The sequence below is a fragment of the Ostrea edulis genome, chromosome 1 (assembly GCF_947568905.1).
Source record: "Ostrea edulis chromosome 1, xbOstEdul1.1, whole genome shotgun sequence".
Lineage (NCBI taxonomy): Eukaryota > Metazoa > Mollusca > Bivalvia > Ostreida > Ostreidae > Ostrea > Ostrea edulis.
Genome location: NC_079164.1, coordinates 19,877,142 through 19,949,230, shown reverse-complemented (window position 1 = coordinate 19,949,230; position 72,089 = coordinate 19,877,142). Strand labels below are relative to the sequence as shown.

The 72,089-nt window shown below is 34.9% G+C and overlaps 2 protein-coding genes across 3 annotated transcripts; one reads left to right on the top strand and one right to left on the bottom strand.

The window, feature by feature from the left end:
* Nucleotides 1-2,683: 2,683 nt before the first annotated feature.
* On the bottom strand, nucleotides 2,684-5,154 carry LOC125663611 (uncharacterized). Of its 2 annotated transcripts, XM_048895892.2 has the most exons (3): nucleotides 4,936-5,154; nucleotides 4,643-4,826; nucleotides 2,684-3,446 (listed from the first exon to the last, which is right to left on the bottom strand). In XM_048895892.2, exons 2-3 carry the CDS (start codon nucleotides 4,777-4,779, stop codon nucleotides 2,906-2,908), a joined length of 678 nt encoding a protein of 225 aa, XP_048751849.1. In that variant the 5' UTR covers nucleotides 4,780-4,826; nucleotides 4,936-5,154; the 3' UTR covers nucleotides 2,684-2,905. The 2 variants fall into 2 exon arrangements, with proteins under 2 accessions (XP_048751849.1, XP_048751848.1); XM_048895891.2 differs by having other exon boundaries at nucleotides 4,643-5,100.
* Nucleotides 5,155-17,128: 11,974 nt separating this feature from the next.
* Nucleotides 17,129-61,105, top strand: LOC125663597 (inositol 1,4,5-trisphosphate receptor type 2-like). Its single transcript, XM_048895874.2, has 68 exons — nucleotides 17,129-17,235; nucleotides 23,347-23,420; nucleotides 23,515-23,669; nucleotides 24,721-24,807; nucleotides 25,006-25,083; nucleotides 26,375-26,455; nucleotides 26,785-26,882; nucleotides 27,012-27,099; nucleotides 27,341-27,428; nucleotides 27,653-27,760; nucleotides 28,167-28,312; nucleotides 29,104-29,182; nucleotides 29,302-29,396; nucleotides 29,483-29,608; nucleotides 29,765-29,815; nucleotides 29,949-30,029; nucleotides 30,171-30,356; nucleotides 30,894-31,016; nucleotides 31,105-31,209; nucleotides 31,463-31,576; nucleotides 31,689-31,766; nucleotides 31,860-31,992; nucleotides 32,082-32,191; nucleotides 32,304-32,420; nucleotides 33,812-33,947; nucleotides 34,050-34,149; nucleotides 34,245-34,299; nucleotides 34,418-34,524; nucleotides 35,089-35,188; nucleotides 35,774-35,881; nucleotides 37,473-37,609; nucleotides 39,245-39,312; nucleotides 39,403-39,458; nucleotides 39,549-39,710; nucleotides 40,400-40,638; nucleotides 40,791-40,875; nucleotides 40,978-41,165; nucleotides 43,149-43,262; nucleotides 43,851-44,022; nucleotides 44,140-44,244; nucleotides 45,936-46,007; nucleotides 46,816-46,945; nucleotides 47,092-47,230; nucleotides 48,153-48,311; nucleotides 48,405-48,561; nucleotides 48,682-48,779; nucleotides 49,681-49,783; nucleotides 50,981-51,031; nucleotides 51,496-51,708; nucleotides 52,067-52,207; nucleotides 52,340-52,489; nucleotides 53,553-53,654; nucleotides 54,191-54,274; nucleotides 54,833-55,015; nucleotides 55,250-55,355; nucleotides 55,650-55,765; nucleotides 55,981-56,150; nucleotides 56,301-56,447; nucleotides 56,684-56,845; nucleotides 56,957-57,065; nucleotides 57,169-57,292; nucleotides 57,392-57,567; nucleotides 58,005-58,157; nucleotides 58,595-58,672; nucleotides 58,825-58,944; nucleotides 59,135-59,272; nucleotides 59,377-59,696; nucleotides 59,814-61,105. The coding sequence occupies exons 1-68, from the start codon at nucleotides 17,129-17,131 to the stop codon at nucleotides 60,337-60,339; spliced, it is 8,667 nt and encodes a 2,888-aa protein (XP_048751831.2). The 3' UTR covers nucleotides 60,340-61,105.
* The last annotated feature ends 10,984 nt before the right edge of the window (nucleotides 61,106-72,089 follow it).

Below are 72,089 nucleotides of genomic sequence, written 5' to 3'. Positions count from 1 at the left end.
GATAAGACCATTTTTGATGTCAAAATTTGGCCTCATGATCTTGAGGTTTGATCCACGTTTGAAAAACTTTAAAGTTGTTCACAACTTTTGAACGATTGTCGCCAGGACTTTCACATTTCACATGTGTATTCCTTGTAACAAGATTTTCCCGTTTTACTATGCTGATATACAAGGACATCAGTGTTTCAGAAACATGTCTTGTTGGGTTTTTTTCAAAGTTGGCACGTTCAAAGAAAGTAATATATGTAATTTGCTTTCAAAGCTATTCCATAAAGGGAGTTTACATTATATTATGGAATTTAAGCGGGCGTTGCAATTTACCTGTCTACAGCTTAACGTATGTTTTGTTACATCGTTACAAAATGGTTGATCCAGTTTCCACTGTAGATCAGTTGAAATCAGAAAGGGTCAATTCAGGGTAATAAAGAGAAAATAACTATTACGGAGAACAATTTTCCGATAAAGTCACATTGTTACATGTACATAAAGTTATGTTCTGTCGTACATGTACGGATTTTTCAAAAAATAAAAATGAAGCCTGTTCTTAACTTCTTTGTTCATGACTTTATCTAGCGTAAGAGTTATTCAGTTCAGATCAATCTGGACGCTTGTTCCGATATTACACTTGGTAATTTCAATCTGTAGACGTTCTGTTCAGATTTTTATTTTCATTTCTTTATAAATATTCTGTCGACCTGAAGAAGGGACATGTCGTTACGAAAATTTAACAATTCAATATTGTTCGTGTCGTTGGTCCTTTTTAGTATATCTATCTATCTATAAAGCACTAAAAGTGACCAACGACACGAATAACAGTGAATTGTCAAATTTTCAGGACAACCTGTCCCTTCCTCAGGACGATAGAATATTTACATAGAAAAAAAAAAACTAAACAGAAAAGGAAACAAAAACTACAACTAAAACTACAAAAGCTGATAACAAACAAAGGATTTGGTCATTTTAGTGCTTTTTATGTCCTTTTTTATTTGACCTCGTATCTACTATTAGATCCGACACTTTGGATATATACATCTTATAAAAGTGTTGTTGGATTATAGTGCTTTATATATATATATATATATATATATATATATATATATACACTGAAAGGTGAATATAACGAACAGTGATCAATCTCATAGCTCCTGTAGTAATACAAAATAAATAGTTGGATAAACACGGACCCCTGGACATACCAGAGATGCGATCAGGTGCCTAGGAGGAGTAAGCGTCCTCTGTTAACCGGTCACACTCGCCGTGAGCCCTATATCTTGATCAGGTAAACGGAGTAATCCGTGGTCAAAATCAACGTGACAAGAACGGCCGTTATAGGGCTCACGGTGGGTGTGATCGGTCGACACAAGATGCTTACTCCTCCTAAGCACCCAATCCCACCTCTGGTATATCCAGGGGTCCATGTTTGCCCGACTTTCTATTTTGTATTGGTTATAGGAGTTGTGAGATTGATTACTGTTCATTATCTTCACCTTTCTTTAAAAAGTCTATTTCGTATGGGCATAAAAATCACTAAATTATAAAAGAATGTGATGTATAGTTAATGGACAGTCACAAGATGTGCATCCAGGCTGAATTTCTCTGTTTAGTAAGTAAGAATGGATCAATTTTGAATGTCCGATGCATTTTTGAAATAATCACTTCGTACCAAATTAAGAGAAATGATAATAAAGATTTGAATTCTTTATTGGTGTAGAGTTTAGATTGAACATCACCGGAAATATTTTGATATTTGATGGATTCATTGATTTTTTTAAAACAACATTCTTGATTTAAAAAAAAATAATATACTAGATGGCAATTTAATTAAACAAGTTTTGGATTGATCTGAGGAAGTCCGTTTCTATCCATTATATAGTGTGCCTCGCAGGGCGTATTAATCCCAAAACGATAGTTCTAGTTGATTTTGAACTTGGATATCTTTACTAGGATGCGTCATTAAAACGTTTTTGATGATGCACGCAAGATCCCGAAATTGAAAATCGATAATAATTTTACTTTATAGAAATGATGTACCACTTTACATACGAAAATAAATATTGATTAGCCTCAGCAACCATTACGGGTCATCATGAAATATAACAATTAAAATTCAAAGGAAAGGTTATTAGACTGTATTTGTATTTGATAAACATGGCTTAGAAACTGCTGCTGGTGGGGGAAATGTCAACATGGAAACGAATTGATGTGTTTAATTTTAGCTCCAGTCGGGGCCAAATATCAAATCATGCTTGAGTTCAACTAACTCATTCTTACTTACACTAGGTCCAAAGTATTGCTGAGTGAATGGGAATTTAAGGGACTGATAATCATTATTAGGGTTCAATTAAAAACAGGCGAACTTAAATGAGGCTATGTCTAGGGTCTTTAGTAATTGTATGAAGGCACATATAGACACAATTATAGTGGGAATGTTTTGATAATAATATTTTGAGGCGGTCATGCAAAACTAACGGAATCTGAATCGTGCAGAGAAAAGGTTACACTATAAATCTAAGGATTTTATAAGGGGTGGATATCTACCTGCCTGGTCTATTCCAATCCCCCCATAACATTGAGCTACAGGTCTATAGCTAGCTGTTTCACTGAATCATAAACATCATCATGTAGTGCTGGCTTACATTTAACCATACAACGACACTCAGGAGCAGGATTGCGCCACAACAAATTTCTTTTAAAACATTTATTTCTTTTGAAGTACAATAAGATTAATATCATGCAATGGAAATCGCTTCTACTTTGAGCAAATAATATCATTTTTCAGTATGGGACCATAATAAGATGCCAAGGATTTTGAGATTCATTTTCCATTACGATCATCCTGTAAGTATGATCGTCCATAGCTTTCAGGGAAGATTAAATCTCAAGACTGTTACCGATTAGAATGAAACTAATATAATATGGAACCAGCTTTGTCATCGGGGTTAAAATGACCTTCCGATTTGGATACACATATATGTATTTTCAAAGAATCACTCCAATCATACGTGGTTTGGTTGTCACGTGGTCTTATTCTTACATGCCACACGGTGTCCCCTTTGTTCAAATCCCATTTAACTTTACCAAGTGAAACCGAGTGGTCTGTTTTATATAATCGTATCACAGTAACTCTTTTCTCGACAAGAGGCTCCCATTCGGTGTCCATCATAATTTCCAGATCGTACAGGAATTTGGCGCCAAGTGTCACATTTTCAGTGGACCACGTGATGTCAATTTGAGTGGGTGAATTCGAGTCAATGACAATTTCACTCCTTGATAGAGATATTGCGGGTCTTTTACTAAAGTCCTCTGCTGCATTTTGCTCAAAAATATTTGGTAGAATTATATCATTGTCTTCCGGATTCTCTGCAAAGCTGTCTTGAAATGGAAGTGAGTAGTGTCTATGCAAATTAAATTTGGTTGAGATGTTTTCAGTATTCTTCTTCTGATAACTACAAGACATGTAAAAGTGGATGGTTTAAATCAGCATTGTCGTGATAGATACATTCTTGCTTCACATAAAACTTTCATTCAAATCCACTTATTCGAGCCGCTTTTGAATATTTTTCACTTGATTTAAATCTTTTCATCAAAAGTTCTTCATTTCTTTCCATTTTAAAGTCTTGTACAACAGTTGAGATCAATTTATTTAATAAGTTTATTATTGTTACTTTAAAAAAATAAATTACATGCGTGGATATATACATACAAGTAAACACCAACTTTCTAATTTCTTGCAGCTTGAACATATGTACAAGTTCTTTAAACTGTTAAGTCAAGACAGTATTTTAAAACGGCACATGTGTACACATTATGATAAACTAAATTCAGATGTGGTGGATGTCGAACACGAAAATAGAGTAAATAAAAAATTTGTCAGTTCGTTCAAAATTAAATCTTTCATTTACAAATATAAAAAAGGGTAAAACAGTAACCCGGCTCTGCACCGCCCGACACACAGACAACAGTGTAATCTACAACTTCCTCCTACTTGTGGTTTATTGCACGAATAAATACAAACCTTTACAATGTACATGTAGTAAGTCACATTTAAATAACATATAAAGAATAAAAAGGTCTTTGTGGGTCACAGAGTGCTGACGTTAAGTGCAAATAATTTCCAGAACCGAATGCGGTTACTTAATACACGTACATGCTTTATAATGGCGATCAGAGAATCGTACAGAAAAGGGTCTGATTTAGATAATGAGGGAATACATTTAAACCTTTTCTATGATTTTTTGTATTTCGATAGGATTAACAAGGTACTTTGTAACATACTTTGTAAATCAACGATGTGTATGGCGGATTGATATAGAGTTCTCTTTGTTTCCATTATGTAATGTTTCTATTTATCAATTGTCGAGACATCTCCAGTTGACTTTCTAATACGCAGTATGTCGTTCAGTTTCAGTTAGGTATGTAAATGAAGGAAGAGATTACCTTGTTTAAGTTAGATTATTAAGCTGGGTCGTATTACAGTAGTTTTATACATTGCAGGTCGATGTGATTTCGAAATAGTACGACAAAATTCCAATAACCCACTGAACAGTTTAGCTAATCGATAATCACGTCTTTAATTCAATGGATCGTTTTTTACCGGTATTTCAAAACAATAAGGAAGAATACATAGACGACAAATGCTTACCATCCCGGTAAAAGTTCCTCAATGTCAGACTTAGGGATCCTGACATTGACCTGTTGGATTCCGGCCCCGTCAGTGAGGGTGACAGAGTTTTCTCCTCCCAAGCGGACCTTCAAATCGTCTGTTAAATTCGTCTCCATTATGCAACGTTCATACTCCAACTCTTCACGCCATACATTATGATCAGCTGTAGGTTTAAACATGACGAATAGCTTGGTAATTTAAATATTCCAATGAAGCGCGAGTGACAGATCGCACCTTTTTTTTTTTTTTAAATATACATACGCTTTACATACAGTGCTATCTAACAACATCCAGCGAAGCATGAAACAGTGCTCGTAGGGTGTCTTCTAGTAAAATAAAAGCCTTTGTTATCTTCTTATCAAATTTTGAACTGACAGTATAGTGTTCCTATTGACCTGTAGCGGGTCATGCACCATATTATCGGGTGTGTTTATATAAAATTAACTTTGTTATCAACGCTCCACGACTGAACAGGGAGTTGTCGCGCATGCCTTGTGGTCTTGCTGTTTATGCCACAATTATAATATTGGTAAGCAAGAAAATCTATTGATTGCTCTGAACGTTAGTTTTTCCCCCTTTTTTCTTCAATTTTGTTTAATTTGAATGTCAATTTTATTTTTGTAATTTACCTTTCCCTTTTCATTGTTCAACATATTTCAATACATTTCGAAGAGCTATTTACTAAATGTAATTGTCATCAATACTTACAGCTAATAATTTTTTAAATCTAAACATGACCTGTCTTTTTATCTAAGATCATTCATTAATTCCTTTGAAACTGTATTCTAAAAATCTCCTTACATATAAAATATGTGGACGGTAAAATACATATTTATATTACATGTACATTTATAACAGTTAAAATTTTAGTTACACAATTTGAACTGTAAATTTGCAGAACAAGTTACACTGTACATCGATGATTTTTTATGAGAGGTTGATTTTTCACATCCAAAATGGACCCTTCTAATACATGTAGTAATATTGACCCTAGTGATTCTATCAGACCTGAGCGAAGAGGAGAAAGTTAATCTTCAGCATGATTTACTTTTCGCAGCAGAAAACAATACTGTGAATGATTTGAACTTCAACAGTTAATAAAAAAATATATATAATGATTCCGAAGGGTTCTTCAATTTTGATTAAACTATTCAGCTTCAAAAGACAGCAAACATTTTGATGAATGTTTAATTTAATATTTATGTTCAGTTTGATATATGTAAATTTCCAATTTTTTTTTTTATATCATTACAGATTGTAATGACATTCATTTCCTCGTGAATGCGATGCAGTAGTGAACACTGTGCTTATGAATTTTGATAAATATAGAACGTCTATTTTAACAACATGGAATTTAGACAGAAGTAAAAGTGGAATGTAAACATATACATTTATTTTTATTCATTTTTAAGTTGATTGGAATACTTTGTTGAAACCCAACTCCACATGAAAGGCGAAGATAACGAACAGTGATCAATCTCATAGCTCATATAAGCAATACAAAACAGAGAGTTGGGCAAACACGGATCCCGGGATATATCAAAGATGGAACCAGGTGCCTAGGAGGAGTAAGCATCCCCTGTTGACCGGTCTCACCCGTTGTGAGCCCTATATCTTGATCAGGTAAACGGAGTTATCCGTTTCTGACCATGTATCTGACCATGATACTTAAGATTGGTTGAATATTGTTTAGTGTCTCTCTCGAGAATATTTCACTCATATGGAGACGTCACCATTGCCAATGATTGATACTTAAGAAATAACTCCGAAGACATAATGTCTTAGATTACGGCAGATATTTTGTATATTGAATTCATCTACGGTTAATTAATTGAAATCCAAGGAGATACTGACTGAGTGCATATGCTACCTCTCTATATAACCAATGATGTTTACAGTTCAAAGAAATTATGTAGAGGGGGCTCATTTCCTAAGCCACCTTTATGTGAAAACTGTTACATCATGACATTTGCCTTCAAATGGTTCAGACATATTTGTGATCAAAGCCTTTGGTGTTAATATTGAATAAAATGTCCGATTAAATCCTATAAAAGTGATAGATTACCTCCATTAAAAAATAATATTCAAAATTTCAAAGCTTCAAAATACCCATAGTTGGATGCAACTGAGTAAATTATTTCCTGATATTAGTATGATCGAATTGGGTGTAAATTGGTCTCGATAACGTCCTAACAGTTGAGTAAGATACAGAGAATGCTGACAGTGTTGATTTTTTTTTTTAGTTTATTTATTTAGGAATAGGCACATATACAATATAAATACAAGACAATATCACAGAGGAACACATAGTTAAAACAAAAGTTGTTAAATACATAAGATACAAAGGTAAATTTAACAGCTATTTGACTTTAAGAGCACAGTGAGTAAATTAATGCATATGCCTATGCCAAGGATAACCCATGAAAGCCATATAGCTTATTTCCAATGGGGTCCTTCTGATTTTATGATATGATATACACAATATATTAGCATTATTAGCATAATAAAACAATACAAACAAAAATATATTGAAAGACATTGATTTGAAACACATAAGAATACTTTAAATATCTTACATTTCAACAGTAATGATATGTAATAGCAAATATGTATCTCTATACATTTTACGTACCTATCTTTCATTTAGAGGGTAAAATATTCCTTCTGTCTGGTTACATTTAAAATATAACCCCAAGGTCAAATATATTTAAAAGTTGACAATAGTGTTCCATCAAAACACACATGCTGTTAAAGTCATTTGCAATTGCTTTTGAAAATCATTTTGTAGCGGACAGTATAAGGGGGAACTTATACTGCCTCGCTAGAGAGCTAGCTTTTCTAGTGGTGTGGTAGAGTGTCTCTTTTCATCACGCAAGTTGAGCAATGGCGAGCGTGATCAGCACTAAGCTGGGTGATCGCTACACGTTATAATTTTATTGGAAGGTGAAGATCACGAACATTGATCAATCTCATAAATCCTTTAAGGAATACAAAATAGAGAGTTGGGCAAACACGGACCCCTGGACACACCAGAGGTGTGATCAAGTGCCTAGGAGGAGTAAGCATCCCCTGTCGACCGGTCACACCCGCTGTGAGCCCGATAAGATAATTCGTACGTTGAATAAAATGTATCACTGAATTAGGTTTGAATGAATACAAAAATCCGGAACAATACAATAATGGTATGATTTGAAAACTCAAGGTCGAAACGAAGTAAGATATCTTAGTTATGCTTGAATTGCTGTTTTTAAAAGACAGAAAGACGTGAAAAGATTCAATACTGCTCTGATTCACAAGGGCGATACTCAAGGCCGAAACAAAGTGAACGGAGTTAAAAGTTGAAACACTGTTTTGGAAGACAAATACGTGAAAGAATCTGGAGCAATACACTAATGGTTTAATTTGAAAACTCAAAGTGGACACCCAAGATCGAAATAAATGATGATATTAAGTTGTGCGTTCAATTATATATTATATTGGGAATCCCCAAAGGATTAAACATTTTAGTTTACATCATCTTAATTCACCATACATTTAATAGAGAGAGAGAGAAAAAAAAACAACACTTTGTAACATAATTCGTGTTATATATTGCTCATGACCTAAAATGGGTAGATAACATTAATTTCCATCGTTTGATGTAGCTGCTTGATATTTAATTCGCATCTCAAACAAGGACTAAATGTTTTCTTATCATTGCATCAAAGGTTAGTCTTGAAGAATCGGGGTCTAGCTGCGGGATTCTGAGTTTTGACTATTCAATGTATAACGAAAGGACAACGAACAATTTGGAAAAATACACGTTTATTGTTGTAAATAATGATGAAAGTGAAGTAGATGAAATTCACTTGACGGGTAAATAATTAGAAGCTGACCTTTTTACACTTGATACTTTTTCTGAAGAGTTATCTACCCTTTACAAAAATAAGAAAAAAATCCAATTTTCTAAAAATGTGTGCGGTAAATTATTGATTTCAATTCATATTCATATATAAAGAAAAAGTGTATGTAACTCTCTACCGAGAGATTTGCATGAAAATATCATTCTTTAAATCTCTTTCATTTAAAAATATATATTAAAAAAAGGTAAAACATGCTCTTCCTATAGACTTCAATGTAAAATTCTAGGTGAAATACATCAAGTACATGTAGTAAACAAAATTTTGAAAAGTCCTATGGTGGATAATTTTTATTTGACTTTACTTAACTTAGATTCACTATGACACCACAAAAATGCAGATGTACCAAATCATTATAATAACTTAACAACTAAGTCAAGTCGATTGATTGTTTTACGTTCCATCGAAAAAATGTCACTCATATTGATACATCACCAGTTGTAGATGAATGGCCATAATAGACATATGGTTAGCGCTCTGGACGCCGTAGCAGTGAGGGTTCTTTAACATGTTAAAGTCTACCGCGACACAGGACCTCCGTGTTTTAATGTCCTATCCGAAAGATCCGTGATTCTCACTTCTAAATGCCGAGCGCAATCACTAACCAATGTGTACGTCTTCGGTTTGACGCAGCCATGGCACTAGCGGGATTCGAACTCGTGATCTCCCGGTTACATTTGTACGTGACATGTAAGTAAATCAGATGAGACACAAATTATGCATTTTATGGCATGATATACATTTTATACAAGCTTCATACACCTAAATATTAGTGTTCACTTACACGATGGGGCCCACAACGTCACCAATAGATGTAAACAGGCTTGTATAGCCTTTCGTGACATAACACACAAATGTAAACAACAAATTCTGGTAACCGGTAGGGGCTGATAGCAAGGAAACTCGTACGCAAAATAGGAAATTCGTTCCAGCACAGAATTAAAACATAGAAAAGAAATGTGATACAGTTCACTGGATTGTTTGTACGACTGTAGAATAATTTATGCCAAAATATTTGAATGCGAGCGTAACAAACCGGCTGAGGGCGAAACAATGCCCATGATACACGTGTGTCCTGTCTCACTGACGCCTATGTCTACAAATAAATTCCCGCGGAAATGGTCACATGGTCAGGCTTTTACCCACTTTTAATGAGGCCTCAACGGGTTGTATGATTTGTTCGTAATAGACCTATTATCATTTAACAATCCATGCTTTTTCAACCACAGAAAGCGAGATATTTACTTTCTTTACTGTAAAATATTTACCTAAAACCCATTGTGCTATTTCTTTTATGTTTATCTTTTTTGTACACACGTCCAGAAATACTTAATTTGCATATACATGTATACAGCATGTATTCATGCGCACTATATGTAATAAGGTGACTCATTTAAATTACATTATCATAAAAATTTCCAAATTTACTCAACTCAACTGATTTGATACACAAGGGCTTGTTCTGGGAATGATCAGTTTTTAAAATCGATACAGGTTACTGACAAACAAGTTGATGTTTGATGTTGATGTTGGGGTTTCAACAGTCTCGTTTAAAATAAGCATTTCGCAAATTTTATGGTCGCGTACTCCTCCTAGGCACCTACTCCTACCTCTGGTATATCCAGGGGTCCGAGTTTGCCCAACTCTTAATTTAGTATTCCTAAGTACTTCGTTACTAGCTTGAAAATACGGATGTATATTTAATTGCTGTTATAAAATTTAGAAATTCATTTCAAAATTAAGGATTATCTCCCTCATGCATAGCTCTTATCCTTAGACGAATTTGACTCCACATTTTTTGGCACGCTGTTTTTGGCTATAATAGCTCTAAAACTTCATTGTTATTTCGGATTTCATACATTATTTGTCGAAATGCGCATCTGGTGCATCAAAATTGGTACCGTATAAGTTTTACATTATAGGTGTTATGAGATTGGTCATTGTTCGTTGTCTTCACCTTTTCATGCTGTCTTCAAATCTTTACGAAGTTGTTCAAAGGGCACAACTAGTTTGAACGATCTTTCTGCGCAGAATTAATCTGCTGTCAGTGTAATAATAAACAGAAAATTTTGTGAGCCGCTGGAAATCCACGCAGAGACAACAAGAATCATCTCGCTTCACGAGCCAATTCAACAAAGTATAAATTTTTTACCTTAAATTGTTCAGGAGATATTGAATCGGTAGTACGAGGTCTTGTTATAAAAAAATTATATACAAAATACGAAAGTCCTTCTTTAAATAGTTCAGAAGATAGTCAATAAGTCAAGATTTCATAAATGTAGGTCAGATTCCAAGTTCACATGGTCAAATATGGTATAAAGTGAAAAGACTTGCAACAAGAATATATATGCAAATTATGAAAGCCCTACCTTAAATAGTTCAGGAGATATTGAAAAGGTTAAATGATCTTTAAAGTGGGTCAAAGTCAGGATCACATGGGGCCTCCGTGGCCGAGTGGTTAGAGCACCGCGCTCAAAACCACACGGCCTCTCACCTCTGTTGAGTGTGGCGGAAAACATCAATCAATCAATCAATCAATCACAAGTTTAAATTTTGTAACCAAAGAAAAGGCCGTGTCACAAGGAATATGAAAGCCCTATCACTTACCACTCAAACGTTATGAGTAAGTAGTTAAAGTTTCGGACATACAGACAGACAAGAACAAAATTGTATGCACACGACTATAATCACAAGCGCATTTATAAAACGTGAATCCACACAACCCGAGATGATTTTTAAAGATACTTCTTCCAACCATCTGAAAGTAAAACTTTGATCCCCTACTGTGGCCCACCTTACCCGAGGGAACCATGAATTGAATAAAATGGAATCTACTCTACGCGAGGAAGCTTTCTTGTAAATTTCAACTTATCTGACCTAGTGGTTTTTGAGAAGAGTTTTAAAGATTCGCCATATATATTCACATATAAAACTTTGGTGCCCAGTTGTGGCACAATCCTACCCCCCCCCCCCCCCCCCCCGGGGGGGGGGGGCATAAGTTTAATGAACTTTAATTTGTACTTTGTAAGGAAGATTTCATGTAAATTACCACTATTCTGACGCAGCAATGGTTCTTGAGAAGATGATTCTTAAATGACCCCACCATATTTTGCATTTTTGTGATTATCTCCTATTTAAAAGGGGCATGGCCCTTCGTTTGCATAAACTCGACCCCCCCCCCCCCCCTTGCCCAAGGATGATTTGTATTAAGCTTGATTGAATTTGGCCCAGTGGTTCAAGAGAAAAATGTGAAAAGTTTACGGACATACGTACGGACGGACAAAAGGTGACCAGAATAGCTCACTTAAGCTTTCAACTAGGGTGAACTAAAGAGTATTTCATTTTGGGTATCTATTCATTTCGTGGTCAATTTTTCGTGAAAATGGTCGAATTCAAAAATTAAAAAAGCTGAAGCATTTCATATACTTTCGTCTATTCATCCCGCTTCCAAGGCTATTGTCACGTATGGGAGCTTTCACTTGCAATAATGACTATATCATTAGAAAGCCCTGTAATTTAATTATAAAATTAGCCACCGTATTCGGCAGAAACACCAGGAGTATTGACATATTCCGTGTATACTGCAACTATATGAGAGTCTAATTCCCTATTGGGGCAGAGCGGTATTACGTGTCGATCTACTGTTTCAATAGTGACTGGTGAAATACTGTCCCTCTGTTCACAACGCCTTGTGTGCCCCCATCGTACACATCATAGCTAATCACGTAATACATGATGAATTGATCGCAGCGGGCTTGTATGGACATTGTCTATTTAATCTCCAGCGATTTCTTTTCTCAATCTGATAGTTTGATAACTTTTTCTGGGGCTATTTTGACATCCATTTATATTGTGTATAGACATCCTGATAGTAAATTTATCGGCATATTCGGTGTTAACTCCCTCGATGGACAATTAACAGACAAAAACTCTTTGCCATATGTTGCGCTTTTCTGGAGAGCATCCGTGTATTTCAAGATAGTTCTCAATGGATACCGACGGTCAAACAATGTATCGATAAGGTAAGTAGGTATATTTGACAATTTCTTTGAATTTGAACGAATACAAGTGAAGGAATAGTAATTCTACAATGTCGTAATTATACTTAGTATCTTTTTGGTCATTGTTTTCATCGTAAAAATCACAATCACATTTATAGTTATAATGCATTTTCCTTAAGACTTGTGAAAAGCAAAACTTCAATATAAAGTCTTTTTTCTAATCATGAATTGCAATGATATTCAAAGACCTAGCCTGCTACTTGCTATGGTGTTCTCAATATACATGGTATAACAATGGCGAACAAATTCAAAATATTTTTTTTTTCAAAAAAAAGCTTGCCATAATTTTTAGATAATTGTGACGAAAACTACAGGATCGAGTACTTTTGAAAACATAACTAAACAGTTGTACAGCCTAAAAAATAGATTATATTGAATTCCAACCCAGTTAACTAAATGTTCTAGAAAACAATATTGAATGAAAATAAAAATAAACCGATGTAATATTCAAATATATATCAATGTGGCTTTTGAAAAGCCCCCAAAATATCGTTTAGATTATCACAATTCCAAGAAAGTTCCATTTCTCGTTTATTTCGATGGCGATGCATACCGTACATGTTTTTACATATTATCGTGGCTGTTTTTTCCTTTGTGATTTGAGGTACACAAGACAAAAATTACAATTTCGTTCATTGTACCCCCTTTTCTGTGAATCTAAACCTATAAAAACGTGCAGGACTTCAGCGTATTGAGCGACATCAACTTTCCATTTCAATAAGTATTCCGAAGAAACCTGCTTCAACGTCAAAGGAAACCTCGTAAGTAATAGGATTTTTGCCCTATATCAGCCTTTAACTTACTTGATTTAAAACTATATACCCTAGATTCAAATATATTCAAATATATGCATATTGTAAAACTATCTGCATATTGTAAATTAAAATACATGCATTTTGTAAAATACGTCATTTATATTAGATCTTTAGTTAGAGGAATATCGTAAAATACATCACTTACATTAGTAAACTACACGCCGCCATTTTCTGAAATAAAAGCAATATTAATCTGACATATAATGATGTATACTGACTGGCCAAAAGATAGCAGTCGGTTCTCTTTGTAAATTTCATTCCCCTCTTTTCCAAAATTGACCGTAACAAAATTAACGTACCACAAGAGATTGGGTAGATAGAGAGAGAAAGGATTTTGCTTCCTTTCCATTATTCAAAAGGTTTTCTCTATAAAAAGATAACGATAAAGGTGCAATTTATCTAATTTGTCCGTTTTTTCTTTTCTTTTTATGGGTGCGTTTACTTTCTATCTAATCTTTAAGGAAACATAAAGTTAGATTGGAAATACAATCCGGTAAAACTTGCAGTACATTTAATAAAGTTGTTATTTTGTACAAAAACTACTACACGACAAATTGTTATATCGTAGCATTGACGCCCATCCAGTAAATTCAAACCTAACAATATGTGACGCAGTCATGACATCAAGATGGAATTCGTTAATATTCACTTTTCCTGTGTAAACGAGACGGAGGGGGAGTTTTGTGGTTACGTCGTTTTAATTTCCAAAAGTTCCTTGATTTCATTAATTTTAATTTCTGTATCAGAATGTACACGTTAACTGGAACATTACAGCACATATTCAAAATTATATAATGATAAACATTTCTAAACATAAACCCCATCTTTTTTTTTTTTTTTTTTCTTTTTTTTTTTTTACAGTACTGATACATATCTCCATGCTAGTAAACTGGTGTTAGTTTTCATATATTAGATGGATTGGTATTGTGGTTTCCTTACAAAAGTTTTATACCTACATGTATATCAAGTATTTCTTTTTAATTAATTTTAATCTACCTTGCAATTACTTCCCGGCCTCGTTAAGTTGAATTCCGGAAAATTAGCTCTTTGCAAATACTTGAAATTGTGATGGCAATAGGACATGACAATCTGGATGTCCTGTAAAGTGTTTAGGAAGGTGATTGTTGCACAATGTTCTATACAATCTAAAAAAAATTATTTTCAATTTTAGAATATATGCATAGATATTTTCAGAGAGTCTATTACGTTAAAAGAAGAAACTGAATAGTTTGACCAGTCATAAGAATTAACTGGAATTCAGTGGTTGTTATATGTATCTCCGTAAATGACAATACATTTATCCTTTTGTGTTTAGTAAACCAGAAGTGATAAAAGAATTAGATAGGTTACATGAGGAATATGTTTTGGTTCCAGCTGACAAAGCTAGTAACAACATTGTCTTTGTTTGTAAATGAACTTGGCATTAATTCCACTTTTAGGAATCGCACTTGTACTCCAAATGCCCTTTCAAAACAGGGAATTCTTCAAAACCATGCTTCAGTTTTAGACACATTTAATCTCCCAGTCAATGGGTCGAATGAATATGAGTTACCATACCTATAGGGGATTCCTAAGCTACATAAAAACAAAGATACATTGCTGGATCCAGTAAATGCTCTACAAAGCCGCTATCTTTGCTCCTCACGAAAATATTAACAGCTGTGAAGGAGAAACTTCAAACTTATTGTGCGACTACATATGCCAGAAGTGGTGTTAATCAAATGTGGATTCTAAAAAATTCTAAAGAACTTTTAGTAAACTTGAAATCACAAAACTTTTCTAAAATCAATAACAACAAAACCTATGACTTTTCAACACTATACACGACCATTCCTCACGATAGATTAAAGACTATACTTTTTAACATCATAAACAGTTGCTTCTTCAACAAAAATGGAAAAAGGAAATATTCATATCTAATGATCAGTCATCCAAAAACTTACTTTGTTAAACGCCACTCTGATTCCACGCACAAGTACTCTGAAGTTGAAATAAAAATATGCTAGAGTTTCTCATTGACAATATCTTCGTGGTCTTTGGTGATCAGGTCTTCCAATAGTCTGTTGGAATTCCCATGGGGACGAATTGTGCTCCTTTGTTAGCTGACCTGTTTCTATATTCATATGAAGCAGAATTCCGACATTTAGATATATATCAACGACGTTTTGTCTATTAACAATAATAACTTTTATTCATATGTCGATTCGATATATCCCTGTGAGCTCGAAATAAAAGACACCACAGATTCGTCCACTTCTGCTTCATACTTAGATATTTTATTGACAGTAGACATTAACGGCAAACTGACAACTCAACTGTATGACAACCGGGATGATTTCAGCCTCTCCATCGTCAACTTCCCATATTTATGAAGCAATATTCCATTATCACCTGCATATGGTGTTTATATTTCTCAACTGATTTGATACGCAAGAGCTTGTTCTGCGTATAGTCAGTTTTTAAATCGAGGCAAGCTACTGAGAAACAAGTTGATGGTACAGGGGTTTCAACAGTCTCGATTGAAGTAAGCATTTCACAAATTCTATGGTCGTTATAACGATCTAGTTCGTCAATACAACCTATCATTGGGTCAAATGCTGTCTGACATGTTTCATACCGATTGTTAGGCCGTTCTTGGCACACTGATTTTGACTACGGATAACTCCGTTTACCTGATCAGGATACAGGGCTCACGGGGGTGTGACCGGTCGACAGGGATGCTTACTCCTCCTACGCACCTGTTCCCACCTCTGGTGTGTCCAGGAGTCAGTGTTTGCCCAACTATCTATTTTGTATTGCTTATAGGGGTTATGAGATTGATCACTGTTCGTTATCTTCACATTTATAGGGGTTATGAGATTGATCACTGTTCGTTATCTTCACATTTCATTGGACTAATGTGTTATATGTATGTGTATAGGGCCTCTTTCCTTTGTTTTCTATTAATAATTATCATTAATAAACTTTTCTGGGTACTACAAATACGGTTTGAAATATACAAACGCACATGTGAGTGCATTAATTTCATATCATAAGAGGCGGTATTTGATGTATAATGAGAATAAGGACTGTACTACATTCTCTCATTATAACTGTCTACGTCCTCCAAATGTCCTTTTACTGCGATTGTAAGCACATACAGTGGTGTCACAATTTGAAAAGGGGTATCAGAAAATTGATTGACTGCTTGACGTAACTTTTATGTAAAACGTTATGTCCGTAGAAGATCTTAAGACTGTCCTTCTATCGAATCTGCTTTCACTGTATTCACTAGGATTATTTCATTCTCTATCACATATCGGGCGTGGTCGGTCAACAAGGGGTGTTTACTCCTCCTAGACACCTGATCCCACCTCTGGTACATCCAGGGTCCGTGTTTGCTCAACACTTTATTTTGTATTCCTTAAAGGAATTATGAGATTGATCACTGTTCGTTATCTTCGCCTTTCATTCACCATATTTAATCTAAACAAATACGATTTAAATTTTAAATGTTTGCGAGGGCAACAATTAGTAATTATCTATATTATGTGTGTTTAATTTTGCTACTATTTGAAAAATTGTGAATTTTCTAGATTTCAGTGTAACATGACTCCGATAACTGCAACTTAAGCAAAAAATTTCTCAAAAAGTGTACTTCTTGCAGCTAAATCATCATAAATTTTAGGGAAAAGAGATATAGCTGGAGTGATGGCAATTCTAAGCAACACGACTGCGGGGGACTACCTCTGCATAGGGGATTCCATAGCGCTGTATTCAGTGGAGACAGAAGGATATGTCTACAGCCTTCAGACCAGGTAAAACTTGGATACATTGTATCTGGTTTCTATACACATACTAGATATACAATGAATGTGCACTGGCTTGATAATTCGAAAATTATAATAATTGGTACATGCAGAGACATATATAATTGTTATATTTGTCTCTGGTACGTGAGTCCCTGTTGAAACGTTACTTTGGACAATTTGTTCGGCAACTGCTCGGCGTTAGAAGTGAATAAACCGAGGTCGCGTGACACGGTGTTTCTTGTCACGATGCTTCACTGCATTGGATATGTCAAAAGTCAGGTTCACAAGTTAATGCTGAACTGACCCACCCGTCTATAAATTAGACTTGGTTATCATACCCCAGTCTTAAGGCGGGACGTATTATTCTAATCTTAAATACCGCCGTTGTTGTCTAGATGTTAGAGCGTTCGCCCCGCATGCGAAGGTCGGGGTTCGAATCCCGGCCGCGACAGATCTAAGTCGTTAAAACAGGTAGTGACAATTCCATCGCCAAACACTCGGCATCAGGTGTGAATGTCACGGGTCCTCGGAGATTACCTTAAAAACGGATGCCCCGTGTCACAGTAGGTGTGGCATGCCAAAGAACCCTCACTACTCAATGGCCGTAAGCGTTGAGCAAAAGCCTAAATTTGAAGCCTTTCACCGGTCTTGGTGACGTCTCCATATGAGTGAAAAATGCTCGAGTGAGACGTTAAAGAAGATGCAATCAATCAATCGATCTAATCTTATATTTTTATTCAAAGAAACTCATTAGCTCATTCATATACTTAGTCATATTACTGATTTTCTATTCAATGATTTGTTAAAAACTGTTACAATGATAATTATATTATTCATTTTGAGGACGAATTATTGAGTGTTTGAATTAAAAATTGCACGTCAGAGTTTTGTATTCGTGGCAATCAAATATAAAGCTCGAATAATTGTTGAAGCAACTAATGAGCAAAAAATATAGCGGCACCCTTACGGCTCACAAAATTTTCAGTGAACATATGAATTGTAGAGATTATCTTTTTTTTCTTTGCCGATTTTGACTTTTTCCTTTCACATACATGTAAGGCCCGTCCGAGCATCGCTCGGTTTAACATGTAATATATATGTCTCTGCCCCTAACTATCAGATACTGAAGTTTAACGATCATTTCAAAAAGATCAAGCCGTATGGACTTGTATACATTTCATTTATGATTAATCGTAATAGAATATGTCTAAAAACGATAGTGGTGACCCCATTTCCTTTTAGATGCGAATATTGCGCTAAAATATTCATGTACAGTGTAGGTGTGAGGTACTCTAACAGTGGCAACTGTATCATCATGGATGCCATATGCAGGACTGACGCACAGTTCTTCATAATCAGTTGGTGTTTTCTCGTGTGCCCCAAAAGTCTTGTGGAGGGGTTCTTCTATACTTTTTGATAGTTTGTTATTTCTAAAAACTGGTTGCCTTTAATTCTACGTTACGTATCTGCTGTTTTTTGATCAAATATTATTTTTAATTAAAATAAATGATTATTTATCTTAATTTTGATGAACATGGTCAGTATATGATATATGGAATCTGTATGATACGTCACGATTTTCCTTTTAATAAAAATTTCAGAATGAAAGTTTTATTTACAAGTTTAATTTAACTAAATCTTATAATTAATGATAAGAAAATAAGAGGTTCATGCATTTGGGTCGCGAGTGCCGCTATATTACACGTATTGATAAAACTGAAACTATTCGAATATTGTTGACTGATAGAGTTTGTAATGTAGATCAGATATGAAAATAAAATATAAATTTGTGTAGATTTATTCAAAGTTCACATTCATGATAATTGATGAGTGTGTTTTTGTGATTGCAAGAATCTTGTGTAATACATACTTCCAGTGTTCTTCGCTAGATGTAAGCGGTGGACTTTTCTTCGTTGATTTGTTTAGTCTTTAGTAAATCAAAAATGATTGGCATAGTGTCTGATTTTAAACTGATCTTTTTGCACCCACATTGTTTGGCTACCGACGGATGTACGTGAAAATTTGTCATCTGTGAAAAGTTTCACACGTAACACTGAAGTGTTCGTGGCAACAAATCCATTGCATCGGAGATTTTTATGCCCCCGAGATCGAAGATCGGGGGGCATATTGTTTTTGTCCTGTCTGTCATTCTGTCTGAAACTTTAACCTTGCTAATAACTTTTGAACATTAAGTGATAGAGCTTTGATATTTTACATGAGTATTCCTTGTGACAAGACCTTTCCGTGGGTACCAACATTTTTTACCCCTTGACCTTGGAGTTTGACCTACTTTTTGAAAACTTTAACCTTGCTAATAACTTTTGAACAGTAAGAGATAGAGCTTTGATATTTCACGAGTATTCCTTGTTATAAGATCTTTCCGTTGGTATTGAACCTTTTGACCTTGACATTTGACCTACTTTAAATTTATTTTTACATTGGTCATAACTTCTAAATGGTAAACATTAGCGCTTTCATATTGCATATGAGCATTTCTTTTGACAAGATCTTTCTACTGGTACCAAGATATTTGCCCATGTGACCTTGGCCATCTTCGGAATTGGCCATTATCGGGGGTATTTGTGTTTCACAAACACATCTTGTTAACCATATGTTTGTCTTAATTTGGGATCTCTTAGGAAGACATACATGATCACCCCCTTCTGCGACCTAATACTGCTGTACACTGTAGCATTTGTCAAAGCTCTGCAATAAATACTTAGTTATACAAACTCTTGTTTACATCACAATGTGTCTTTCTGACGTCATCAGTGAAGGAAGATCACTTTCGTGATCGAGTACATCTGATCAGCTATATTGACGTTATCTTGCATTAAAAAAAATTTTAAAAATGAATTCATGTTTAATAAACCTTGATTAATGAATTCCCATACATAACTCAATTTCTTCCGAATATCGTTTCATAGAATGTATGACCTTTAAAGACAGTAATTTACCGATACAAAACAGTTTCAGCAGAATGATGAATTTGACAGTAATAATCACTCCAATGAAGATCACTTATCAATCTTCTTGCTTTGCGCTGCGTGTCATTATCCCTTCTGGACTTAGATCTCATTCTGAGGTACAAAATCACTATTTATTAGCTAGAATTTCCGTACTCTCTTAGATAGTGGCAAACTTCTCCAAAATATGGTTGGATCATTATGATGTATGATGTGTCCTGTTCGAAGAATGTGTCCTTTTACAAACTACTTGTTTTCTAGTTTTGTAAGTTTAAAGTGATGGAATTAAAAAAAAAAAAAAAAAAAAAGGAAGTTTATATTACGTGGGGTCATCTATGATTTTTATCATTTTGTTCTTCTAAAGATGTATTCAATGTATTGCGGAATTTGGGCGGTAACAAGCCATCCAGTGCGAGTTTGTACCATTTAGTCTGCCTGTCCTGTTACGATGGGGAATCGCCCCATATGGATGTACTTTTGTTTTGGGTAGTATGTGGTAGTCTATTTTGTAGTAGCATGTGGTAGTCTATTTTGTAGTATGCTTAAGGCAATGACATCATGATTGCAGCAGGTCGAAGATTGTTTTTCCTTTACATTTTACATATGTATTATTGTCAATACTACATGTACATATAATTGAAATCCTTTACTTTGCGAATTTTTAAATTCTTGACCTGCCATAAGTTACACGTATAACTCTGTCTCAAATTCCATCTAGTCAAAAAAGTCTGCACACGCATTATATTGATATCTGAAAATATTTGACTTCATTAGACAGGAAAACATCTATCAATCAGATGACTCTAATAGAAAATCAAAAACAATTACATGCAAGGTAATGCATAAGATATGCTCTTTCAAAAAGGTTTTTGAAAAGAATTTGAAGAGGTTTTTTTTTTCTACATGAAAGAACATCATTATTTACTAGTAGAGAATGGCTACTTTCAATTTACACTTTTATTTAAATTATCTCATAAACATAATGACTGAGGTGTCCTTTACTGATGTTCAATGAGATTATTTCAAGCATTATTTCCATCTTAAAGCATATGGAAAACTGTTTTATGTCCTAAGGACTTCGACAGCATTCTTCATAATTAAAAACACCAACATCAGATTAGAGGGATGTGGTTCCTGTATTTGCATTTGTTGTAACAAGACAAACATATTCATGTATAATATAACGTACTGACTGAAATATATTAAGGTGAAAATTAATGTGGAAGAACGTTCATATCAGCTTGATCCTGTCGAAATTCAAATTTGATGTATATTTATAACCCAGAGCATAGGGAAATATAAGTATGAGACGAATTTTATAAAATAAGCAGCGCACTGTAACTCTGATAAAATGTATCACTCATAACAAAAGTTGAACTCAGTTTGTACTTAAGCAAGCTACACAGCAGATTTCATATCAATATGAAGCTCAGAGTATAATGGAAAACTGGACGATGAACGAAGCTGGACAGAGTAACTGACGAACGAATGGACAGAAGGAAATGAAACTGATAGTCCCCTTGCTTTCATAAGTACAGGACTCTTCGAAAGTCAGGCACTAGACGACTTTCTGCAAATCTACATACCTCTTGTTGTAAATACATTCACTTACACACAATTTGATTGTGTCATTATGTTGCGTAAGACCATATATTATTTATACCCTTTTATTGAATGAATGCCAAAGCATTGACCTATCCTCAGTTTTATATTTAATAAATTATTGTTTTATGTACGAGTGGCTTTTGATCGTAGCTTTATCAATATTTCACAATGGTCTTACTATTTCCTTTAAATGAAAACAAGAAAATAATTTTCCTTGGAGAAATTGCTAGTACATGTACGCTAGTACATCAAACGTTATTCTTCAGCGTTTTGTATAAGTTGATATTTTAGATATTAAACTCGCCAAAGGGTTGTTAGTCCGTACCGATAAAACAAATGGAAACAATGTTTCCTGTTGTCCGTCAGTTAATTTGTCCTACTGCATATATTTCACTTAGTTTACTGACTTTCTATGGTGATAGAACATGTTGAGACACGTTGTTTTATTGACTCTGTGTTGATAGAACATGTTGAGACATGTTGTTTTATTGACTCTGTGTTGATAGAACATGTTGAGACACGTTGGTTAATAAATAATACCAACCTTCCTGGATTTAATATACACCGGAGTCCACTAGAAAACAAGTTATACTTTAGATTTTAGTTGCACTTGTCACTCCAATGCTTCTTTGCAAGTTTTATTTTAAAAGCTAGTATTATCTTATTTTTGAATCTCAAATCTAACGCGACCATAATGTTTTCATTCTGCTTTCATCGGAAATATGTATGTTTTGTAGTAACTATTTTAATAAGCAAATATAACTAAAGACACCCTACGTTCTCCGGAGAGTTGATAAAAGAATCGGATGATCGTAATTTGCAGACGTAAGCGGCAATTGAATACATGAATGAAAGCACTGGTATTTGGAAGTACATATAGGAGTAAAAACAAAACCAGTTGAGTAAGGCGATAGTTGAACTTATATCAAAATGTACTAAAGTGATTTGACAATTCCCTCGTGCATGCTAAATCAAAAGGTTAGGTTTTATAGATAACTTATTCTAATTGCTTAGAATAACAGGTTCAACTACCGATTTTTGTGTAGAGCCTACGCGATGTTGGTCGACTCTGTGCAGACTTAATCGCAATGCAAGATATACATGAACATCTGTGTATATTTTTGCATTCTCAGATCTAGATCTATACTTAGATTATGCTCTAAATGAATAAAAAAAAAATCCCTCATCAATTAATTGAAATAAAGTATGAAGCACAACAGCGCTCGGTAAAATTGATGACGATGATCGCATGGTGCGGGGTGATTTATTACAGACGGAACAATTATCAAGGGTTTGCCATTTTTTCTTGTCGAGCTCCCACGCTAGTGAATTATTTGATTGACCCCATTGCAAAGATATCAAGTAATTATTATTTTCCCCTCCGGTTAACGTGTCCTTGTTCTAAATTATCGATTAATGACCGTTTTGTCCATGAGCTTCAATTTATCGTACAGCTCATTTCTAAAAGCTTTTTTCAAATGAACACTTGACTATGATTATGAAAAAATGTTGAATATGATTTTAAGATGAATTATTATATTTACAGTACTGTACACAATGGGCTATATATATACATAAACCAAGATAGAGAGAAGCCGACCAAAATCCCAAACTCTCAAGGTAATGACTGTTTATATCGGCAAGGCAGTATACTGCAAATGCAATGGCAGCGTGTATAATTACCATTTTTTTTTTAAAAAAAATATCTTTACAGCTGTAGTATTTGAAATATGTATACAAAATCGATACAAACTGAGCAAAAAACTCCGGAAGTTAACTGCCAGCCAAAATGCGGAAATGACGTCATCAACAATGGACCTGACGACATGCGTTAAGGAGCAAGACAAAATACTTCTGGCTCAAGCAAAGGTATTAGATATATTAAAAAATATGTTTTTGTAATAGTGCATTAAATTTTAGAGAGTTTTGTTATATTTGTCAATGTTCACTCCTTGGCCAAAAGGGAGTTTCCAAAAAACTTTTTCCTTACATATTTCATTTTTTTTATACATGTAGTTCAATATCGTTTGAATGAAGAGAAAAGGATCCCCACTGATCTCCCACATATCTACCATGTTCCGTAATAATTTTAGAGTAATTCTTATGATCATCTGTTGCGGAGACATTCCACTCTTAACATAGAATCTATTTTTAGAGTACATGTATTCAATGTTTATACGAGTATATATATCATTGACATTTTTTAATAACAAGACAACGTTGTGATTGAATGGTCAATCTCTTCATCGATCATGACAACAGCTGCTTACATTTTTAAATCTAATGGTGTTCGTGATATCAAAATTTAGCCGAAAGTGGCTTAACGAGAAAAAGAGATGGTTTGTACGAAACATATAGGGAACTATAGAGAACATTTTCTTTCGGGAACATGGTTTTGTCACGTGACTACATGTAACTGCCATTCTTACAGTATCCGTGACTTTTGGATCTCTGGAATGCATGCTATCGATGATAGATTAGATGCAGAGTCCTTGCATCGTGGTCAGGAGGTAGTGGGTCTGAGACCAAACCGCGACGGACCAGAGCCACTTAAATAAGTTCAAGGTTATTCAAGCTGGTAGTGTCTCATGATGAGTGAAAAAATCTTAAAGGGGCGTAAAATTCAAATCAGTCATATGATGTTTTAAAAAGTCTGTAATACTAGTATGATATTAGAAAACGCAGTGTTTTATTGGTAAGAGAATTGCTATTATCTAGTATACATCGAACCGAACTTGTGTAAATATTTTGGAATATGGAAATGCAGATCTGTACAAAATGTACCTATATGTACTTATTTAACCCCATATGAGATGTAACGTCTCTGTTTCCAATAAAACAAACCAATATGTTTATTTACAATTTGAGTATCTTTCACATAACTTAACATTTTTACGAGGTTTTTTTAAAACTTGTCCAGCATGCAGCCGAAGCTGAAAATGCCGACAACGCCGCAGAACAAAAACGTCAAATGAACAAAAGAGTTCGATATGGCGAAATCGTGCAGGTATTTATCACACAAAGGCAAAATAAATCAAAAAAAAAAAAAATAAACTTTTGAAATATTCTGAAGACTGCTTCTGCCTTCAAGAATATAATTACTAAGATAGATAAATCGGTAGAAAGCATGGCTAGAATTGGAATTCCTTATTCATACTTATGGGCATTGGAAGTAAATCTGAATAATGAATTCTTTTTATCTTAGCTGAAGCATGTTTTAACCAACAAGTATGTACACATGTGTACTTCGCAGACAAGCCAGCAGGACAAGAACAACATGATGGTATGGGTTATATCATAAAACTGATAAGTTACAAAACAATTCACTGCAATTATTAACACTGTATATAGCGACATTGTTTCGTCTTTACACATTGGAGAACAATTTCGCCCGGATTTGAATTTGTTCAAAATTGTTTGTAATTACTTTGATTTCAGATGAATGTATTCTCACCTAGTTGTAAAATCACTCATTTAAGATATATAAACGAAAATAAAACGGAGCGAATTCACTCTGCATACAGTAAAAAGTAAAAATTCTGTTTACGTCCAAGGTTATTAAAAATTTGATCTTTAAGTACATGTTTGTGGTGAATCAGGAATGGGTAACCTTTCCATTGTTAGCAATGATCAACCAAAATATTGATATTCTGAATGGTATCTGATTTCGCTGATAACTCTTTTTAATTCTTCACTTTTTGTTCTATAAAAAGAAATCGAATCCTTTGAGCATATGTGTATCAATTCCCCACTGATTATGGGCTGTCATACTTCCAGTACAAATATGAGATAAAAAAAAAAAAAGAAGAAGTTTAGAAACATTTTTTTGTCTAATGTGGTTCATAGCATAATTTTATAGGGGTTATTGTTAACAGGAAAATTTGATCGGATGTTGTTTTTTTTATGAATATTTAAAGATTGAATGCTTTCAAAATGAGTAACATAAAACAAAACACACATATATATTGTGAATAGTCTCCATCCTGTCTGTTGTCTTCTGTCTCAGAGGGCTTCAGATATGTCCTCAGTCCTAATTTGGTGGTGTAATTATGGACATATGTTTTATCACTGTTGCGTTCTCTGTTCTCATTTTTCAAGCTACATTGATACATAAAAACACAAGAGACATCACATACATGGTTCCACTAATGAATTACTCCAAACAGATATTGACAGCATGGTCCATAATCTCCTTGGATGTGAAACGGATATCTGTGCGGGGATGCGTCAAGTGACTTTTTTTTTCTAATTGTAAAAAAGTCTGTATCAAAGCAACGAATCAATATTTAATTTTGTAATTATAGTGGTTCATATTAGCTTATTAATATGACTCAATGATACACATACGAATAGTATTGAAGTGAGCACACTATATAAATTAGCTGTCTTTTATGCATTGAAATGATGACAAAAATGACTACATCCAAAATAAAATAAAAAAAGATCAACCATCATTCACATAATTATTTGTTTCTTCATAAATTGTAGAAATCATATAACTTAAACACAAACGCTTATGATTATGATCTTGATCGACACGTTTTATCTATTTGTTTATATACTTATCATTTCAGGTGATGCTAAATGAATTCAACGCAAAGAATGCCCAGTTCAGAATTTTGCCTCAGTACAAAGTCAAATCAGAAGGCGAAGTGGTATACTTCCGACGAACTAAGTTTTGTTTTTAAAGGGGTTTATCAACCACATTTTGAATATCATATATGATTTGTGCAGTTGAAGTTTTCGAAAATGTATTGGATATATTGTCTAGTAGTACAAAATCATGTAATGGTTCTTTAGTGGGAAAATAATTATAAAAAGGACGATGACATGTGTCTGTCCTGAGATCAAATCTACAAGTGTATGTATCAGAAATGTAAGACTATTTTATCGATATATTAGTAAGCATATTTAGGAATCAATTGCAATTTTAAATTTTTTGTTCTTATTCATTGTAAGATATGGTTTATGGTATCTTTATTAGGTTCAAATTTACGATCAAATTGTCTTTGAGAGCATCAAATCCCCAGGACATTTCTTTCATGCAAGTTCTCCTTATCAAATAGACCACTCGACCTTTGGGTAAGTTTGGATTGATAAATGATAAATATGTTATATGAGGAAAACTAGAAGAATCGGGGTCCAGGAAAAGATAGCCGTACTTTCGACATTGAGTGAGAATGTTTTGGTGCACTTGCCTTCATTTTACAGATCAGAAGTTAATCTTGGAGTAGAGAGATCAGGACTCACGCTCGTCAGATATCACAAAGGAATTTCTGAACATGATCAATACGTCAGGGTAATTCTTTAAATAACATGAAAGCTTCGCACAAACTCTTCATAATAGTTATCATTCAATACAATTAGATAATTCTGTACGTCCTTAAACGCCACATCTGTCAAGGAGAACTATTATAGAACCACTTACGTTTGGAGACGTATCAGAATCTTGTTTAAATGGCTGATATGACCTGATCTACATTTTACCTCCATTTTTGTCCCTGATACACGCTAATGGAATTATGCGGTCTATACTACAGGGTGGAAGCGTGGTAAGGTTGTTTCACAAAGAGCTGGAGGCATATATAGTCGCGGAGGGACTGTTTAACGAGGAAGTCACCGAGGACGGTACTAATTAATTACTAATGGATGTGTCAAACATATAGGATTAAAATCCTACGATACTGATCAAATGACTCCACAGATGAATTTAAAGTTTCAATATATAAAAAATAATACGATTTGTATGTGTTTGATTTTCAAAAAGTTTTATTCATAGTACACTTCAGGATTGATTTTCAAAAAGTTTTATTTATAGCACACTTCAGGATTGATTTTCTTTTTATTTATAGTACACTTCAGGATTCGGGTTATGGATCAACATAAACCTCGGACGCTTTCGCCTCCAACCTCCGGGAATACATTTTGGCAAATTGAAGCCGAAAGTGGCATCTTAAATGGTACCTGATATGAAAATTTGGTCCACTGCATTATACAATTAAAATACCATGTTTAGATTCACACAAGTCTATAATATTATACAGAACATAATTTATGATTACCGGTATTATGAAAATTCGAACTTTGTTTTCATCATTTTTTAATGTAATGGTCATACGTTATGATATCACACACACACACACACACGCACGCACGCACGCACGCACGCACGCACGCACGCACGCACGCACGCGCGCGCGCGCGAGCGCGCACACACAACACACACATACACACACCATGTAAAATAGATTTACATTTACATCATAGATACGAATAAAAAAATCCTGATTTTACCAACATGCTTTTGTCAAGTAGATCAATCCACTATTTAATCCGATTCCTGTGTAATAAAACAATATACTGTAGGTGATGTACTTCGATGGGAGCAGCAGGTTCGATTGAGGCACATGACCACTCGAAAGTATCTATGCATTGATGGAACAAAAGAAATATCACTTGTTGATGATAATGAAGACCCAAGAACTGTGTTCAGGCTTTACTCAGTTCTCAGTGTAAGATCTGATGCAAACAAAACAGCACTTTTTATAAAAACAATGACATTTTCCAATAAGAAATTATCCTAAACTTTGATAAAATTCAGTTTACACTGAATTATCTACATGCATACATTTAGAAAGCAATGTTTCTGTCAAAGAGCAGTTTAAAGTTTGTTTTAAAACAAGCATTGATACCCAAGTTCAGTGGTTGCAATACTGAAATCTTTACAAGTTTCATCCTACAAAATATTACCTCAAGAAAATCAATATCATTTCAGATGACTGTTCTCATTTTGTAAAGAAAATGTAGAAACAATGCAACATATGTTTATATCTTCTTCTTATACTTTAGGACTTCGGAATAATCTTGGCGTGCATATTTTCAGAAAAACATTTTTAAAAATTGTTATTTTTTGTTGAAATGCCCTCAGTTTGTGTAATAAAGTGGTTAATTTCATAATTCTGTATACCAACAATTGTTCAAAACAAAACTCCTCATATTTCTGTGCTGGTACGTTATTATTTTTCAAATACAAAGTTGAAAAATTCGTAGCAATTAAATCATGTAAATTTTGAAATTTGACAGACTTTGGGAAAACTGGAAAACTATTTTTGATCTGTATCTTAGAATAAGAGGTATTCAACCAATTATGCTGTATGATAGTAGTGTGAAAGAGTGCGAGATGATGCGAGAATGTATAAAATGGTTAATATGTATCTTCATTACTTTTATTCATGATTATATGAATATGAAAAAAGAATAAAACAATTCAGTTTATCAAGGAAATGTTGCCATTAATTTCCAGGAAAGAGACGAAATTCACTTCGAAAGCTATTGCAGAATCGAACATGTGCTGTCGGGGTTTTGGCTACATGCCCTGAAAGGTATAATGCAAAATTTTGCATTCTGATTAACAAAAACTTAAATTTTCTTTTTATATTGAAAATGTCGTTGAAGTAAACACAAAAACAGGTATTGAAAGTCACATAACAATTTTATGCAGATGAAGATTACATCAGAAGAAAATTTAGAGATATGGATGCTGGGAACGATCAGACTTTACGGGGACTGATGTGGGACTCGGCACAAGTTAGAAAGGTACAATGTACAAAGGCAATGAGAATATAACAATTTAAAATCAATAGCGGGTCATTGTAAGACCCCGTGTATTGACTTTATTTCAGGTGGCGGCAAGTGGGGAAAGTCAGTATGATGACGCCTTTACCATTCAAAGGGTGGAGAAATGTCAGGTGGATGAGTTCAATTATGTGGCAGGGATGGTGCCGTTTTTACAGAACCTGGTCAGAGACGTAAGTGAATCATCTAGCATCTGTCGATTTTCATTCTAAATTTAAATTCTACACCAACTCATTTTAAAGTCTAGTTTACTCCCAGTCAATTTCCACGTTCTCATAGTTTCCCGGTATCTAATTACATGCATCTCAATTTTTGTTTTCCTTCTCCAGAGGGAGACCAGTATTGTGCTGAATGCTAAGAAGACTCACATCGTCTTAACGGTATGCAAAATATATTTTCTCAATTTGTCATTCCTTGTTCAGCATGAAAATTAAACTTGATAGGAGACTAGTGGTCTTACCTGGTGTATGAGAACAGTCATTGTCAATTGAATGCATGTTATTTATTTTATAGGCAATGACAGACCTTAGAAAATTCATGATGATAAAAGATGTTCCTAGCAAAAACAGACAAAAGTTGATGAGAAATTTGAGGGTAAGCGATTACGAGGAACCAATTGTAGTAAATTGAATTTAATCCATCGTACAGTTAACTTTGTTTCAATTATTGTTTTTGCCAGACACATTGCGTTGTCTATTTACATGCGGTATAAAATTATTGGTGTTCCTCTATCAGGTGATTGATCTGTTGGTGAAGATTTTACAGTGCCCTCTGGATGGGACCATTGATGAAATGAATTTGATACAAGTTTTCAAAGAGGCATACGAAATACTTTATACCTACATGATCGGAAAAAGTAGAAAGAATGCACTCTACTTCGCAAAGTATATTGAATTCTTCCAAACGCAATTTACACAGAAGGTACATATATGTGTTATTACAGTGTTATTCTTTGAATAATAAAATCAACATACACCAGAAATGCAAAATGTATTATCGTGAAAACAACTTTTATGTAGCAATAGTTTATTATCACCTGGAAATGGTGTTTATGTCTCTCAACTGATTCGATACGTAAGAGCTTATTCTGCGTATGATAACTTTTTATTCGAAGCATGCTACTGAAAAATAAGTTGATGTTACAAGTCAACATCTCGCAAAAACTCTGATCGTTATAACAATCTAGTTTACCCATACAGTCTAACATTGGGTTATATGCTGTCTGGCGTGTTTCATGCCCATTGTTAGATCGTTCTTTACACATTGATTTGACTACGGATTACTCCGTTTAACTGTTCAAGATATAGGGCTCAAAGCGGGTGTGACCGGTCGACAGGGGATGTTTACTCCTCCTAGGCACCTGATCTCACCTCTGGTATGTCCAGGGATCCGTGTTTTCCCTAGTCTTAATTTTGTATTCTTTGATCGCTGTTTGTTATCTTTACCTTTTCATTGTAGGGAGGTATTGGATTAAATGTTGCCCAGATGATAGTTGAGCTTATCAGAGACAAACGAAAAATCGTTGACAGGATAACCCACGAGCAGATCGATGAATTCATAGGCCTTCTTCAAAAAACGCAGGTTATTGAAATACTGATTTACTGTGGATTATTTTTGAGTTTCGTATTCTCGGATTTGATTATGTGATGCTTGTTCTGTATAACTTTAGAACTATCGTTTTCTGGACCTGATGCATGTTTTATGTGTCTGCGATGATATCGCAATCCCAAACAACCAATCCTACATTGTCAAAAGATGGATGCAAATTGAACAGGTATCTGACAGTAATTCAAATCAAAAGGTTTCTTAAAAAGCTATTGAAATTTTTAAGGTGCATAATATTGTGGGTAATATCAGTGGTTAGCCACGTATGAAAAATCAATGTCAATTGAACTTCAAGAATTATTATCATAAAATGCTTCTTTATCATGATTCATATTGGATGTGTTTTCTCCCATGTCCATAACCACTGTAATGGATAAGTTGCTATAAATACATATCTTTTACTGTTCACATAACATTTCCAGGGAAAAGGAATATTTCTGACAGCACGCGGACAGGATATCAACAGACAACCAAACATTTTGTATATAACTACTGATCACGGCAGATCTTGGACGGCACTTCACGAGTTTGTTAACGTATGAATTCATTTAAATACAATATGGTAATGAAATAATGATATTGGAGAGAAATACCACCGTGTGCTAACAAAAAAACTTGATATGATACTAAAACTTTCGACGCTTTCAGTCTGAGTGTGAATGTTACGACAAAGACAAGCACGATTTCCTGATCCATCAGCTGAACCTTTACAAGGCGCTTTGCTATGTGGGTACTCCAGTGTGTCTTATTTTGGCATAATTTTTACATAATCATACAGAATACACAAGAACAATTCATTTCATATTTCATATTTTGAAGGGGAGAAATGACTACTCAATCAACATGATAACAAAAGAGCTGCGATACTTGACTTGGGAAGAAGCTTTCTTATCTCTTCGGTCAGACATTTTACCGGAGGCAATTCGAGCGAAATATTGCGACCTTACCACAAGTATGTTCATTTGTTTATGAGACTCTATATTCAAGCATTATATTTAATTTTTATAACAAATGAATATATGCACATTCTTCTCCTGTAAGGTTTGTTTGTTGACGTCGGAAACAACTACTCTGTGTTGGATCACCCCAATATCTGCTTTGTGTATGAATACGTCGGATCAAAAGACGAGGAAAAAAGTCAGGGGGACTTTGTAAGTTGTTTTGTTCGTAAATAAAATACAATTGGTTATTATAGAACATTTGTAAGTGTGGGATATCAAGGTTTGTTTAATAATTTAAAAGATATGACATTTTGTTAACCAGGTTGTAAAAGAATTGGTAGCCATCTTCCCCGTCCTTCGCGATTGGATTGCAGAATTTCTGCTGGACAACAAGTTCATGATAGCTAGCGAAGTTGGTCACAATATGTTGATTGAACAGGTATGTGTACTTCTCTAGAAATAGCAAGTCTGTGTTTGCGTGGAAGAAACAGGCATAGAGTTCTGACAATCTTTACTAAAACACCGGTACAATGTGTTACGTCGCCACAATAAATCACGAAGACTGTTTCGTTGTTTTTCGTCATGGCTTTATTTATAAATTAAATGATTCACTGAACAATGATATCAACAGTTAGGATAAGTGAGTATACAAACAATGAAGTGGATGTAACATTGCCACACTGATTTTTTATTTTATTTTGATGAGTCAGAATCAACTATGTTTACTCGCACCGTGACAAAGAAATACAATGACAATGATTTACATCGATGTTCGCAATAGTATGGCGTAGCAAGTTCAATGAAAATGTTAAAATGACAGAAGCCCAATCATTGATCCCAGACCCTGTAAAACAACAGAATTATAGGGCGAACTCCAAAGATCAAAATTCGACCAAGTCCACAGTAAAACATGATGAGTTCAACGAGAATACTCATCATGTGTAACGCCATGACGTCCATGGTTGAATAGCAGAATAACTGATGGTTGCCCGGAACTTGAAAAATGTATGAAAAACACGCAACAGAGAACGTTCAAATAAGTATCTGAAATACAGAACTGGGTTGGATGGGATGGGTGTTGCTTGTAGCAGCTACCAATTCCAAAAGGTTGCCCCTATAGCGCGCATGCTCGGATGATGGGTGAACGCTATTTACCAAAACGCCATGCATCTCTCCCATTACGCGAGAGTTATCTTTTGTTGTATATATTGGGCCCAAGTGATTTGCTGATCTCCATAACGAGAGTTAACTCGTATGGCGTTAACTCTGATTAAAATTAGTTTTTTCTACCATGTCTGTAGAATGAAATAATTCTAGTTGAAGATATGATTTATAATTCTTGCAAAACCATTCTCTCAGGATAGGGAAAGTGTGTAAAGAAGAAATTCAAACTTCCATAATTGTACTTATATAAATATCCAAAGTAATGCTCTTTATACCATAACTGGTGTCTTTGATATTGCAGGAATATTATTAAAAGAGTAGTAACTACTATTATCATACTTAGAAGAAGCTCTAATTCATGATAACTCCAAATAGTACAATAGTTCCAATTATACTAAAATAAGTACACATTCAGTTACTGCTTTTGCGTATATTGAAAGTACAAATGTTGAAAAAAGAGGGCTTATATGAGTTATGAGATTGATCACTGTTAGTTATCTTCACCTTTCTATTAACATATCCCTACTTTCAATCTTTGAAGAAAAACAGATGCAAACATACATTATCAAATTCTACCTTACGATATCTCTGCTACAACATAAACCCGGTTTTGTAAATTTAACGAAGGTGTCATTATTTCTATACAATTTCAATATGATATCGTAGGTCGTCCGACTCCTGTACCATCTTGTGAAATTTGGGTACTACCTTGACAGCGAGGATGTCCAAAATTTGTTACCACCATTGTTACAACTCCTGGACGGCAGAAAAGACTATCCCTATCCAAAAGATAAAGACAAAGGTAAATAGAACGGTGGCTTGTCTACGTGTTGTAAAAATTCATATCTCGGTTTAAAAAGTCGTATCAATGGACATTATTCATTATTGCTGTTTAACATTCTAGGATATTCAAAAGAGGCAATTAAAGAGGTGAATAGATATCAAGCACAGGATAGATATGAACAAAGTCCCGAGACAGAGGCAATAGTAAATGCCAAATTCCAGTACGTAGATCTATTAAACATACAACCTATTGTATGTACGTGTAATCATACCCCCCCATTAAATTAATTAACGTTATCTAAATTACATCGAATAGGGTTTTGGAAGTGTTGGATTTGCTGTTGACGTATCAGAGGAATTCACGTTTACAGGCAAGTTCCAGATCACTATTTCACACTGAGTTGGGAAAAATATTTATTCTGAGTGTATCATTTTGTAAAATATTCTTGCAAAATATACTTTTCAGATTGTGAAATATGTCAATTTCAGAGTTTCGTTAACAAGTTTAAGAAATCAGAAATCTGTTGTGAAGAGCACAGAGCAGACATACAGTTGCCAATGCTCTTTGATGATTTTGATCCGCACAGTCAGTCGAAGTAAGTCTGCATTGAAGTTGTTTACTGAAACGGTCATTTCATATTCTATTGAGAGAAATTACATGTAAGCAGTACCATTTGCGCCAAAATTAAAGTGGAAAGTGTCATTACTTAGGGATAATGTCATGAAGTTGTGTCATTTGAAAAATGTAAGAATTTGGAGAGAAAATATAGTATAGTACGCTATTATCGTTTTCACTGTGAAACACAGTGCGGGGGAGCCAACAATATTGCTTTATTACTCTATTTGGTGGGGTCGATTTCAGGGCTTCATATATTACACGATTGATTGATTTATTTATTATCGTTTTACGCCGTTTTTGGCAGTATTTCAGCCATTTTACACGAAGTTCAGACTTCAGTGTAGAACACAAGTTACATTAAGATATTTCAATGTACATAAATCATATTTTATGAAATTTCATCTCAAAGGAAACTGTAAAATCTTGACAATTCTCAGGAATTTATTTCCATGACTTTAAATGATATTTAGGTATTTTGTGATAATATCTTTATAACGATGTCACCAAAGACATTCTAAATGTCTGTGAAAACTATTTTCAGACGTGCCTTGAAAACCCAAAGAAAAATAAACAAAGGACTTCGAAACATGTTCAACGAGTCTGCGATATTTGACATGGAGTTGCTCACCAAAATTCTTCTAGTGAGATAAAGCAGCTTTGGTTTGGCTGTTTAACAGTATTTTTATACACCCATTGATTCTTAATAAGAGAATTATTTTTTTTATAATTTAGTATTTTAAAAAAAAGACTACGGTACGTTTTTTAATCCCCTCGCAATGCATTAGGGGATAGAGTAATGGGACCGTTCGTGTATTAGTGAGTAGGTGTGCGAGTGTGTGTAACTGTACTTGTAGACACACTACAGACCGCATTTTTGCGATTTATTTGATATTTCACACGAAACTTTGCTTTTAAGAGTGGAAAACCCCAACTGATATTGGGGTAAAAAGGTTAAAGGTCAAGGTCACTACGGGGCTTCATAGGAAAAAGCTTGTAGACACACTACAGGCCATATTTTTTGTCTGATCGCTTCTATTCTTCATATGTAGTTTTGCTATCAAAAGAGGACGAACCCTTCAAATGTTGGATCAGACGGTCAAAGTTAAAGTCCACTATGGGACTTAACTTGAAGACATTCATTGTGAGGGGATATGACCCGCCTTTCGGACCTCTTATTAGATTTAAATGCGTGATTAGGATTTTATCTTATATACTTCTAATTTCAGGATCTGTCAAATTACAAGTACAACAAAATGATAACTAAATCTTTGAATATACTCAACAAACTGTACTCCTCAAAAACCAACATGTTCAAATTATCAAGCAAAGCTCAGGTATGTCAGAAAAATTGAAATTCCATATTCATTTAAATTTGTTTTGTATATATACAAATGAAAAAGTATCGCAACACCAGCTTTTTTTTCTCCAAGTCAAGTATGATGATTAAATTCACACTGTACGATGGATAACAGTGTATACTTAGCTTTTTAAATAACATCACTTGATCTCTAAAAACGTAAAAATCACCATCAGTAAATGTATTCATTGTCATTCTTTTTCAACAATAAGAAGACGTGATATTTGAGGAAAGTTTACAATTAATAACTATGTTTCTATTTATTGATGCAAACGTTTATTTTAAATGAAATAAAGTTAATAAGGTAAACATGTTGTAAACTTCAGACTAAACAGGTTATTTTCAGTATCTTTTTTAACTTCCGTCCACGCGAATAACGCATTCTAGGCGTCTTCTTACGTCTCTGGTCAAACGTTGAATTTGATGTTATGGTAGGGCTTTCCACTTGTGTGCACTGTCTGTGTCAGTTCATCTAGTGCTTGAATTGGAAATGCCCTTTGACAAACTCGGCGACCTATAATGTGACTGATGTCCCGAATGTGCTCAATAGGGTTCAAATCTAGACTTCGAGCAGGCTATTGTAGTGTCGCAACTGACTCTACACATAAAAGCCTGCACAATACGAACACGAAATAGTCTGCCATTGTCAACCATGACCACTGGCCTTGATCGAAGAGTGTGATTGTCAAAATGAGGCACAGCACTTGCAGCATGAATGTCCCTTTGGTAATGTTGTGCATTAAGGTTGTCCCTATAATTGTAATAAGATCCAGCTTACAGTTGTAGGAAACACAGCCCCACACCATAACTGATCCATCACCACGCGGAATCGTCTTTACAGTATTTCATTCTGCATGTGCAGTTCTAGGTTACCGCTATACAAATATTCACCCATCTGTGATATTTAGCAAAACTCGACTCTCGTCCGACTAATGGACTTTCCACCAACAGGCTAGGTACCAACATTGGCGAGCTTGACACCATTGCATAAATGCTGGTTTGAGGTTGGGTGTAAGCAAAGGTCTCTTTATGGGTCTTCTTACACGACAACCAAATGACTTCATTTGCTACGCATAATTCTCGTTGATAGCAGTTAACAATGTGGTAAACATTCCCATTTTGAAATTGAGCTATTGGTAAAAAAAAAACCAACCAAACGTTTCGTCTAACCGTTGATTACATTTGAGACTTGCGGAATGCCCACAATTTCGATGTGCAAGAAAAGTAAACCTAATATGTCAAACTACGTGTTAAATAAAAAGCTAGAGCACTGTGTACAAAACTAGCAATTCTGTTGAATGTGAGTGCAATAGTTGTAGGGACGATTCTCGGTCAACTTAGTAGACAATATGCAATTGAATACAGGGAAATTGTGAACAAAAATGTACAAACTGAATTGCGTTACTGAATTAAAACTTATTGTCCATTTTCAAAAATCTTATAAAGGAGTACTTTTGGTGTTGCAATACTTTTTTCCGATGTATATACATATTTTATCAACATAAGCTATGTAACTAAATAGGTATTTCTTAATTTTGTCATAATGAGAGAGTATTTCATATCTTTAGATTTTGTTGACTCAAGACTCTGCCCGAGTCCACCGCGAGGTTCTCAAGAGTATGCCGATCCTTCGTCGCTTGGCCCGGGCAAAATTAGACGAGCAGCAGGTCAAACTCATGGGCGATATACTGGATGATCTGGCAGAGTAAGAATGTTTCAGAATCAAACATAAAAATGAAATGTATATTATATGTACATTTATCAATATTTTAGCGGCGGGGAGGGGGGAGTATGCAGTTTCCTTGTATTTTATTTCTTGACAAAAACACGTTCAATTTGCTATAAAACCCAATATTTATGAATGAAGCAAGTTAAATGACGAAAATATCAATATAAGGAATAGCTGTGTCTAATTTGTATTTTGATGGATATGAAATATCCCCTAATACAATCGAAATAGACTTTTATTTCTGAGTAGTATAATTACGAAATAATGATCGCGTTGTCTTGTATATCGCTGGATAACCTCCGAGGTCGAGAAGAGTTGTTTTGAAAGATAAAAGACGAGGCGTTAGCCGAGGCTTTTATAATTCAAACAACATTTCGAGACCAAGGAGGTTATCCTGAAACATACACAATAACAAGAACTTTATTTGTATTCTACTACGACTCAGAAATATACCGCCGATCGTTTTCCTATATACATGTAGATAGAATTAGGTCACTGTACATGTAACGTCATGGCAGTTTCCGAAATGGCCTACATTGATTTTGTTGACAAAAAAGGCGAGATGGTAGGGGTATTCTAAATCTATTTTGAAAAAGATATTTCAAGTATTTACTTTGATGTTAACGGATTATATCAATTGCTTTTAATACAGTTCAAATGTACATCGCCATGTTTACGCATGTATCGCTCTCGGAATGCAGACGATTGTTTTATATTGATTGAAAAATGTTTTTTAGTCATTTATGAAGTTGTTTTTAACATATATTGATTGATTTTTGTGATTATGAAATTGAATTATCAGTCATCGATTTATTGTTGCATTAGCAAAATTCGAAGTGCAAGCGATATCTGTATCAATTTTCTCATACTCAGTTAATACGTATTAAGGTATATCGTAGAATAATGATCACGACATTCCTTTGATCTTTGCAAGTGGTTAGAGCCTTCACTTCGAGACCAGGAGGTCGTGAGTTTTGAGTCGACCTGTTTTTCGGCCGCGTCAAGCCTACGACATTTAATTAGACATTGACTACTCCTTCGCAAAATACTCGGCATTAGAAGTGAGTGTTGCGGGTCTTTCAAATCGAAGTCCTATGTCGCGACAGACGTTGACATGATGAAACCCCTCACTTCTACAACGTTTGGTACTTCACCTACAATTGGTGACGCCATCAATCTGAGCAAGAACAAAAAATTAAAGGGACGTAAACAAACAAATAAACCTGCAATTAAGGAACACTTGCTGTGGAACAATCCAACATCATTGTTTTAAAATCGAGGGAAAAGATTTTAAAGTTTGAGATTAATTGTACAAAAACATAAACATGTATTTTAGAAATTCGGTGGACAATAGTGTTTAAGATTCCACTTTGTCAAAATGGATCAATATTGTTAAATACAGCTTATAATTATAATGGGAAAAAACAATAATGAAAAATTATCTAGAACATTCATGATTCGATTGAACCAATGTATCAATGTAATGTACAATAGATGTAAAGGTTTATACAATATAGAAAACTTCCATATGTACATGGAGGTGTAAACATATATTTCTGTTTTAAAAACACGATTACAAAAACTATCAGTCACTAGAAAGATCCCTTTCAGGTTCTGCCATCTACCCATGACGCCTGATGAACCCCATCCAATGAATCAAAACATTTTGATAAGCAACGGTAAATGCAATTCAGTAATTTCACAAAACTTAAACGTTTAATTTTCTTAGGAGCTATCGTTACTTTGTTAAATTACATATCTTTATATAGGATTACTCAACATTCTGTTTGATATACTGACGCAAGACATCGATTCAAAATTGCTGGTGAGTATTTTTCACTTAACAAATCCACCGATTTTTCATATTCCTTTTTTTAAAATTTGAATTAGACGTTTGAAATTTATACGGTTTCAGACTCAGTATGGTGGTATGCAAGACATATTCAAGAAGACATTACATCTATTGAAACTCCTTGCTCGTGAAAACGAAAGAGTTCAACTTCATCTGTTTGAAAGAATTGATGTCCTTCTGGATGTTCGAATCGTTGAATCTGATCTAGCTATTGCTCTGAAGGAGGTATACAAAAATTTGCTTTTGCATATGAGTTTGTGTTAATTATGTTTGCACTATTAAAACAAAAATCTCAGAAGAGAAATGGGGATCAAATTCAGGAAAATGAGGTATGGGCACTCACGTGAGCCCCGTAAAGGGTCTAGGATAACGCCCTGAATGGGGCCGATGTAAGCTACTGGGTTCTAACGTATAATGAGTGGTGTTTATTTTGCCTGTTTAAGAAATCATATTGCGGTCATTCTTTCACATACATGTAGTCAAATTACAAAAGGTGCGTGACCTGGTAGGGGCAATGCTACCGGTAACTCCTGGGTTTAAACACAAATAGCTTGCTGGAGGAGATTGCAGTCATTTTGCGGTGAATCCGTGTGATACAGTTGTCGTTGCAGATGTATACACAGGTATACAAGTAACAACAAGTCTGAAACTGTACAACACCAAAAATATCACTATACTTGTCAATCTAAATCTTTAATTTCTTCTTCTTATTTTTTATTTTATATATTGACTAGGCTTACAATATACTGATAGATGTAAATGAGTAAATGTATATTAGTAATAATGAAACATGTAAGAAAACGAACCTGCTCTCTTCCCCCTTTCTTATTTTACCTCCCCTAGCTCTGACGCCTATGTGAAATACATCACAATGTAAGCTAGGCAAATTTTTAAACTAGGATATTACTCTACAGGTGTTTATGGGGAATCCAAACACCTGCTTGAAGGTCAGTCCTAGGCAGATTCAGAAGATTGTGTTCAGGGCCGCTGAAATGCAAGACCGCGCTCCAGAGTTTCTAGACCTCTTAGGAATGGTTGTCAAGGTCACCGGAACTGATCTGACACTGAAAAGAAATCAAGCATATGTGATGAAGTACATCATGCAGAATTATAAGAAAGTAGCCTATGTTTTAGACCTTGCTCTGGAAGACAAGTACGTAGACATGCATGAATGAACACTGTTTTGTATTGCAATGCACGATAGATATGTAGAGATAATTATTTTTCTAGTTTTTCAAAGTAAGCTTGTTTCAAACTATATAATTGCAGTGTATACATGATTTCTTGTAATTTTTTTGGTAACAGAGAATCCATTTTAACAAATCCACGTCGTCTTCCCTCGCTGCGATACTACCTGAGCTTGTTAGAACTGCTTTCCCTCTGTGCAGAGGTTTGTACACTGCATATATAAAATCATGTTTGAAAACCATTTTAAAATGCAATGCATCAAACAACATTGATTTGAAAAATATCGATATGTCATATCTCGCAGGGTGAAAATATGTTTATCGAGTCACTTTGTCAAACAATACTGCCAATGGACGATTTGCTGTGGGTGCTAAACAACCCCAACATAGACAACGTGTACAAAAAGCCGTTCTTGTCTTGCTTACATCACGTGTATCTGAAGAATGGATCCAGTGGGGTGGAGACAAGTGCTGGAGAAATGCCCCATCACGAGTAAGTCAGATACTTCATAGCCTTTATGTAGATATTTAACTGTGTGTGGTAAGTTTCACTAGTGTACAGCACTTTAGCGCTATATTTAACACCAACTTATATGTCTACAAGTCTAAATACCACAGGAACAGTTACTGTTTCTTAAATGTATTTGTTACCTGATTTATATCTCTATCTATGATGCTTTTCTCAGAAAACTATCAAAACACTCTTCGCAATTTTTTTTGTTATACTAATGCCTACAGTTCTGCAGTTACTAACAATGTCTCACAGATACATGTTTTTATTCTATGTATAGCACAACGTAAGCGCAAACATTTGACATTATATGTGAAATGATTACCTCTCTTGCTAGACAGGCGCTGCCTCGTGGATTTACATACTCTCTAAGTTGGTAATGCATCCTTCCTTTAACTTATTGTGAGAGTGGTTGGTTTAGTGTTTTGTGATTCCACTGTCTTCTGATGTTATTTTGGCAATTATTTATTGAAATTTATAATTTAGTGTGAAGAGGTATTGCATTACTTGTGAAGCTTGAACCTATAATTTCCTGTACTAATAGTATACATAGCTTGAATCTGTATTCCTTTCCTGACTAATAGTATTCGAAGTCATTTCTTGACGAAACTAATTTATGCTCTGAATGGAAATAATATCCTGTATTTTTTCATCCACTTGTTAGTATTACTCCCCATGGCAAACTTGCTCATGTTTATATGAAATATATTATGGAATGAATGCGGTATAATACATATAGTTTAATGTTTTGAGTGAATGCCTGCACGGTTCAAATTGCGGTAGAATTATGATAATATGAATTATATATATAGATATATTTTTGTTATAGCTATTCAGATAGTGCATATGAGATCTGCTAATTTAATGCTTTAGTAATTGTTTGCACGGTATAGTTTGCTTAGTACTTCTAATTGTTTTTAGCTAAACAGGGTTACTGGTAAAAGACAATCTAATTAAAATTAGATCCATTGATCTGCTCATCTACCATGGCTACTATTGTGTAGCGATAGTACATGTAGATGAGCGGATCAAAGGATCTAATTTTAATTACATTGAAAGAATAACTTCAATTAAATAAAATGTGTTTAACACTTTAAATTCCTTCATAAAATCAACCAATCTTTAATCGCACTTTTTCATTCAGCATGCTACAATATAAGCTACCAACATTAGTCTTAGTAATAAAAGAAGAAGAAAATATAATCATTTTCAAAGTTTAGTATCAACCATTCGCTTCACTTCTTCAAGTTACAATTTCTAAACGACCAAGAAAGCACACTCAGAAATATATTTATGTCATAGTAAAAGAAGAAAACTTTGATGTTACAAATATTTTTTTTGTTAAATGGACATTGTAATCAAGTAACCCGTGAACCTTATTTAGCTGGTATCGTGTTCTTTGATAAATCTGCCAAATTGATGCCCGCCATCCCTTTACTTGATGGCTGTCGCTGAGGTACACCTACAGCAACAACGGTTTTCCATACTCTGGCTGAGGTACAGCTAAAACAACATTAGATTTTATAATCTGGGGCTGAAGTACAGCAAAAGATATATTGGTGTCCATACACCAATTGTCTTCCTTTTGGCCAAGATGACTCTCTGTAGTACAAATAAATGGCAGCTTTATCTAAGAGCATGTTCTGTGTTTTATTTTTCAACCTTTATCAGATGTATTTCTATCTGTTTATATCAGCACAAGACCATTATGATTTGTGTAAAGGTAGAAAATAGTACTAAAACATACTTTTCTCATAAGTATCTGCAAATAAAAAAGAATCAATGTTTCTGGAACATAGTGTAAAACTACACTTAGAAAGTGAGCGAGTCAATAAGTCAACCTTGTATTGTCACAACATACATGTACATGTATCTGAATTGTACAAAATATTTGATAATGAGACATGCGCACGAAAAGCAGTCAATGAATGTACCGTTAAATAATTTGAATGTCTTCCATAATAGGGATCTTTGGGATTATTTGTCGAATTTGTCAATCGACATGAACCGACTTACTGATAGTGTGAAAGAAGATCCAGACAAAATAGCAATTCATCTGAAAACAGCACCAGAAAGAAGGTATAAAAGTTTTTAAGAATTTAAAATGAGATGCGGGTGCAAGTTCCCCATCTTTGGTAGGCCATTTGATTGTAGATGTATACGAAATTATTTTCATTTTTGAAAATAAATAAAGGTGTGAACTGTGACCAGTTGCAGTTCATGCCAACATGTATTTTCAAAATTGAAATTCATTTTTAATTTTTACATGTACATCCTACTTTCAGTTTTGTCGGAATTCGTAGCTTTTAAAATAGATGGACTATATCTATCAATATTCAGAACTACAGCGCATTTATGGGAAAACGGCTATTATTACAATTTGTATAGACATCAATGGCAAAAACATTGGAAATGTACATATTGATAAATATATGAGCCTTCTGTATGAACCATGTTTATCTTGACAATATTGGTTGTATTAATTAATACACATTTTCTGTCATTTAGGACTCTCTTCACATCAATAGAGGTTTTTTTTATCCAGACTTAATGTATCACCCACGGTGTTGACAAACACGATCGAGGAATCGATTAATCTTAGACTTCCAATACTGGTAAATGCATATGTAAAAGTTTACATGAATTATATTTGTTGTCCCTGTACAGTGGTGCGGCAAGTGCCCCTGACTTCGAGTCCGCCGCCTACGGATCCGTCCTCTACTTCCTGGAGGCCGTACTTCCGTTTCTAGAAGCATTCTACAGAGATTTCTATTTTCCTGATGAAGCCTCACACGGAAATGAAATTGACGAAACTGACCATATTGCAAAAGCTGTTGTTGTAAGGACCGTATTGTGATATATGCATTACAACATTTTTATAACTTTCCTATAGTAATATCAACTACCCTTGTTAATGAGATATTTAACAATTCAGATTATTGAAAATATATTTTAGATGTTTTCGGAAACGATTGGCCCACTTTTATACAAGCCTTCTCATATGAAGAACATTGTGAATGCTCTGACCGTCATTGTGCCAATTTCAAATATGCCAAACTCAGTAAGTATGAAAAGACCTGTAATATAGAAAATTTTATTCTACAATATTTACCAATTTTAAAAAGAGCTCTATAAATGTATGCATGATTTCCCTTTGTTTTGTTTTACGTTCTTTCGAGAATTTTCCACTTCCACTGAGACGTCACCAACAGGAGGTGATGTACCAAAATATGTTTGGCGCTCAGTTTCATATCAGTGAGGGTTCTTTATTGTACCAACCCTTCCTTCAAAATGCCTAGCGTTTGACAAAAGAACAATCGCCAGTGGCGTAGCTACCATGTATGCTTGTATGCCAAAGCATCCACATGTTTCTCCCAAAATTAAGATGAGTAAAGAAAAAGTGAGAGAGAGAGAGAGAGAGAGAGAGAGAGAGAGAGAGAGAGAGAGAGAGAGAGATTAGAAATTAATTTTACACGCTTAATTGTTAATATTTGCGGAGCGTCGCGCCCTGGTCCTCCACCAGGCCTAGGACGCTGTCCTGGACCCGCAGGGGCCTCAAAGCGGCCCCAAGACCACCTGCTTTCAGAAAAGCATCCATTGTCATGCTACGCCACTGATGGCTAATTAATTTTACATATTGGGTTTGACGTGACCATGGCACAAACGGAGCTGAAACTCACGACCTACAGGTTACAGTTAAAACGCCTTAATCATTAAAACAGATAGAGACAGTTCCATCGTCAAAGGCTAGGCACCAGGTGTGAATGTCACGGGTCCTCAGAGATGACCTTAAAAACAGATGTCACGTGTCACAGTAGGTTTGACACGTTAAAGAACCTTCACTACTCAATGGCCGTAAGCGCCGAGATAGGCCTTAATTTGAAGCCCTTCACTGGTCTTGGTGACACCTCCAAATGAGTAAAAAATTCTCGAGAGGAACATTAAACAAGATACAATCAAGAAACTCAAATGACCAACGACATGACCAACCAGATTGATAAGTTTCCTTCTTCAGGACAAACGAAAAGGTTTACATACTATGGCTAATAGTAACAGAGAAATACATCAATCACTAAATTACACTAAAATTATAAACGTATTTTCATCAAAGACTACATGTTTTTGGTTTTAGGCTTAACCATCAATGTTAAGTGTGGAGCGAATTAGGACATGTCCCATTCATCCAAAGAGCTTATCCACTGATCCTCTGCTCTTTGTTTTGTCTATTACTATTAGCCATATTAGGCCGTTTTTGGCACACTGATTTTGACTACGGACACTCCGATTACCTAATCAAGATAAAGGGCTCACGGCGGGTGTGGCCGGTCGACATGGGATGCTTACTCCTCCTAGGCACTTGATCCCACCTCTGGTATATCCAGGGTCCGTGTTTGCCCAACTCACTATTTTGTTTTGCTTATAGGAATTATGAGATTGATCACTGTTCGTTATCTTCGCCTTTCATTATTTAAACCTTTTCGTTTGTCCGGAAAAAGGGACGGGTCGTCCCGAAAATTTAACAATCTGGTTGTTCATGTCATTGGTCATTTTAGTCCAATACAGTGTCACGTGATTTGTTGGTACTAGAAAGACCATGTCCATTACAGTGTCACGTGATTTGTTAGTACCAGTAAGATTATGTCCAATACAGTGTCACGTGATTTGTTATCGTTTATGTAATAATTTGCGCTGAATCAATATAAAACAAATATCATTTCTGTATATAGAAGAAAACTATTCATATAATTGTAGAATGTGGACCACGCGTTGGACCGGTTTTCATCCGGGGTAACAGTGGAGGATACCTCCTGTGCAGTTCGAAGGGTAAAATAAAATATTCAGATATTGTATCAGAGACGTTAAAAGAGCGCACCACCTATCCGTCTGTGTCTAGTAAAGCAGAGATGGTGAACTTCCCATATTTACTTATTCTATTATCACCTGCTTATGACTTTTATTTCTCTCAACTGCTACGATTCGCAGGCTCGCTACTGACGAACAAGTTGATGCTGCAGGAGTTTAAAGGGCTACGTTGAAAGTCAGCATTTCAAAAATAATGTGGTTTTTATATTAGTAATGATCTTATTTGCAAATATAACTTGTCATTTGGTCGTGTTCTTTACATACTGATTTTGACTTGGGGTTACTCCATTTACCTGATTAAGATATCTAGAAGGTTTATGACGGGTGACTAAGCACCTGATCTTACATCTGGTGTTCCCAGGGGTTCGTGTTTGCACTTTCTCGACTTTGTGTTCTTGAGGAGATTGATAACTGTTCGTTATTTTCCCCTTTTCATCAACCCGTATTGATTCTTCTTCTTCTGTACCGTTCTAATAAAGTGTATTGTTCATCTACAGTAAACCATTTACTGGGGAATCATTTTAATTGGGGGGGGGGGGGGCAATGTTCGCGGGTAAACAAAAGTTTGCTGGTTCGTGGGTATGTAATGATACGATGTCACTAGGAAAGATAACTCTACTTGGTTCAAAATAATGTTCGAGGACACAAATTCGTGTGTAAGAGTAACCCACGAAATCCACGAACATCAATCCCCCCACGAACAATGATGATTCCACAGTATTGGGACTGGAACACTTTTCGATATCTCATTATGCTCATTTCTTTCAAGGGAAATATCGAATACTATGCACACGAAATTGAAATAAACGGAAAATTTAGAACATTTGCAAAGAATGCAGCCATTGTATTCGCGGGCCATAACACTGTGACTGCACAACTGAAACTAAAGAGTGACAGAGGTATCTATTTATTGACACTACAATATATAATATTCGGACAATATACTAACTCAACTTATATATCTCACATGCACAATATGCTAGATCCATTCCTCTTTTATGAAGTTGTGTTTATGAACTTAGCTATGTATGTTTTCTTTTATAAGAATATACGGATCTCGGCGGAAATGAAGAAATACCCCTTGGCGATGAATTTCAAAGCTTGGTCAAACGTTTTATTAACTTTAATGAGAAAAGACCAGAGAGACGATACGAAGGAGCCTGTGTATTGATTGAGCAATTAAAGTACGTACTTACTTCAAGTTCATGCTGATGTTTAAAGCCTCGCTGCGTTAAACATCAGATGGCAGAATCAAACACTGAAATACCTAAAATGAAAACTAACAGTAAAGAAAACGAGTTATCATTAGATATATATATTAAAAAAAAAAGAGAAGAAAAGAAGATATACACCCTACACAAGTAGATTTCTTATGTAATTTTAGTTTTTAACTTACACAATTATAACATGATTTAAGAGATAGGGTTTAAATCCTCATTCAAGGTGAAATGTTTCTTTTTCTTTCTCTTTCCCGCTATGATTTTATTAAGAAAAGCTACTAGTATTTCGTGTAATGAAACATGAAGGAGACGAAGCTTTAAATTTTTTATAAATGATATTCTGTTAAAGAGGGCTTAATTTTAGAAATACTTTCATTTTGAAAACTGAACGTTTCCGCTAAGAGAAGAAAACGATTTTGATTCCATCATTTTCAATAATACAAAGAGCGGACAAGTTTAATATTTTGATCATTTTAGTGTAGAAAATAAAAAGAATTTATCACTTATGGTCTTTTGATAGATATTTAAAAAACATTTAAAACATGTATATATCTTTGGTTTGGATATTTGTTCCTTGTCGTTAGGGAAGTGTAATTCTGAGATTTATCCTAACTTAATATATAAAGGGCAGGTAAAGTTAAATTTTCTCGGCAACCATTGGACATTTTGACATCACATATCATTTATACAAAGATGATACAATGTCCCATCTTATCATTCTTATATATAGAACTTTATCAATGAAATCATTATTTTCTGAAAGGCATTCTGATATTGGCTTCTTTAAAGGAAAATAGATATACAATAAATGTGTAATTATTTGTTCTTACATACAGTACAAATATCAAGAGCATTAATGAAATATGTTTTATTATAATCAAATTAGCATATCAAGCGTCAAGAAAAGAATGACAGAAAAAGCCATGCAGGAAATGGACGAATTAAACATCAAATGTTTACAAATTCTAAGAACCATCATCCACAATGAGGAACGTAAAATGCCTGAGGACTGGGCTCTGAGAACGACGGAACCAGCAGTGAAAAAGTCGGTTAATCATATAAAAATACAATGTCAATCTGTTACCTGATTAATATGGAGATAATTGATGTATATATCGAGATGATTTGCATTCCCTAGGATACTTAGACATATCGCTGGTATTCAGAACCTGTATGATAAGAAAGGCGCCATGAAGAAGAGTCTCCCTCACTTGGCTACCAGATGTGAAGAAGTGGCCAAGGAAGTCCTGGGGTTCCTCTGCATCATGCTTTTCAATGCCAACACGTCAGTGCAGGTACGCGTGCAGATAGTGTCTCACAAACAAAATATCCTTCAATCAATACCAAATTCATCAGTAAACATAGATAATTCAAAAGATTGTTCTTTACCACAAATCTTTATGATATTATTTCAGCAAGCAATGTTGGATTACTTCCTGTCGACGAGAGAGGAAGTGTTCTTTATGGCTGTTAGGGACAGGATGGCTCTGTCAACCAATTCAATAAAAGAAAAGTATGAACATTCATGTTATAGGTTGTGCTTATCAACAGTACAAAGCGGGACATTTTTACAACCAGTACTTCAATAAAATGACTTGACATGTACACTGACATACTTGGTTCATACTTAAAATTTGAAGTATTGTAAATTCACTTTCAAAGTATGGGAATATTCACCCATGAAGTCGAATTCTCCACTAGCAGAAAATATCTATGTTACAAACCAACGTAATTATTCATTCCCAAAACATAATTTTTCTGAGGCTACAAAAAATTAATCCAAAAATACCTGTGATGCAACCGGTCGCGGTAATTTACTGTGGAATCATTAGAATTCGTGGTGGCTCAATTTTTGTGGAATTCGTGGGTACCCCTCACCCATGAATTTACATCCTCAACGAATAAAGAATCATGATTACATTTCAGAGTTATCTTTCTTACAAACATATAAATCCACGAAATTACGTCCCTACAAACCCGTAAAAATTCAGCAATCCACGAAAATTGGCCCCACGAATTTAAATGATTCTACAGTAGTGGTTTGGGTGCTCTCTCCACAACCAGGAGATGCAGGGCTCGATTCTCGATCCCGGCGCCACGTCAATCCCAAGATGTTTAACATAAGTTGTGACCGTTTCTTCGACAAGCGCATTAAAAGTGGCAGTCTTTCGGACATTACCTTAATACCGAAGGTCCTATATCATGGTAGGTGTTAGCACGATAACGAACCCAAACTGCTACGACCTTGAGCATCATGGATAGGTCAACATATGTGACACTTCATCTAAAGCTACCTACGTTTCTATATAAGTGACAAAGTCTTGAATGGGAAGTAAAACACCACACAAACATTGATTTTCATTTGAACAATAATATGATTACGAAAAACCCATGTGTGGAACTCTCTATTGCAGACGGTCACTTCAGGCCCAGATGGATGCAAAAAAGAAAAATTCTTCAGAAGCATTTAGTCATAGAACACGGAGGGAGTTTCCAGTCTCCATATTGGCTCTAAAGGTATCACATCACTTGCTTCAACGCGGAAATGTGCATTTTCATTTGAAAAGTTTAAATAAACTTACAATAGCATTTCCTATTGATTATTAAAGAATCATATTGATCGTCAATGAAATATATGTCATGCTTTACTCAAAGTATTGTTTCCAACCGTGTCATCATCAACAGCAACAAGAGGCCCATGGGCCACATCGCTCACCTGAGTCACCTTGAATCATATTTAAAAGATTTTTTCTATATATTCACATGTAAAACTTTCATCCCTATTGTGGCCCCAACCTACTCCTGGTTGCCGTGATTTTTTCAAAATTGAATCTGAACTATGTCAGAAAGCTTTCATGTGAATGTAAACTTTTCTGGCCCTATGATTTTTCAGAAGATTTTCAATGATTTTCCCTATATATTTGTATGTAAAATTTGATTCCCTACTGTCGCCTCATCCTACCCCCGGGGGCCATGATTTTAATAATCTTGAATCTGCACTATGTAAGGAAGCTTTCGTGTAAATCTCAGCTTTTCTGGCTCAGTGGTTCTTGAGAAGAAGATTTTAAAAGATTTTTCCTATATATTTATATGAAAAACTTTGATCCTCTATTGTGGCCCCATCCTACCCCCAGGGGCCATGATCTGGTCAAACGTGAATTTGCGATATGTCAGGAAACTTTCATGTAAATTTCAGCTTTTCTGGCCTAGTGGTTCTTGAGAAGAAGATTTTTAAATGACCCCACCCTATTTTTGCATTTTTGTGATTATCTGCCCTTTGAAAGGGACATGACCCTTCATTTGAACAAACCTGAAAGCCCTTTACCTAAGGATGCTTTTGGCCAAGTTTAGTTGAAATTGGCTGAGTGGTTCTGGAGAAGAAGTCGAAAATGTAAAAGGTTTACAGACAGACGGACAGATGGATAGACGACGGACAACAAGCGATCAGAAAAGTTCACTTGAGCTTTCAGCTCAGGTGAGCTAAAAACTTTTCTCACCATCATTATTTCACAGCATACAATTGAAATTCTAATATCAAGCCTATTATATACTCAACGTTGTCAACTTTTATATTAATTCATTTTAGAAAGTTGAAAATGTGAGATTTACTTTTAAACATACATGTATATATATTTTTTTATATCTTTCAAGATATTTCTCTGTGACTAAACTTATCTTAAAATATTATGTAATTACACTCTGTATCTACTGAAGCAAATACAAGCATATGAGGATGCACTACGACAGCAACGATTAGCAGGATGGGTAAGTGAAATTTAGTTCAGCAATAATGGTTTATTCATTATATGACACTGATTTTGACTACGGATTACTCTGTTTACCTGATCAAGGCATAGGGCCTACGGCGGGTGTGACCGGTCGACCGGTGTAATGCTTACTCCTCCTAGGTACCTGATCTCACCTTTGGTGTATATGCAATGGTCCGTGTTTGCCCAACTCTGTATTTTGTATTGCTTGTTGGAGTTATGAGATTGATCACTGTTCGTTATCTTCACTTTTCATGAGGAGTATTAGTCTACAGACTTAGTCTAATTACACAATGATGCTATAGGTACGGAGAACTTTTAGTCATTTACAAAAGTTGCTATTTCCCGTTTCTTCAGAAACCTAAGGCAAATTCTATTCAGGAAAACAACGATTTTTGCCTTATTTGTGATTAAATGTCACCAGAATTTCAAAACATTTGTTTTCAAACTTTTATCTCATAGTCAAGAAAGAAAAACAGCTCACATTCAAAATCAAAGAAAAAACCAAAACATCCGAAGGAGCGCAAGGTTCCAAAGAAACAAGTTAAAGTCAAAGATTCAGCCACAAATGGTTTGAAAAAGGAAGTGAAGTTTGCACCGCCTGTGTCAAAGGAAGACCAAGCCTTAATGTTTGCCCAAGAGCTAGAACCAGAAATGGTTTCTATTAGAGTCGAGGTAAGAAGCAACAGACCTCCCTTCCTATTAGAGTCGAGGTAAGAAGCAACAGACCTCCCTTCCTATTAGAGTCGAGGTAAGAAGCAACAGACCTCCCTTCCTATTAGAGTCGAGGTAAGAAGCAACAGACCTCCCTTCCTATTCTTGCAGAAACATTCTTATATTATTATGATGTTTGTAAATTGCAAAGTTTGAAAAAGATAAAACTAATCACACTTTGGTGATATTAAGTCCTCTAACCTGCTCAGATCATCATGAGCTAGGAATTCAATTTAATTATCTAACTCCAAACACCATCAAAAATATTTTCAAAGTTGTACACAAATTCAAAATAGCATCCATTCTCCAATTCATAAAGGAACCTGAACCTGAACCAAATATTCCGGAACCAGAAGTAAAGGAAGAGGAAGAATCCTTGGAATATAGAAATGATGGCTACATAGAACTTGTTCTCAAGGTGATGGCCCGGATGTGTGATGGTCAAAACCACACGTTGCAGGTAATTTCGAAAGATTAATCTCTCTTCTCTCTCTCTTCTCTTCTCTCTCTCTCTCTCTCTCTCTCTCTCTCTCTCTCTCTCTCTCTCTCTCTCTCTATTAAACACTTGAAATACAAAAATTTTGTTTTCAAGGACTACTTGAGAGAACAACCAGACAACGTAAAATCGTTCAACATCATTGGTGAGGTGACCCGATTTCTAAATGTGGTATATTCAAACATCAATGGAAAGAATATTGACCTTGTCATTCAACTATTTGAAACAATGAACGAATTCACAGCGGTTTGTATATCATTTTGAATTGATGAAATTTTTTCTCGTATAATTAGTGCATGGATATGTGCCATATTTAAGTATAAGCGAATTCTAAATTGCTAAACACACACACACATTTATTTAATGCCCCATCATGTGAATTGCCACAAATGTTGATCATGCATGCCGCTCAGTGCAATAGCATTCTTGATTATTCTAACGCCGTGACACAGTACCTCTGTTATTAAGGTAATATCCGGAAAAATAATTTTCATTTGTTATGACGGGTGCTAGGCAAATCAACACTCACTATCTATGTTAAACGTCATAGTTTTGACCTGGTACTGGGATCGACATTCGGACCCGGGACCTTTGGGTTGCAAAGTGGCTCCTTTGTCAATAAGATGTAGTAAGAATGATATGTTGAAACACGCTATGTGGTGCTATGTTGTGCTATAGTCGATTCTATATTTTAGCACAAACTAAAGTTACAAAAGAACATTTTCATTTCTGTAGGTTAAAACAAGTAAAACTGAAACAAGATAATTTGATAGACTGCATAGCTATCTCAGATTTGTTTTTACTTCATTTTATATGATACAAATTTATAATTCTTTACTCATCATTGAGTTATTTGGATGAGGAATAAAAAAGTAAATGGAGTATACATATTTTTTTGGGGGGGAGGGACTTACCTAAGTATATATATATATATATGAACATTAGGACAAATCTCTAAATGTATTTTTCTCCTCTAAATTATAATTTGTCAAAATAGTACCTTAGGAATTCCCGCAGTAATATATTAATTTTTGTCCTTTTAAGAACAGTTTGGTGAAACCAGTCGTGTATTTTATGCAATGTAGAATTCATTACTGCTGGATAGCATGAGTGTATGGGAAAATTTCCGGAATGGACGATGTCGTAATAAATGTTTTCACTATAAAGATCACATGGTTTAAATTGTTGCCTGAGTGCATGTATCGGGTACAATACATTTTGAATTCTACTCGGTGGACGTAATGCACTCTACTCGACAAGACAATCCATTTTTTATTATGTCGCATTATACATGTACTTCTGTTTTCAGGGGAACCAAGACAATCGAGTGGTCATATTTGACAACAAAATTATTGATTATATCAATTTTATTCTCCGTGCAGCAGAATTCCAATCATGTCCGACAGAAAAAGTAAGTAAGATATATAGTGCTTACACTGGAGCCATAAAGTATCGTTATTAACCCCAAATCTAAAAAAAGAAAAGAAAAAAGGCTTATATATCTTGTGAAAATTAGATAATGCACTGAAATTTGTTACGAATTCTTATACCGATATATATATATATATATATATATATATATATATATATATATATATAGTTGATATCACACAGTCAAAATAATTAAATAGAAAAGCAGGAAATATGCAGTTCCAAAACAAATCACTAGCGCTTTCTGGATTTTAACATCCATCCTCAGGTTAATATAAATATTCAATATTTGTATTCAATATTTGTATTCACATGGGGGTGGATGTTAAAATCCAGGAAGCGCTAGTGATTTTAGTATAATTTGGAACTGCATATTTTCCGGTTTTTATTTCAATGGGTTGCGTCGAAAATTTGAGTTTTAAATAACCAACAGTGTCGTGGCCTTTTCAGTGCTTTTATATTTATATATGACATCTTTTAAGAACAATAGTCTTATAATCTTGCTTTTCATCCCAGGTACTCGGCCTACGAGAAAGCATAGCCAATTTAATATTATCTTTGATTGAAGAAAACGGTCCTGGAAAATCAGACATTTCTTTGGTAAGCTGATGTGATCAGGATTATTGAAGAATTCAATATTTTCAACACTAACTTTATATTCACCAAGAAAGATATTTTATCCATTCTGGATTCAAAAACGATTACCAGAAACATGAATAAGATGTTTAATAAACCCAAAAATATCCGAAAAGCTGTTTAAGGAATCCCATCGGTAAAGATGTCGTTTTTGCTTTTTGTGTAGTACTAAAAATGTTGATCTCTATCAGTTTTGTTATAGCACTGACTCTGCTGTAACGATCACGGTGTTTTGGAAGTAGTCAGCGTATGCTTTTCACATTCTAGTAGCTTTTTACTTTATGTTAACTACATAATCACAATAAAAACAATTGTAGCACATATATATTATATTTTGACTGAAACGTCACTTTGATTTCTACACATTACGTTTGTAACACAAAGTCTGAAACTCTACAGATTATTGCCAATTATTTCGCAATTGTTTATCAGTAAGCAGCTGACAGATAGCGAGTTTTTTTTAAAGGAAAACATGAAAATCGAGACGGAGAGATAATTAAGTATTGAATTTTATTTTCCTAGGAAGTAAAGGACACTCTGGACAAAAAGGCAATCATTGGACTTATGACCGAATGCTATGAAATGCATCAACCCGATAAAAAGAAAATAGAGGAGTTGAAAAATATCTCCTTAGGAATTGATGCTATTCCTCCGCAGCCATCAAAGAAATCCTTTTCACAAGCCCAGTCGTTCTTCAAAGGAATGGTTGGTCAATTGATTGATAAATACAGTGTCATTGCAAATTGTTCTGTAAGAGAAGTAATAGATAACATAGCACTTCTATTTTACATTGATTTGGAAGTAACAGTTAAATGAACAATGATACATTTTTTAGTGGAGGTGGTTAAAGAATTAAAATCATAGTTCTGTATTTACGAATTCATGCTTTATATTTATTTTTTCTCCGAAGTTGAGAATTATTTTTATCATTTCATTTAGAGGAAACACAAAGACGAATTGGCGGACGTCTACATGGACGTGGGCTTTCGGTTTTATCTCATTCTTGCCCGCATGTTTGATATAGACCCCAAACTTGTAGAATACAGTATGTATAAAAGTCCTGTGTCGAATGTCTTTATGTGCAAAAATTTCTATTGCATGTATTAGCATTTATTATGACGTGTGTGTTACTGATATCGAATATAGTTTTAAATTGATATTCATTATTCTAATCCTGCATTTACTTTAATTAAAGGTTTAGTTTACTGGTCTTACTAAATGCTAACATGTCCATGGATAAAAATCGATGTCATGTGAAAAATGCTTGACAAGAAAAGAAGTAAGCAATATCTCGAGTTAATTAAAAACAGGATATTTTGTGTATTATCGTTTTCTCCAGTTAAATTGGACTTGCTGCAACAGAAAGCTGTGAATTTCTACCGGAAAAATTGTCAGAGTATTGAAATTGTGAAAGATGATGAGTTACAAAAGGTCAACTTCAGAGTTAAAAACAAGGTAAAGAATAACCAAAATTGATTTTACAACTGAAAAACATGCATTTCACTTTACGGAATAGGATAGAGGTATGAAGTTATTTATTACGAAATGTTCATGTATATGAAAATATTTATAAAGTATGGACAGGTATGGGTGTACTTTCGCAACGAAGCTTAATGGAATGATCATTGAATATGCATGTGCTACATACTAGCATTCTTGTTGTCTTTCAGCGGGTGCTTCGGGAGGAGGTAAAGGAAATGCTGAAATGGACTGTGGATAGATCTTCACCTAGTAACAAGATCAGAGAACTCATGGAATGGACAAAAGACATCATGAAAGACATAGCATATCAGAGGCATATTCTAAGCAACCCAATAGCTATCTGTCTCACAAAAGGATGGTAAGTTGAATTATGCTATCTTGCTGTTCTTAGAGCTACATACCACAAATCCTGATTTACCTTTCATGCTACAGAACATTTTACAGCGACGTGATGAAGTGATAATTTATTCTTGAATTTCCTTATCAAATGTTTGGTATCTCAATGCAGGCTTATCTGGAACCATATCGTGACGATTTTGAGCTTCACAATCAACATACTGATGTTGGTAACGTGGCAAGCTAAGGCGTCGTTAGCAAGTCCGATAGTGAAAGTATTGATGCAGAACACAACGGTAGTTCCGGAAGTAGTCAGAGAGTGAGGAAATGCACACATTTTAAATGAAAACGATTCTCTTAACACTCCTTCAAATGGCGAAACATTAATCCTTTTGAAACTTTTCAAATTATGATAATTTAGGTGTTGAAGTATGATCCATCTATAATTACATGTATGTGCACTGTAATTCGTTTTAAAAAATTGCTATGATAGCTGATATATCTTTATAAGCTACTTTGTTAGTAAATTGTATATTATAAATTTGTATCAAACAGCCCTATTCCAGTTATCACAACGTTGTCTGATGAGGAATATCGCTTGGCTCTGTACACACTAGGTGGCATGCATAACTTTTTCACCGCTTTAGTGGTGATAAGCTATTTTCTTGGAAATCATCCACGTCTCCCACACTTCAGTAGTATCTTCAAGTCCATAAAGTGAGTAGGAAGAAGACAGTCATAGTCTATATGAAAAACAAAATTCTAAATATTAGTATAATCACTCGACCATTCAATGATATTCGATATATAACATTTGTAATTCGTTAGAAAATCTTGTACTCGGGACAAAAAAGATGATGACGAAGACGATAAGAAAAACAAACATCAGTCGAAATTGGATGCAAAGTTCTTCAGTTTTACAACATTCTATTATTTGGTAAGAAATCTTCACCTTTATCATTAACAGATATAGATTTCATTCCTCTTTCATTACTGTGTTTTATTTTCGTGAAAACCGTATGTACGGTATTTTTCTCAAGGGATTTCTGGCCCTCTCCATAGCGGGAACCATGTACCATGGGTACTTTTTTGCATTCCATCTACTGAACATAGTCAACAATAATCAACTTTTGTCAGGAGTCATAAAAGCTGTCACACAGAACGGTAAGGATAGCAAACAAGGTTTATCGTCATTTTGAAAATATTGTTACTATTATAATGCACATGTGTATATGATATAATGTTTTGATTTGGTTCACTTAGGTCGGTCTCTTGTATGGGTAGCCATTCTGGGCCTTGTGGTCTTTTATTTATACGGAATCATTAGTTTTGCGATGATGAGGAGCATGTTTGACCCAGACGATTACCTCTACTGTGCCTCGCTTTGGGAGTGTACAATTACAGTTATCAGATATGGGTTAATTGGGGATATGTTTGAGGTAAGAGCCCGGATGTCCCCTTACTCAAATCATCACGATTAAAGATAGCGACCATCCACTGCTCTCATTAATTTTAACCACTTAATCAATGTAGTGAATTTATAGATCCACAAATACATCAGATATCAGCTCGTCTGCCATATTTCTTTCATTCTGTTTTATTTTATCCACAGATACTTCATATATAATTATTACATTTGAGTGATTGTCTAGTTTAATTCAATCAGTACACATCTTTAATGAAAATGTACTGCGTCTGGAAAACACATGAAAAATACATTATAGAACATCCCGGATTATTCAGTGCTTGTGAATATCCAGTGATGAGTGATATACTGTGATTTGTGAATAATTTTTTGTTGAGAATTATACATAGATATTGTATAAAAATATTAGCATATATTTATCTGATAAAATTTCTGATTTGTCTTTTATAGAGTGTAAATGCACATAAGTCCGAGGCGTCATTCTACAAGTTTGGGCTTGTTGTTATCTATCACATATCGTTCTTCATCTTTGTGTCAACCATCGGTCTCAACATTATCTTTGGAATCATTGTGGACACCTTTTCTGAACTTAGAGACCTCAAGGTAACAGAAACAGAAATTACAGAGAACTTAAGAAAGAATGCAACCAATAGACTCTAAATTTGATCTTAATCAAAGGAAGAATAGTAATTATTATACCAGTACATGTGTGCATTTTAAATCAAAATTTGATTTTTAGATTTCTTTTATTTCGTTTTGTCATTTCAATACATAATTCCTGTAAAAATTCCAAAATCTACACCTTAATGACAAATGAAAAAGAAATATCGTAATTCTGGAAATTTGTGTGTAGATTTACGTTTTGCAAAATCGAATCAAATTGCTATATATTTTTTATGCATTTAAATGCTGTGAATTTCGAAAAATATCTTTTGCAAATTTCATGGATCCGTAAAATTGTAAAAAAAAAAACCTATTAATAGCTAAAATACCCAGTATTACGGTATTGAGACACTTAATGGAGTTTCTATATTCAACAGTGGACAGCAGAAGCGGATATGCGTGATACTTGCTTCATCTGCAGTAGAAATAGTTACGATTTTGAGCATCACGGCAAGGTATTACACATTAGACAATGCAGCACTAGTATTCATAAGAAGTATTCCATTTCTCATTCAAAAGTCTGATATTAGTGTTATCTACTGTATCTCTAATGCTATTTCAAATTTTCTTCGTTAAGCTATTTATATTGTAATCTATAACTTTCTAGGGATTTGACCATCATGTGAGGTTTGAACACAACATGTGGTCCTATATTTTCTTTTTCATCCATCTTCATGGCACCAAAGTTAATGACTACACAGCTTTAGAAATGTTTGTCCATAAACTGGTACGTAGACTCAACCAAAGATTCAAGAGTGTTATTTTTATTGCACCATCTTAAGAATGTATCAAATGAAACTGATATATCAACACAAATTTATTGCCCCATTACGGGCACTGTTAATTCAATTATTATAGTCCAAATATGTTACACCATGCACTAAGTGAAATTAAAGAAAGATTATGCTTCTATTTAGCTCTTGAAGGAAAATTATGACTTCTTCCCTCTTGACCGGGCCTTGTCACTTGCTGGAATGGGTAAAGACTCAACGGAAACAAAAATTGATGATCTGTTGTACCACGTTACATCAATTGTCGATAAACAACGGAAAGAGGTAAAGATAGGAGTACATGTTTATTGTTTCATGTAAAAAATAGTATCAAAAACATGTTTACAATATATGTCTATGTTCGAAGCAATGTACATTCTATGTCGTAGGAATTAGAAAAGAAAAGAAATGAAGAAAGAGTTCGCCAAAAAGCCTGGGAACAAAGACACCGTCTTGGTTCTTTCCGACGTCGCGCTAAACTTCCTGCCCCTGCTGATGAGGATACAACACCTTCCGTTCCTCCCTCACAGACAGACGAGCAACCAGCACAATCTGGGATCGGAACAACCACCAGTTCAGCTCAACCGCAAACCAGTCAACCTGGGCAATACCTACGCCCTGTATATCCGACAACAAGTCAACTTAGTGGTCGAGCAACTCCCGGTCGAAGATTGAGCGACGTGGGGCTAGCAACAAGCATGCTTGGAAGGTAATTCAATCTGTAATTACATCAAATTATCTCAATTTTTATATCTAAGATTAGTCAAGTATCAATGAGACTAACAGAATATCTGAAATAGCTTTTAAAGGTTACAATTTTTTTTAGGTCGGACCTTCTCCAACCATCAACATCTGGTTTCCTGTCACGCCAAGACAGACGAACGTCCATAACTAGCCGAAGTGGGAGTCCTGTCCGATTCGATCAGTTTCGTCGACGTAGTCCTTCACGTTACGATGACGAGGATGACCACATAGGAAGCCCTGCACGATGGGATGACCGAACACGAAGTCCATCAAGATCTCGGTTAGGAAGTGATGCAGAAATGAGAGGATTTACTCCTAGCCCTTTGTCACGAAGAGACACAATGATAACCCCATCAGTCATGAGCCCGAGATGGGGAGACAGTTTATCCACTAGTCCTAGAGCAACTATGGTGTTTTTCCCAGATTCCGATCCGATTCCACCACCACCATCTTACATGAGTAGACGCAGCAGCATAGACAGACGTGGTAGCGACTTCCGACCTGAATCAATAGAAGGCCCAGCATATCCGATGCCTGAATTTGATCCTCAGGACGATGCAGATAGCGCACACAGTGGGGACTACTCCAGAAGAGACTCAAGATACTGAATACATTTTGTTTTAAGAATTCTTAGTATTTTAGATTGGAACTGACACTATAGTACATTGTACATCTACACTTTATTATAATTTGAACAGATATTGAGCACAGCATGTATGATCGGTAATACTTTTCACTTCATTGTTTACATAAATACAATTCATTGTGTACTATATGATAGCTTTTTCAAATTGATTAATTGAAGTTCAACTTCAGATTTGTTTCATGGGAAGTAGTTCTTTCACGATTTTAAAAGGAATCACTATACATTTTATGAAATCACTATATTTCGAACGGTAACCTTTAGGAAATTTTGAGAGATGGGGCTATTTCCTAATAAATCGTGAGCTTATTTCTTGTCAATTAACCGATCTGTCATCTGCTTGAGATGAAAAACGTTCTACCAGTCGTCGACCTCGTCAGAACCTTAACGATATAATAGTTTTATTTCAAGCACTGAACTTGTAACGATTAAATGTAAACACTGTATAAGAATCTGAGTTACACTGCAACCACAGTATGTTGAAAACATATTCTCATGAAAGTAGAACATAAGCAAAATCCAATAGATATACACAGAAACAAAAAGTCCTATATATTGAAAAAATCAAGCTGATTTTATTTATTGTCGTTGAAGTTTATGGATTGATGTAACAAGATATGAGGAAAGTAACCCCATATCCATAATATTCAATTATAATTTACATGACTTTGATAGTGCTTAGCTTTACACCAATGCTTTGATTGTTTATTCATGTCATTAATTAAACTATCTTGTTCATCCGTAAGAATTATTTTAAAGAACAAATGAACTACATATCCCATGGAGATTAAATCGTGAACATTTGAATTGTTGAAAATACGAGCTACCATGCCTATAACTTTATAAAAACCCTTACAAACAAAAATACCTATGCTGGATCGAGTAAATGTTCTATCAAGCCCTGTCTTTGCTCCTCACGAAATAAATGACAGCTGTGAAGGAGAAACTTCTAACGTACTGCGCAACTATGCATACCAGAAGTGGTGTAAACCAAATGTGGATTCTAAAAACTCTCTCGAGAACTTTTAGTAAATTTGAAATTGCTAAACTTTTCTCAAAACCCAAAACGTATGACTTTTTAACACTTTACACGACCATTACTCACGATAAATTAAAGACTATACTTTTTGACATCATACACAGTTGCTTCTTCAACAAAAATAGAAAACGGAAATATTCATATCTAGTGATCAGTCATCCAAAAAAATTACTTTATCAAACACCACTCTGATTCTACGCACATGTGCGCCGAAGTTGAACGAAAGAATATACTGGAGTTCCTCATTTGACAATATCTTCGTAGCCTTTGGTGATCAGGTCTTCCAACAGACTGTTGGAATTCCCATGGGCACAAATTGTGCTGCTTTGTTAGCTGATCTGTTTTTATATTCTTATGAAGCAGAATTTATTCACAAACTTCTACGTGAGAAGAAAAAATATCTTGCTGTGGCCTTCAATTCGACAAAATATTGCTAAAAGTAATATAAACATGTAGAATGACACAAAAGAGCTGTCTGCCCACAAAAAAAGTGGATAACAACCAACAAAAAAGGCCCAATCCAAGGCCAGTACAACAGGAATGGTGGCAGAAAAGGGGGTGATGGTGGGTAAATAAAATCAAGCCGCAGAACAGCCGTAGAATCCCCCTTTCTGTTAAGAAATCAATAATGGTCACATGACGTAATAAATGTCACTGATTTATTGAACCCACAATCAGAAAACATTTAAAACTAGGCCAAAAAAATGGTTGCTGTAAAAGGAGGTTAAAATATCATCATCTAACAATACACACTGACTCCAAGAACCATAATCCGTTGAAATACATGTACCGATATGAAAATAAATCACACTAATAGAAAAATTGACCTAACATAAACGAATATCTAATACTTTGACATATTAAGGTTATTTGTCAATAATAACTAATTAATTTTCCCAAGTTTTATTAACCCAGCCAAAGATACCTTTGCTTAGTTTTCTCTGTAAGACAGGCAAAAACAAACACCAATTGAATAGAAAATTGTTATTTATCATGCAAATGACTCTAAAAACTAACATACAGTAGTATGTACAAAAATACAGAAAATATATATGTAGAGGGTCTGGAGACTAGTATACATTGGACATATCAATTTGGCATCATGCGAGCGAGCCCCCTATTCCAACAAAATACAAAACATTGCTAAAATAATATACACATGTAGAATGACACAAAATAGCTGTCTGCCCACAAAACGGTGGATAACAACCATTGCAAAAAGGTTACAATTCAATTACCAATTGGATCCGCCCACCCAAATGCGACTTCTCTAGCCTATGGATGTGAAGTGGAAATTTGATAAAAATGTCAAAATGGTGCAGTAACACAAACATGCACTAAAACTATACAACAGTAAAATATACAGAGCAGATATGAACAAGGTATATTACAGTGACCAACAAAGTCGCAAAACACCTCGACTTATCAACATGAAATTTTACGATTTCTGTGAATCATTTAATTATTAATTACCCTCCTCTTTCTAGTTGCTATTTCATTATACTTTTAATCATATTTCAACAAATAAAGTATAGTAGTTATTTTACATGTATATACCCTTTCACCGAGTATAATAAAGAACACATGAATATTTCATGTCGAAGGTTATTTTCTTCTGTCTTGCGAAGTGGCATTACACTGAGTTTTGAAAGAAAATATTGTGTTGTCCTGTCACGATAAGATAATTATTTACTTTCTTACTAATCACATACCATTCACAACTTCTCATTAATTAGAATTTTTTCTCTTATCTAGGACCTGTGACACGGCATTAGTATCTTATGTTTCCGTTTCTAATTTTTTTCTAGACGTGTCTTAATTCCATTGGGGGATTACACGTATTAATTGCCGACCAATTGTTGCATAAATCAGCTGAGGTCCGCTGTAATGGAATGGTGGGTTTTTTCTCTCGTACTAAATGACCATTCATTGTTGTATAAATCATCTGGGGTCCTTTAGAATGGTTTTCTTTAAGAATACTATTGATGCCTAGCTAGAATACCCAGTAAACCAAACTGTATATCATTACAACATACACTTTTTTATACAGTTAGTAAGTGTATCCAAATATTCTATATGGCATTTACTTAGCATAAATCTATATGACATTATTTACTCACAAAATGTTTTCTATAATGTAGAGTAAATATGTTTCAAAATGGAATCATTATTAGTAAAAAACATAAAAATATCTTTGAATCTTCGTGGGCTCTTTATACACAGAAAGAAGAAATATATGAATTGAGGCTTGTTCAGCTGATCTCATTTAAGACAAAGCGTAAGAGTTTCTTGGAGTTTTTTTTAATCCTAAGACACTTACACAGTATTACGCTGTTATTTTTCTCCTGGTGTATCTCTTAATAGGATAAGGTATTCGTTCAATATGAATTAATCGTCACCACGGCACACGCAGTCGCAAATCAATGGACATCCAGCGTATCGAAAGGAAGGACTGTCCACAACTCGGTGCCATCACATGACTAGTCTAACGTGAAAACCCAATGAATATGTTGAGATTTTCATTTTGTTCTGAAATTTAATTTGCGGCCCCATGCGACAGGAATCGGCAATGTTAATTCATCCTTACGAAAGGGAACTGATCAAACACTATCCGTATTATATTCATAAGAAACTTCTTCAAATTGTTCCGCCTATTCTGATAATCATTGGTACCACGGGAAATATACTGTTGTTTTTGGTTCTCAAAAGGCACACCTCAAGAATTCCACTCTACACGTACTTATGCGTTTTATCAATCCTGGATCTGTTGATTCTGTATGTGGGATTACTACGATTGTGGGTGGCGGAAATTTGGGATGTGGACCCTAGAAATGCATCTGTGTGGATGTGCAAGCTTGTTGTGTTTCTGGGATACGTGTGCAGTGACGCGTCTGCATGGACAATTGTTACTGTCACCATAGAGCGTTTCTTTGCCGTTTGTAGACCTTTAAACACAAGGACAATTTTCACCCGTGCAAAATTTTCAAACGTTTGTGCATTTGCTCCAATTTTTGTATTTTCCGCCATTAACTCTCATTTCTTCTATACTGTTGAGATACGGACCGTCCAAAACGTAAGTCTGTGCTACTCTGTAGATAAATATGATACTTTGGTCAACAAAACATGGCCTTGGGTGGACGCTGCGCTGTATTCATTTATACCAACTACTATCATTGCAGTTCTTAATACAAAAATAGTTAAGGAATTTATCAAAGCTAAGAAGAAAAGGAAAATTTTAACACGTGACCAGTTGCACAAACACACAGTAGGTAGCAGAAAATTTACAGTTATGCTGTTGTTGATATCTATGTGTTTTCTAGTGACGACTCTTCCAAATAACATTGCTCTTATTGTCACTGCCTTGTGGAACAATCACGGAGAAAGCGATGAGAACATTGTTATTTTCACATTAATTAAAACGGTCACAGAGTTGCTGATGTATACAAATCATGCTGTTAATTTCTTCTTGTACTGTGCCTCAGGGGAGAAATTCAGGAAGCAGTTGCTGAGATTATGTTCTCGAAGCGACCTCAAGATGCATAGACGACATGACAGCGATAGAACAATTTTCAAAGTAATTGGAAGCGTCAGGAATACAAGAAGCCAATGTGTTGAATTGCATTAACAAAAACTGAACAGTATGGAACATTTGTGTTGTAATTGTATGGCTTCACATATAGCATCAGATTGTGGTATTAAAATGACCTACCAAATTCAAACAAGGAAATTAATTACTTTATCGTATTAAATATAAAATATTACAAATCAAAAGAGATTCGGTCAATTAGAATTCCAGGTATTGATAATACCCATTAGCTCCAATGCTACAAATACATGCCTTCGTTCCTAATATATGTAGACCGAATCAGGATCTTAATTACTCCATTTCTGAGGAGGCAAAAAACTTCAGAATTGTTGGCGAAAAGAATGCGTCCAGTTTGATTGCTTAATATTTTCTTTAAGATTTTCAGTAATTAAAATGTGTTAATAGTGACAGCGTTGAACAATAATTGATTCTCGTCAGTTTAATGAATTCCTCCAGTATACTGCGCGTGCTACTTCTGTAACATTGTCACTGGTGTCCTCTGTTCAGCTTACATTTGTTACATGTATACGGAGATACTTATTCAATCTGACGATTGTATGCAAGGCGAAGATAACGAACAGTGATCAATCTCATAACTCCTGCAAACAATACAAAATAGATAGTTGGGCAAACACGGACCCCTGGACTTTAATTTAATACGTGATATTTTCCCCATACAAGCTATCAGAATATATTCAGGTGATCGATAGCCGCGATCCTTTTAAGTGGGGCGTCGTCTGTTGTGCATTAACATTTTCAATCTCTCGATACTGATAGGATATCATTTTTAGGGTCAGGAAGTATAATGTCATGAAATTCATGGCCCCTACTTTTCTAGCCATTAAAAGGCAGGCTAAAACCTTAGAAAATGATCTTCTTTACTCAGGGACACGTAAGAGACGAATTGTGTTGGGTATTAAATGATGAACAAAGAAGCCTCTACTACATTTGCAAACTTCTACAACACACAACTAAATTGAATGACTTCCAATATAGTCATACAATGTAGTAAGCAGAAGGCATATACGAAAACTGCAAAAAGAAATTTCTAGTCCCGGCTGAATGTTAAGAGTAGTATATATACCTTTTAATGATTATTTCTTCAGAATAGCCATTTTCCCTGACCATATAGCTAAGAAATTAAGTTTATAGCAATAATCCCTGCAAACATGGTTACTATAATATATAGGAATCACTATGTCGTGTCTGCCTATCTGTCTGTCTACATGTCCATCTTCTGCCCTCTCCTCCAGATTAGCCTTATGGACCTTTGTTTTGTACTCTATGTTAATTTCAAATTCAGACAGATCAATCCTTATTGCCAACTATACTGATTTATTTCCCTTTTTTCTCGTTCTGTTATAAATACCCATCGAACTGACAACGGATATGTCTGCATTTCACGATTTTACTGACGCATCGTTTCTTCTTGCTCGTAAGTTGGGAGAATACAATTTCTGTGGCGGTCCTGTGCTTATGTTTTCGATGAAAGGTGAAGATAACGAACAGTGATCAATCTCATAACTCCTACAAGCAATACAAAATAGATAGTTGGGCAAACACGGACCCTTGGACACGATCAATTGTAAATGAAAGATGATTATATGAAAAATAAAAGAAGAAAAATGTTTTTAACAAAAACAATTTTTAAACGTGTCGGAATATTGCTGTAAATCACTCATACTGGTTATATCGATTGCAAACTAAAATGAACGAGATACGGTAACTCAATCTCTACAACGAATCAAGAATTGATCATTTACTTGTAGCATACTTGAATTTTGTTGCATTGTTGATTTATGAACTTTAAGGTAATTTCACCCTTTTAGAATTTATAGGTTCAATCTTATGTTTGATTGTTGATTCTTCAAATAATATATCTTAGTAACAAATAAAAGTGATAAAATAAATATGTTGCGGTATTAATAAATATTTTATCAATAAACATAATATACCGGTTATCAGAGTCAGAAAATTGCAATTTTCATTAAACAGCATTATCAAAATTTCACAAAAACTGGTTCTTTATAAATTATACAAAAATTTTGTGAAAAATATAGAATAAAGGAAATCTATCGCATAATGGACTTGGTAAGTAAGTTAATGAAAACAGAGTTATTGCCCTTGGATTCCATATTTTGAAACACATAATTGATTATTCGTATATAACTTAGACTTTTGAAATATTTTATGGTTAACAAGATTTTTAACAATAACCATTGAAAAAGACTCCGACAAAATTTATGTTTCTGTCATGCATAAATCTTGTTATATCATTGACTTTGCAAAATCTTATGACGTCACAGGAGGGTGGAAATACCTTAAAACCAGAAGTTTTAAATTATTTTTTAAACATTCCAATTCTTTGAATGCATGATCATTTCTACTAACAAATTATGGTAAACAAATAAATGACGTGAATGTGATGGGACTCTTTCCCAATATTCAAAGACGGAAACGCAGTCATGGACATTGTTCATATAAAAGACCAAGTATAAATTATGTCACGTTTGGTTCACTTTTGCCTTACGTCAACAATTAGGTCCACATCATATTCGCAAAACTCTACTCTGTTCCATTGAGAATTTTACATACGTTATTTCAAGACGTCACAGCTAGTCTATCCATGGTTTTTTCCAACACCTGAATATAGACTGAACTCTATGATGATGGATGTTGCCAATCACATGCTCTTTAAACCACCACGGGTCGTGGATGATATTCCTTCCAAATCGTGCCACCAGTTCCTTGAGCTCAAATTTACAAACAAAGGAATAGATGCCGTCAACATAAGCAACATTCTTCGTCATAAAAAAGTTCAGTCATCTATTCCAACTTATTTCAAGTTCAAGTCTACACCCAGTATTTCCTACAAATAGACTTCTACTATTCCATCCAAACTTTTTAATTATAAACAAACTTTGCAGTGCCTAGATATAGACCATATTATACTTAATCCACCTACGTGTTCTTCATCGTCTTTCAACTATAGTCCAGCTGGACATGTCATTACTGGTGATGTTGATATAGTTCAAAATGAGGACCTCAAATCACTTATTCTAAAAGATCCTACATACAGAGAACCTCGGTCTTGGCGACAGAACTTCATTTCTATTATGAATTCTGTCGAGGAGTATGTTAGACGATGGGCTAAATATGAAAAGGAAGAACTTGATACATTTTCAGAATGGGTTAAAAGCATAAGAGGAATCATAAAAACCCGCATTAGACATATTAAAATAAAAGTACGTACCATCTATCCTTCTGTGTTTAGTAAACCAGAAGTGATAAAAAAATTTAGATAGGTTATATGAGGAATATGTTTTGTTTCCAGCTGACAAAGCTTGTAACAACATTGTTTTTGTTTGTAAGGCTTATTATTACAACTGTATTTTAAATGAACTTGGCATTACTTCCACTTTTGGTAATCGTACCTATACTCCAACTACCCCTTCAAATGACGAAATTCTTCAAAACCATGCGTACCTATACTTGATTCCTAAGCTTATAAAACCCTTACAAACAAAGATACATTGCTGGATCCAGTAAATGTTCTACCAAGCCCCTATCTTTGCTCCTCACAAAAATATTAACAGTTATGAAGGAGAAAATTCAAACGTGCGGTGCGACTACATATGCCAGAAGTGGTGTTAATGAAATGTGGACTCTAAAAAATTCTAAAGAACTTTTAGTAAACTTGAAATCACAAAACTTTTCTCAAATCAACAACATCAAAACGTATGACTTTTCAACTCTTTACACGACCATTTCTCACGATAAATTAAAGACTAGACTTTTTGATATCATAGACAGTTGCTTCTTCAAGAGCAAGAGGCCCAGGGGCCTTATAGTTCACCTGAGTATCCTGTAACAACTTTCCAATGTTTGAATTAGGTTTGTTTAAATATAAGAATTTTACTTTTGGATGGACGAAACATTGAATAGCTATGTGGTCATGAAGTACATGTGTCATTTTTATGTTCAATCAATAATCCTTTTTAAAAAACCTGGGTCTGAGATATCATAAAGAAAAGGGTTATTTACTCCTTAGATAAAACCAATATACATAATAATTTCATGTCTGTCAAGCCAAGGGTTCTTAAAGTATTGAGTAGTTGTATATATTCCTATTATTCAGTTTACCCTTGTCTTTGTGATTTTATTAACTACAATGGTCATCTTCTCCGAAAGGAACCAGTGCATCAAGTCTGACCTCTGTCGAGCAAAGGGTACTCAAGATATTTTTAAGGGTGTAGATCTTTGCATTTTTAGTTCGATTTTTAACCTTTGATCTGATGACCGCAATATCAACAGGGCCATTTACTCTACAAGGGAACCAGTGTATCAAGTTTGATGTCTTTCAAGGAAATGGTTCTCAGAATATTGAATGGACAAGATTTGCCAATTTTTTTCCAGCACATGCCCTTTGGGCAGGCATGTATACTAATTAGATTAGCTCAAACAAATACTTACATGCCCAGTAATTTATTAATTAATTTTATTAGTTGCCCTTTCCCACCAAAGGAAATCTATTTTTGCACATCTTTAGCTACAATACATCTTCTGTTCTCAATTTCATTACTAATCGTAAATGACAGAAAATAAAATTCAAAACTACATTGCGTATGTCCTTAATCGAACTTTTCAGTGCATTTTAATTGTTACCAGTGTTATTTAATTGGCTATTTCATAATGTTACATCTGATGAATCAATTGATCGTTTGAATCAAAAGGAAAAGTACATCGCTAAAGGTTTAAGCCTCTAAATTTACATGCCGTTTGGGCTTGTACTTCAATTTCCGCATGCCCGCCTCTACCTTTGTGAGGCCGAAAGCATCGGGTATCAGGATAAGTCAAATACTGCTGATTAGAGTACTTTAACTCTTGACCACAAAATTGGAGCCAACTGCTTTTCATGGGGTAACAGTGCAATAAGTATGATGTTTAATAAACATAGCATTCTCTAGATGCAAGGTGAAGATAACGAACAGTGATCAATCTCATAACTCCTACAAGCAATACAAAATAGATAGTTGGGCAAACACGGACCCCTGGACACACCAGAGGTGGGATCAGGTGCCTAGGAGGAGTAAGCATCCCCTGTTGACCGGTCACACCCGTCGTGAGCCCCATATCCTGATCAGGTAAACGGATTTATCCGCAGTCAAATCAGTGTGCCAAGAACGGCTTAACAATCGGTATGAAACACGTCAGACAGCATTTGACCCAATGCGAGGTTGTATTGACGAAGTAGATCGTTATAACGACCATAGAATTTGCGAAATGCTGACTTCAATCGAGACTGTTGAAATCCCTGTACCATCAACTTGTTTGTCAGTAGCTTACCTCGATTTAAAAACTGACTATACCCAGAACAAGCTCTTGCATATCGAATCAGTTGAGATATATAAACACCATATGCAGGTGATAATGGAATATTGCTACATAAATGTGGGAAGTTGACGATGGAGAAGCTGAAATCATCCCGTTTGTCATACAGTTGAGTTGTCAGTTTGCCGTTAATGTCTATATCTAGATATTAAGCAGAAATTTGGTCTACTGACCAACCTACCAACTTAACAACAGGTGCAACTCAATATGACCCCCTCCTCAAGTAATATGCATAAAAAGGAAATTATTTATTTCAAAACTTTATTAATTACAAACACAATGTTGCAAGATTCAAAAGTGCTATCAAGCTGCGCGACTGTTATGGTAGGCAACTAATGCATGAAGTGTATAGTAGGCAACTATATTCCCGGATTGATTTAAAGTAAAAACCTTCCGCAATTAACTTAAAATATATATGTTTATATATATGCTCATCAGAACCATGCTATTAGTTTGTCTACTTAATACCCAGGGGCAGAAAAGAAGATTTTCAAAGAAATAAAATGCATTTTCACTATATAAGATCAATAGGGCCCCGCCCAAACACCAGAACCCCTAACCCTGGGGCCATGAATTTCAGAAGAGTCATCCATGCTCATCATAACTATGCTATTAGTTTGGCTACCTAATACCCGGTAACATAGAAGAAGATTTTCAAAGAAATATTGCATTTTCACTATATAATCAATCAGCCCCGCCTTTGCACCAGAACCCCTGATCCAGGGGCCATAAATTTCAGTTTTGAAAGAAGCATCCTTGATCATCATTATCATACTATTAGTTTGTCTACTTAATACCCAGCAACAGAGGAGAAGATTTTCAAAGAAATAAAATGCATTTTCACTATATGATCAATAGGGCCCCACCCTAATACCAGAACCCCTGACCCAGGGGCCATGAATTTCACAATTTTGAAAGAGGCATCCTTGCTCATCATAACCATGCTATTGGTTTGTCTACTTAATACCCAAGGACAGAGAAGAGGATTTTCAAAGAAATAATGTATTTTCACTATATGACTTATAGAGCCCCACCCTAGCACCAGAACCCCTGATCCAGGGGCCATGAATTTCACAATTTTTAAAGAGGCATCCTTGCTCATCATTACCATGCTATTAGTTTGTTTACTTAATACCCAGAGACAGAGAAGATTTTCAAAGAATTTCTACATTTTCACTATATGACCAATAGAGCCCCACCCTAACACAAGAACCCCTGCCCCAGGGGCCATGAATTTCACAATTTTGGTAGAGGGCTCAACTCTCATTATAATTATGCCCACAGTTTGGCTTCTTGATGTCCAGGAGTAAAGAAGAAGATTTTTTAAAATTACACTCATTTTGATGGTTTTTTGCCCCACTGCTCAGGCCCCACGAATTTCACAATTGTTGTTCCCCTCTACCCACAGATGCTATATGCCAAAATTTGTTGAAATTGGTTCAGGGGTTTCAGAGAAGAAGCTGAAAATGTTCAAATGTTAACGTACGACGAACGACAAAAACAGATAGCAATAGGTCACCTGAATGATTTAGGTGACCTAAAAATGAAAAAACGCAAATATTCCTATCTAGTGACCAGTCATCCAAAAAATTTACTTGGTTAAACGCCACTCTGATTCCACGCACAAATACTTTGAAGTTGAAATAAAAATATGATGGAGTTCCTCATTTGACAATATCTTCATGGTCTTTGGTGATCA

Bases quoted from the DNA above. Each gene is read 5' to 3' on its own strand.
- LOC125663597 (XM_048895874.2), top strand. From the start codon at position 17,129: ATGGCAATTCTAAGCAACACGACTGCGGGGGACTACCTCTGCATAGGG. The intron at 29,609-29,764 runs GTAAGTGAATCA...TTCCTTCTCCAG, and splicing joins TACAGAACCTGGTCAGAGAC to AGGGAGACCAGTATTGTGCT. The intron at 59,273-59,376 runs GTAAAGATAGGA...TCTATGTCGTAG, and splicing joins TCGATAAACAACGGAAAGAG to GAATTAGAAAAGAAAAGAAA.
- LOC125663611 (XM_048895891.2), bottom strand. From the start codon at position 4,842: ATGTTTAAACCTACAGCTGATCATAATGTATGGCGTGAAGAGTTGGAG. The intron at 3,447-4,642 runs GTAAGCATTTGT...CATGTCTTGTAG, and splicing joins GAGGAACTTTTACCGGGATG to TTATCAGAAGAAGAATACTG.